The 72089-nt window shown below is 36.5% G+C and overlaps 6 protein-coding genes across 8 annotated transcripts; 4 read left to right on the top strand and 2 right to left on the bottom strand.

Moving 5' to 3' along the window:
- The first annotated feature begins 1283 nt into the window (after positions 1-1283).
- Positions 1284-3522, top strand: LOC114177373 (glutamate decarboxylase 1-like). The gene is made up of 6 exons (XM_028062691.1): positions 1284-1424; positions 1532-1736; positions 1839-2254; positions 2330-2583; positions 2671-2723; positions 2819-3522. Exons 1-6 carry the CDS (start codon positions 1339-1341, stop codon positions 3284-3286), a joined length of 1482 nt encoding a protein of 493 aa, XP_027918492.1. The 5' UTR covers positions 1284-1338; the 3' UTR covers positions 3287-3522.
- A 5277-nt stretch (positions 3523-8799) lies between these two features.
- On the top strand, positions 8800-11016 carry LOC114176679 (glutamate decarboxylase-like). Of its 2 annotated transcripts, XM_028061791.1 has the most exons (6): positions 8800-8956; positions 9108-9312; positions 9445-9860; positions 9936-10189; positions 10265-10317; positions 10421-11016. In XM_028061791.1, the coding sequence occupies exons 1-6, from the start codon at positions 8871-8873 to the stop codon at positions 10886-10888; spliced, it is 1482 nt and encodes a 493-aa protein (XP_027917592.1). In that variant the 5' UTR covers positions 8800-8870; the 3' UTR covers positions 10889-11016. The 2 variants fall into 2 exon arrangements, with proteins under 2 accessions (XP_027917592.1, XP_027917591.1); XM_028061790.1 differs by having other exon boundaries at positions 9936-10317.
- A 16280-nt stretch (positions 11017-27296) lies between these two features.
- On the bottom strand, positions 27297-27962 carry LOC114175093. Its single transcript, XM_028059850.1, has one exon. The coding sequence runs from the start codon at positions 27960-27962 to the stop codon at positions 27297-27299; it is 666 nt and encodes a 221-aa protein (XP_027915651.1).
- A 1248-nt stretch (positions 27963-29210) lies between these two features.
- On the bottom strand, positions 29211-29762 carry LOC114175090 (uncharacterized mitochondrial protein AtMg00860-like). The gene has a single exon (XM_028059849.1). It carries the CDS (start codon positions 29760-29762, stop codon positions 29211-29213), a length of 552 nt encoding a protein of 183 aa, XP_027915650.1.
- A 6364-nt stretch (positions 29763-36126) lies between these two features.
- On the top strand, positions 36127-38233 carry LOC114179123 (glutamate decarboxylase 1-like). Its single transcript, XM_028065347.1, has 6 exons — positions 36127-36227; positions 36384-36588; positions 36712-37127; positions 37203-37456; positions 37544-37596; positions 37751-38233. The coding sequence occupies exons 1-6, from the start codon at positions 36142-36144 to the stop codon at positions 38216-38218; spliced, it is 1482 nt and encodes a 493-aa protein (XP_027921148.1). The 5' UTR covers positions 36127-36141; the 3' UTR covers positions 38219-38233.
- An 18711-nt stretch (positions 38234-56944) lies between these two features.
- On the top strand, positions 56945-68089 carry LOC114178760 (SWR1 complex subunit 2). Of its 2 annotated transcripts, XM_028064838.1 has the most exons (9): positions 56945-57199; positions 57288-57337; positions 57413-57653; positions 57933-58008; positions 58107-58226; positions 58346-58414; positions 60874-60916; positions 61342-61407; positions 67642-68089. In XM_028064838.1, exons 1-9 carry the CDS (start codon positions 56993-56995, stop codon positions 67829-67831), a joined length of 1062 nt encoding a protein of 353 aa, XP_027920639.1. In that variant the 5' UTR covers positions 56945-56992; the 3' UTR covers positions 67832-68089. The 2 variants fall into 2 exon arrangements, with proteins under 2 accessions (XP_027920639.1, XP_027920638.1); XM_028064837.1 differs by having other exon boundaries at positions 57288-57653.
- The last annotated feature ends 4000 nt before the right edge of the window (positions 68090-72089 follow it).

Here is a 72089-nt window from a genome sequence, read left to right as displayed (position 1 = left end):
TTTCGGATATTAAATTTAAGTCTTTCTCATGTAAATCAATATATAAGAGTTTATCTAAATTTTAGATATTATAAATTTAGCCTAACAATGTTTTGTTTTTATTAGCAGGTTCTTTTTACTTGTGATGACATTTTTTCAAAAAATGAAGTAACCACATTAATTTGAATGTTGAATTCAGGTTAGAAGGTTATGAAACACATTTAATATTTAAATTTTCTATTTTAATTAATTCAATAATAAATTTATTCAAATTTGGACTGCTCAAACATACCCTTTTTAAGTTCTTAGAATACAAGTTTATAATGTTAATCTTTAATAAAGCTTTAGTAGTAATCCATATATCTATAGAAAATTATATATTATTAGTCTCTAAAGGATAAAATTATATTTTTATTAGCTATATAAGCAACATAGCAAAGAAAATAAATATAAAATTTAATAAAATTATATATTTAAATAATTTTGGAAAATTAATGTGTAAAGCCATTATGATATTTAAATTTTTTTATTATAGGACTATAGATGTTATTTAAATTTTTATGATATCTTAAATTTTAATATTATTTTTTATTATTAAGAGATAAATATTTTAAATATTATGATAATTCAAATATGAATTTAACTTCTGAAATTTTAATTTTCACATATCATGACAAAGTACATACATTGTTTAAATTGTTTTATTTCTTTAACATCAATATAAAGTTTTACATTACCATGAGAATATAAAAGCTAGCTTAGGACTATATATTTGACTCTATTCATAGAATGAATGATTAGAGCAATTGATTTAGTGTTTGCAAACATATTAAAGTATTTAAAGTAGATCATTCTAAAATTTTGAGCTTTTCTCCATTTAAGAGCTCATGTTCTGAATCATGAACCTTACATTTCACAATTTAAATAGTTTGTTTTTTAGAAATCAATTTTGGTGTTGATTGTTGAGTTATTTGTTGTAAAAAGAATGAATTCATGATTTTGGAGGAGAAAAACATGTCGAAGTATATTTTATTTTATTGATATAAAAAAGATTTGAAAAAGTTAACGGTAAGATATACTATGTGCTACACATTTAATAGGCGATGTGCCCTAGAAACAAAATAAATACAAACAGTGGATCCACTGTTAATAACTACTTACTACCAACACATTAATAACTCATCTGATTTCCCTAGAAAATAAAAGGAGAAATTACAAAACATAATGTTATTATGAACCTCTTTCCCAAAGCATTCTGCCATGCAAAAAAAATTTGCAACCTATAAATACCACAACCTCCCTTTTCACCTACACACCCTAACATCTCATTGTAGTATCAACTATTTTCACAACAACACAATGGCTTTTCCAAAACATGCTTCTGAGTCTGACATCTTTCTTCATTCTAGCTTCGCTTCTCGCTTTGTAAGAGACTCTCTTCCAAGGTAAATATATTTTCCTTCCTCATCATCCATGTCTCTTTCTTTTCTTATATTAAATGCCTTAATATCATATAATCACTCTTTGAGTTCATTTTCTTTTTCATTTGCAGGTTTTCCGTACCTCAGGATTCCATGTCGAGGGAGGCTGCTTACCAGAGCATACACGATGAGTTGCAGTTCGATGCTGTTCCAAAGTTCAACTTGGCTTCCTTTGTCACCACTTCAATGGAGGAAGAGTGCAACAAACTCATCATGGAATCCATCAACAAGAACTATGTTGACATGGACGAATATCCTATCACCACAGACCTTCACGTAAGTTTTAATAATGAATTTTTCTATTCCATTTATGTTCTTTCCGGAAGAGATAGTTTTACTTTTTGGTGATTGAGACTCTCACTAATTTTTTGAAACCAGAACCGGTGTGTGAACATGATAGCACGTTTGTTCCATGCTGAACTTGAAGAAAATGAGAATGCTATTGGAGCAGGAACAGTTGGCTCATCAGAGGCCATAATGCTGGCAGGGCTTGCATTCAAGAAGAAGTGGCAGAACAAGCGCAAGGCAGAGGGCAAGCCTTATGATAAGCCTAATTTGGTGACTGGCTCCAATGTGCAAGTATGTTGGGAGAAATTTGCCAGGTATTTTGAGGTGGAGTTGAGGGAAGTGGAGGTGAGGGAAGGCTACTACGTGATGGATCCTGCGAAAGCAGTTGAGCTGGTTGATGAGAACACTATTTGTGTGGCTGCAATATTGGGGTCAACTTACAACGGAGAGTTTGAAGATGTGAAGCTCTTGAATGACTTGCTGCTTCAAAAGAACAAGCAAAGTGGGTAAGTAATATTGAATTAAGTAGCTATGATCATCAATTGAAGTGTTACTGATTATGTATGGTTGTGAAATGATAGATGGGATACACCAATTCATGTGGATGCTGCAAGTGGTGGTTTCGTTGCTCCTTTCCTTTATCCAGAGCTGGAGTGGGATTTCAGGCTGGCATTGGTGAAGAGCATAAATGTGAGTGGACACAAGTATGGTCTTGTTTATGCTGGTATTGGTTGGGTTATTTGGAGGACAAAGGATGACTTACCCGAAGACCTTGTGTTCCATATCAACTACCTTGGAGCTGACCAACCCACCTTCACCCTCAATTTCTCCAAAGGTCATTCTTATACAAACTATGTTCATTCCTTGGACACCTTCATTACATAATGAGACCATGTACTTACGTTGCATTCTTCATTTGCAGGTTCTAGTCAGATCATTGCTCAATATTATCAGTTAATTCGTCTTGGCCATGAGGTGAGTTCATAATACTTGGATTTATATGATCACATCAAATTCAATCTTATATGTGTGATCAATGATTACATACTGTGTTGTTGAATTAACAATAGGGTTATGGGAGCATAATGGAGAACTGCAGAGAAAACGCAATGGTGCTGAAGGAAGATTTGGAGAAATGTGGGCGCTTTAACATACTCTCAAAAGACGACGGTGTTCCTGTGGTGGCCTTTTCTCTGAAAGATCGAAGGCAGTACGATGAGTACAAGATATCAGAGATGCTGCGGCGCCATGGTTGGATCGTGCCAGCTTATCCAATGCCACCTGCTGCTCAGCACATAAATGTTCTCCGTGTGGTGATCAGGGCTGAGTTTTCACGCACCCTTGTTCAACGCCTTGTGTTTGACATATACAATGTGCTGCTTGAACTTGAGAAGATGCATACCCCCACAATACCCAATAACATTAAGGAAGAGAAGATGATGTTAATTAAGAGTGAAGTGAAGAAAAGTGCAATGGATGCACAAAAGGAAGTGATCGTTCAAGAATCCAACAAGCGCAAGAAAATCATGGCTTCCTAATTAGGGAGCTCAGTCTCACTTTGCCAACTAAGAAGGAGTCATCCCTAACCTCCGTCAAAATCCTCCTTTATATTTAATTGATTTCCATTCTGAAAATTTTGCTCATGTCATTGTCACTTTGTTTTCAGCTATGTTAGTTTGTTTTCCTATGATTCGATGTCAGTTGAGATATGTAATTCACTCTATGTATTTTTTTATGTTCCACTCATTAGTTTTTCTATAAAAGTTCCATTGTTTTGTCAATCTAAAATTCAGTAAGAAAATTCAATTTCTTCAAAAACTATTAAGTTATTATGGAAAAACTAATTTATAAAATCTTGTCTCGTATAGAATTTTTTTTTCTTCTAGAAATATACTAATAATGAAACTTATTTCGATCATACTTACAAGTATTTCTAGTATTGCTGGAAAGTAATAATTTCAATTATTAATATTTAAGCTTAAATATGTTTATTTTTCTACCTAAATATGGTTCAATTTTAATTTTTTTTTATATATTTTCTTCTTTTTTTCCTTCCGAAATCTGTTTTTTTTTTGTTATTTTTTAACATTGTAAGGTATTCTTTTTTTTCTCGTAATTATTTACTTTTAGTCTATCTAATATGTTTAGAGGTACTAAATAAATTAACAAGAAAACAAAACTAAATGCACAAGAATTAAGTATAAAAGATTGTAGAAAAAAAAGTAAAATTTAACAATTTTAAAAACTAAAAACATTTAACTTTATATTTAATTTTAGGGTTAACTATGTTTTTGGTCCTCAAATTGAGTATTTTTGGTTTTGGTCCATCTTTCAAACTATGATTTATTTAGGTCCCTCACCTTCTAAAAGTCATGGAATTGATCTTTATTTTGCAACGCCGTTAGTTTTTTTTTTTTTTTTGAGTTGGCAAGCGGAGTTCCACGTTATACGTTATTTTAGAGGCCACTTAAGCTACGGTAAAACGTGGAAATGATCTTAAAAGAGGGAATAGGGTTTGAGGTGAAATATTCAAAACTCTAAAATTCTCATTTTAGGATTGGAACGGTGCTAAGGATTTCATGTTCGTGTTGCCAAAGGATTCTACAGTGATGAAGAGTGGTAGCAAAGGATTTCAGTGTACACAGAGTATATTGGTTCGAACATGTCGCAAAGTTGTGCATCTTCTTCAGAGGTAGCATGGAAAGTGTGTGGGTGTGGGGAAAGATAGTTGCTCCTAATGTGGTCAGGAGTGGAAAGCGTGAAGTGTGAATAGTATTGTGGCAGGAGAAAACGTGAAAGAGTAATGGCACGGTGTTGAAAGGGGTTGCATATGGAAAACATGAGGGTGGGTCACGTTTTAAAAGGACAAAACGTGAGGAGGGAACACATTTTCTATAGAAAATGTGAAGGGGGGCACGTTTTCTATTTGAAAACGTGTGGGAGGCCTACGTTTTTTAAAAAACGTCTTAGGGGCACTTTTTTAGAGTTTTTTGTTTTTTTTTCTTTGCACACCTCCCATCCGTCTATTTTGATTATGGATCTTCATATTCTTTTGTTATTAATGCTATGTGAACCTTCTTTTAACTGCTTATATATTGAAACACACCACCATTTATTTTTCTACCAAATTTTCTCTCCATTCATGGCAAACTTCAGATCTCTTATCTTTTACAACCCATTTCCATAGCAACATTAACATAATGAGTTCATGAAATTATGGAGGATCTTTTCGTCTAATCCAATCGAAGACGAACTTGTCATTCCAAACATCGTGGACGAGTTTATTTCTGATTATATTTATGAAGACAATCCAGACGACCAAGAAATTGTTCCAATCCTTATTATGGATTACAATCCAAATGGGGAAGTCAAACTGCGGGAACAAATGCACTTCGATTCAAAAGAGGCAACAATATCTTAAATAAAACATTATCACATCACCAATAGAAACAACTTCAATGTTTTGGAATTGAAACCCCATCTTTACATTGCACGATGCATCCATTAGCCCAATGGATGTCAATGGCATTTGAGGGCTTGTTACAGTAAATTTAGACATCATTGAGAAATCAAGTCCATTGACGGTCGACATACATGTTTCTCTACATTAATTTCACAAGATCACTGCAATATGGATTCGACTCAAATTGCTTCTATTGTTTTTCATTTGGTTAGGACGAACCAAAGCATTCGCATCAAAAGCTTGGTTGCAGACATAAAAAGTCGTTACAAATATACTGTGACATATAGAAGAGCATGGAGAAGGAGAAAGCAATTACCATGGAGTATGACGATTGGGACCAATCTTTTAATGAAGTTCCCAGATGGTTACAAGCTGCCTAACACACTAATCCAGGGACAATTTTCCAACTTTCCGGTCCTCTAGTTAATGTTGATGGTGAGGATGCGACATCCACATACATTATGGAGTGTTGCTTCTGGGCATTTGGACCATGCATTGAAGGTTTTAAGTATTGTAAACCTGTTGTTCAAGTGGATGAAACATTTTTAACAGGTAGATATCATGCCACATTGCTAACTGCAATTGCTCAGGATGGAAATAGAAACATATTTCCTTTGGCATTTGCAATAGTAGAAGGTGAGACAAAAGAGGCATTGATTTGGTTTTTTCAACTACTACAAGAGCATGTAACTCCTCAACCAAATCTATGCCTAATTACTAATGGAGGCAAGGGCATTTTGTCAGCCTTACGCTCGGAAAAAGTTGACTAGGAATCAGGCAATCTTCACTCTGTCTATTGCATACGTTATCTAGCTTCCAACTTCAACAATAGGTTCAAAAATGCAGATCTGAAGAAAGATTTCCTTAACTTGGTTACTACATTTTCCTAACCTTACATTCCATATGTAGAAAATTTTTCCTTCAAACTAAATATTATTTCATTTAATTTTTATTTCTTTTTCACAGCTTACGAAGTCAAACAACCTATAGTGCAAGCAAAACTTTCAACTAGGAGGTCCCAATTTCCGCAAGCAATAGCTTGGATTGATAAAATCCCCTTACACAAGTGGTCCCAGGCTTATGATGGGGGCAGAGGTACACCCGCATGACAACAAACTTGGCGGAGTGCATGAACTCTGTGCTTAAGGGGACTTGATCATTATCTATATGTGCACTATTGAAAATAACATTTCAAAACATAAATGTGTGGTTTGTTGAACGTGGCTTGAAGGCAGACTCTATGTTAAGAGCAGGACATCAATATCTAGAAGACGTCACTGCCTTGCTCCAACAAAATCACCAGAAATCCGCATATTGTCATGTTCAATGCTACGATCGAGATAATTCTGAATTCGAGGTGCAAGAGATATCGACCCCCCATCAATATTGACCAAAACTAATCTCATTCACTGTCATATTAAATGATTGGTGGTGTGATTGTGGTCACTTCCAAGCTAGTCGGCTACCGTGTCATCACGTCATAGCTGTTTTTTTTTTTGCTCATATGCCACGTACAAATTATGAGGACTATTGGTCAACATATACAGGTCAACATATACAGGTCCAAATTTCAATTCCACCCTTTTATTATGAGGACTATTGGTCAACATATACAGGTCCAAATTTCAATCCAGACCCACAAACTAGACGTAAGGCTTCCAGACGACCAACAACGACAAGGATCCATAACGAAATGGATCAACCGATTACGGATAAACCCAAAAAATGTTCTTAATCGCATTGAGGGTCATCATAGGGGCCAATGCCCATTTCGCCAATAATTTGTTCACTTTTTAATTTCAATAACTTTACTTTTCAATATTCTATTCTTCTTTCTTGAATGTCAAAATTAACACAAATTTTATGACATTACCATATCTTCTGCGTTCATCCACTATAATTTCATATACTTTATTCTCTGATGGATTACAAAACTCTATAAAATCAATTAAAATTATTATGATTGCTTTTGTGTCCAATTAAAATTTAATGAACTTTTTTTTTAAAAAAAATACGACTGTAATCGATTACAATATCTTTGTAATCGTTTACATTTAATCCAGAAATACTGCAACTCATTCAGTAATCAATTACATTAAGAAGTAATCGATTACAGCTTAGAAAATGTGCCCCCCCTAAACGATTTCAGTTGAAAACGTCCTGCCCCTTACGATTTCATTTTACATATCGCCCACCCCTCACAATTTCTGTCTTTGACTCAAAAACGCCCAAAGACCTCATGATTTCTTCATGTGAAAACTTATGGGGCCAAGACGATTTACCTAAATTGGTAATTTTTTTAAAACTTGCATATTCTCGTAATTACCTAGTCTGATTTGCCTAGTAGGAAAAAAAAAACCCGAAATACTATATTTAATATTGGATTAAATTAAAATATCTCTTAAACTTGTCGTAATTTGATTGAAAAGTAAACAGATTCTAATGACTTGCGAATTCCATGGGCCTATGTTGTTTCTGTTATGTTCTGGTTAAGACCATAGTTTTTAGGTTAAGTATTTTATATGAAATAAAATAACTTTTTTTTCTTAAATTTAATACATATAAAATCAAATGATATATTTTTTTCAGAAAAGCAAATTATATTTATTAATTTTAATTAGTAAAAGTTATCCCGGAGGGAAGCTAAACTCATTCACATACTTGACTTATATAAAGTCGTATCTACCACCACCAAAAATTTAATTGAATTTTTTCTTCGTATCTATAAAGTCAAATATATAATATCATCAAGAAAAAAACTAATTGAATATTTCTTGGTATAATTCATACAGTCGTAATAATAATATCTATCCCAGAATATCTTAATTTTCTTTTCTTCATCTTATAATTCATAAAAGGTCGTAATATCTGTGGGCAAACGCTAAATTGGTTTTTTCTTCCTCTTGTATGCCATGCTTACCGATTACAATTCTCCGTAGCATTCACAAAATACAGATGAATCCAAATGCCTTTGGTTCAGTTTATTTTATATTTTATTTTTCTAAAGTTTAGAAAAAACTTAAAATTCGATTATTTTATTTAAAAGAAAGATTCCAAACGTATCCGCTGAATTTTCTTTTCATTGTTTACAACAAAATATTAAAATATTTTATTACTGTTTTATTATTTAATATTTTATTAGTATTGTTTATATTCGTTACAAGTCTTAATTTTATTTAGTTTACGGATGTTTGAACATTGTAATACTAGTATATATAATTTTATATATTAAAAATTTTAATCGACATTTTTATTATGATTTTAGTTTATTTATGATATTTTAAATATTATTAAGAGGTAATTATTTTCCAATCTTTAAAATTTTAGGACTCTTTTAATTTTAATTTGAATGTAATTTCTGAAATAAACAAAAATAGCAATTATAACTTTATCACGTCTTTTGCAATTTCTAGAAAATACTGAGAAAACAAAAGTATGAAAAGAAGCGAAAATTATGACACGGTTTCAAGGTCTCTTGTTCTGCTTTGACTGATGCAAAGAAAATTCTGAAACAAAGAACTATTCTCCGCGTCTTATCAACCTATAAATACCACAACTTCCATTTTCATTAACACATCTGAACAAAGTTTAAAACAAACATCTTAGTACCAATTCTTCTCTCTTTGCTGTCTTTAAGATCACCAACATATTCCAACACCATGGTTTTTCCAAAACCAGCTTCTGAGTCTGACCTTTTTCTTCATTCCAATTTTGCATCTCGCTATGTTAGGGACTCTCTTCCCAGGTATATATATATTTTGTTTTCCATCATGCACTCTTCATTTTGTTGTGTTCATTCAGTATCATTATTACGCCTTTGACTTCAATATATATGCTCTTTACTTCGATTTTCTTTCTGGGGAGGTACTTGATCAAGTGTTGTTTTGGTGATGCAGGTTCAGCATGCCTGACGACTCCATGCCTAAGGAGGCTGCCTATCAGAACATTCACGATGAGTTACAGCTTGATGCCATTCCAAAGCTTAATTTGGCTTCCTTCGTGACTACATCCATGGAGGAAGAGTGCAACAAGCTGATCATGGAATCTATCAACAAGAACTACGTGGACATGGACGAATATCCAATCACCACTGATCTTCACGTATGAGCTTATAATCAATCTAATTTCCTTTTCAATCTTCTTCACATTTTGGAATATGAAAGAGCTAATTTCTTCATGTTAGACTCACTACATAATTTTTTTCAATCTCTAACTGGTGTTGAATGGAAACAGAATCGGTGTGTGAACATGATAGCACGTTTGTTCCATGCTGAAATTGGAGAAGATGAGAATGCTATTGGAGCCGGAACAGTTGGCTCATCAGAGGCCATAATGCTGGCAGGGCTGGCATTCAAGAAGAAGTGGCAGAACAAGCGCAAGGCAGAAGGCAAGCCTTATGATAAGCCTAATTTGGTGACTGGCTCCAATGTGCAAGTATGTTGGGAGAAATTTGCGAGATATTTTGAGGTGGAATTGAGGGAAGTGGAGGTGAGAGAAGGATACTACGTTATGGATCCTGCGAAAGCAGTTGAGCTGGTTGATGAGAACACTATTTGTGTGGCTGCAATATTGGGTTCAACTTACAACGGAGAGTTTGAAGATGTGAAGCTCTTGAATGACTTGCTGCTACAAAAGAATAAACAAACTGGGTAAGTAATATTGAATTAAGTAGCTATGATCATCAATTGAAGTGTTACTGATTTGGTATGGTTATGACATGACAGATGGGATACACCAATTCATGTGGATGCTGCAAGTGGTGGTTTCATTGCTCCTTTCCTTTATCCAGAGCTGGAGTGGGATTTCAGGCTGGCATTGGTGAAGAGCATAAATGTGAGTGGACACAAGTATGGTCTTGTTTATGCTGGTATTGGTTGGGTTATTTGGAGGACAAAGGACGACTTACCCGAAGACCTTGTGTTTCATATCAACTACCTTGGAGCTGACCAACCCACCTTCACCCTCAATTTCTCTAAAGGTCCTTCTTTACAACCTTGTGTTCCATATCATTACATGACACCATGTACTTACCTTGTCACATCTTCACTTACAGGTTCTAGTCAGATCATTGCTCAATACTATCAGCTAATTCGTCTTGGCCAAGAGGTGAGTTCATATTTGGATTATGGTGGATGAAGCATTTTGTCTTAGAAGCGTTTGATGAACTTGGATATATATACGCTTACCCGTGTTGTTGAATTAACTGTAGGGTTATCGAAGCATAATGGAGAACTGCAGAGAAAACGCAATGGTGCTGAAGGAAGATTTGGAGAAGAGTGGGCGCTTTAACATACTCTCAAAAGACGATGGTGTTCCTGTGGTGGCATTTTCTCTGAAAGACCGAAGGCAATACGATGAGTACAAGATATCAGAGATGCTGCGGCGCCATGGTTGGATCGTGCCAGCTTATCCAATGCCACCTGCTGCTCAGCACATAAATGTTCTCCGTGTGGTGATCAGGGCTGAGTTTTCACGCACCCTTGCTGAGCGCCTTGCGTTTGACATACACAATGTGCTGCATGAGCTTGAAAAGGTGCATCCACCCACAAAGACCAATAACACTGAGGAAGTGAACAAGTCCTTGGTTGATTCCGAGGTCAAGAAAACTGCAATGGATACACAGAAGGAAATCATTGCTCAAGAATCCAACAAACGTCAGAAAATCATGGCTTCCTAGTTAGGGAGCTATCTCACTATGCCAACTAAATACGCCACCTCTATTTGTTTTTAACTACATTCAAGATCCGCACCGTTAACTATATTTCATTTTTCGTTCCAAAATATCATAGTTGATTTGTTTTTTTATATTTCGATGTCGACTGAGATTTGTAATTCAGTATATGTATAATGTAGTTTTTTTTTTGTTGTTAAAATATCCACCTCGTGATTCTTGTTTAAAAGTTTGGCTCTGGTTATTATGAGAAACTCTTCAGGTGCACTCCCTCCGTAACTTACATTCTTGGCGGTGTTGAAAACATTTTTTTAAGGTGTACATTTGCTGTGGTCATGAATAATTACACTTAATGAAATAAAGAGGCAGGAAATTCGTGAGAGACGATAAATGGAAGGAATGACGAACAAGGTAAATAATAAAAGAATTAAGGACTACTACAGCTGACAAACAACAAATTTATAATTCTTATTATGATGAATTTTTTTATTGGGAAATATTTTAGTAAAGCGGTTTTTAATAAATTAAGTGGTATGGGTAAGGGGAAAAAAAAAAGAAGAAAAGAGAGAAAGAGGAGAAAAAATGGAAACGGTTCGATGATGCAGTGATGGTGTGATGACAGTGGTGTAGTGGTGTAGTGGAGTAGTGATGATGAGCATGACAGCAGTGGCGACCAAAGGTAAAGGAAAAGGAGAGGAAGAAGAGGAAGAGGAAGGCGAGAAAGAGGGCAAAAAGGAGAGGAAGAGAAGAGGAGGGAGAAGAACAGAAAGAATAAGAAAAAAAACAGAAAAAGAAGAAAATAAGAAGAAAAAGACTCCATGACGATATTTACACACGAATTATTAGGGCATGGTATTTATCGACAAATATTTATCATATCAACATATTTTTTTCTGTCTACAATTATCAACAAATTTTTTAATTAATTTGTAAAATCTATCAATGAATATTTTATCGATGAATTGTTGGTCAAGTCGGTAATTTGTCGATAAACTCAAATTAGGATCAAATTTTTTCTATTACCAATGAATTTTTTCTATTGATATTTTGTTCTTTTCTAATAATGATCTTGCTTGCACATTGTCATTTTCAATTGCCTTTTGCGTTATGGTCCTTCTTTCCATCGTGGATTAGTGTTGTTTAATTCTTGTTTTTTCAGTATATTTTCTTAATTGTTTTTTAAGTGTAAATTAGATAGAACTTAATGTTATTGTATCTATTAATTTAGAATATACTATGAAAAGTTAGAAAAAATATTGTTAAGCGTGTTGGTATGGAGTCTAACGATGTTTGATCCCAACAAATATTGTTCGATCTTTAAATTTCATCTAGTGAATAATTTATTTATTTTTCACTTTTAAAGATGGTTCATGCGATAAATCATCGTCATTTGTTGTTTTTTTTTTCTTTTCAATTGTATGACGGTAAGGCACTTGTCTATTATTGTTTTTCTTTTCACTTATAACAATGGTATTCAATTGAACTATTGTTATAAGTAAAAAATCAATGACGATTGCAACTTGAGTCAATTATTTATCATTTAGAATGACAAACTTATATCTACCTCTATGTATCATAAATCATAGTTCAAAGTGTTTTTTAAACTTTGTCTAGCACTTAGAACAACACTAGTGTCCCTTCCTTGAATTAAGGTGTCAACCATAGAAAAATAACTTTAGCCTAATTCATGCAAAGGTCATGATCATTCATATGTCAATGAACATGATTTCCCAACCTAACACCCATTTAATCAATTACTGACCATAAGTAAACATATTTGGCCATCAGTTTAATCATTGTTATTGACAATGAAGTCCAAGGATATGAACAAAAATTATGTAATGAAAATAATTAAGGAACATGTTCCATCAAACATTACTCGAAGCAAGTAGAGACTAGGAGGTTTATGACATTTATAAAGATTATGCAAATGATATGCATATTTAACCCACCACACAACATACTTAACCATAATTGTCAATCATTTTAACCAATATATTTTGCAAGCTCAAAACCATTCGTGAAATCAATAAGACTTACCCTAACCAAGGATTCAAGCATAAAAAATACCTTATCCAACATGAGAAAGCTTGTTTCTTCTCACTTCCTTGGATCCTCTTTTAGAAAGTCCAATGGTATCTCATATCTCTTTGGCAATGATCATGGCATAAACTTTGTTAACCTCCTCGTTTGTTAAGACACATAGCAAACTATGCCTAGCCTTTTGCATTCAATTGAAACTTTTATCTTTGATTTTCATTCCAAGTGTTGCCTGGAAGAAACTATCCATTGTCATCAAATGGCGTACAATAACACGAAATAGTTATTCACATCACCTAATTTATGTCTAACCATAAAATAACACATGTAAAAAAAACCATGCTAGCATTTTTGTAAACATGTTTTACGTTGGACCTAAACTGATCAACGTAACCATAATAGGTCTGAGGTAAATTTACATGGGATAAGTGCATCCCTAATGTAAATTTATGTTGAACCTATTATGGTCATATGTAAAAGACATCCTTTACGTTGGATTGGTGTAGGTACGACGTTATCTATTTTAAATTTTAGAGTGAACCTTTTCCTCCTCACTTTTCCTTGCAAAAAAAAGTTGTTGCAACTTAGGTTTTATTATCCGATCGACAAAGGTGTGAGTTGTGGAGTCTGTATATCTGACCAAAATAAGTGGTTTCTTCATCTCTAGTGGTGGTTTTCTCATGAAGTTACTCTTTGTATGATTAGTTTCTCCAATGAGGTTAGTTTGTTACACATTCTTATTGTCACAATGACTATTTTGGGGAACCTAATCATGGTTATTCATAAATGTTCCCTTTGGTTATGTCGAATATGTATTTTATGGTTAATACATATGCGTTATTCGAAATTTGTATGGTTGAATGTCTTAAATTAGTTTATTAATATACATTTTAGTTTTTACATTTTAAAAAGTGATACAAAGTATAGTGAAATTAATTTATTAGTTTATATAAGATTTCTTAGGTTTTTTAATTTTAAATTTAGATGTAGACACTAACAAACCTTAGTTTCCGTTTGAAATTTAGTGTGAATGATTAAACATTATTTGTTTGTATTAAATTTGAATGTGTTAAATTAGTTTATTTATATACATTTTAGTTTTTACATTTTAAAAATTGATAGAAAGTATATTGAAATTAATTTATTAGTTTATATAAGATTTCTTAGGTTTTTTAATTTTAAATTTAGATGTAGACACCGAAGAACCTCAGTTTTCGTTTGAAATTTACTATAAATGATTAAACATTAGTTGTTTGTATTAAATCTTAAATGTCCCATTGGACAGTTTGAAAATAATATTCTTCAAAATTTGTTAATACATGTACATTGTAAGCCTATGCATAAATTTGATAAAATTTTGGTTTGAACCATTTTGTGTTGTTTTCCAAATGCATACTTGATTATGGTCATATGTGACCACTTTCATTTTGTGTACTATGAAAATCAATGCGAAATGTTATCGAACTTTTACCAAATCTATGATGATAAATTTCTTTGTGCCCGTGTTAATGAATTATGGAACTTGTTTTGCCAAATGAGTAGGGTCTTTTCTTATGGGAATTAAAATTATGAAAATGATGGAGTCACTACAACATTTTTGACTTTAGGCAACATTAAATTTGCCCACAGGTATAAAAGTGTTGCTGAAACATGGAAAAGGAAACACTTTTATAAGTGTGGCTTAGTTAGTATCAAAGACAACAGTTTTCTAAGTGTTGATAATTTATACTACATTTATCTAAATGTTGCCATTAAAAAATGTGACATAATATATAAAATTGATTCAAAATAAATTAAAATTTTTTTAATTTTAAATAAAAACTCGTAGAGTCTGAAAATGCCAAAAATTAAAAGTTCCCTCCTATTAAAAACTGAACATTGCGCCAAAACTGAAAACACATATACACTGTGCTAAGACTAAAATGCTCTCCCAAAACTAAAATAAAAAACTACTACTCTCCACCCAAACTTAAAACCCAAAACATTTTTCATTTCCCTCCTTCGAACCTAAGTGCAAAAAACCTAAACCAAATGTCACCCTGTGCCTAGGGATGGCAAAAATACCCGCGCCTGCGGATATCCACGGATAAAATTCGCAGCGGATAGTTACTGCTCACGGGTATTTATTACCCGTGGTAGCGGGTATTTTAATACCCGCTTATAAACGGGTCGGGTACGAGTATCATACTATCCGTACCCGCGGGTACCTGTTACCCGTAAAAAATTAATTAAAAATTAATTTATATTTTATTAAGTTAAAATTTAACTAAAATTAAAATTAACAGTATATTTTATTATGTCAAATTTAATTATTATTAAAATTTAATTATTATTAAAATTTAATTTAATTTATATTTTATTTTTATAATTTATATTAAAAATTTTACAAAATATATTTTTTTTAATATTTGCGGGTATCGAGTATCCACGGGTACCCGCAGGTTTTAAAAATATCCGTGGATATTTTTTAAGCGGATACCCGGCGGGTAAACGGGCGGGTAGGCACTATTTGTAGTTAATTAATACAGGTAAGACCTGAGAAAATTAAATAGTTAATTAAATAATTATTTAATAAATGCAAGTAATAGAAGCCTTTAAGACATTTAATGTATAGTGCTATGACGTGGAAAAGTACTTGCTCAAGTGTTTGAGAGTACTTTAATTATGTGAGAGGACTTGGGTTCGAGTCTTATGTATGTCAATTGTGTGTTATTTTTATTTGTGCATTATTTATTGATATACTTGAATGCTAGACGTGATAATAAAATCCTAAAATTGTAGGAATTATCACAAATATGAATTTGTTGATTTGGTTGTGCATTTGACTTGGCAATTGTTGGGATGTGGGTTCAAACCTTGCTAAGAACAAAATTAATTTTCATTTTGGAAAATTTCTTTTGCATGGTATTGAAGAGACGTAGAAACCCTAGATGTATAGGGAGGGCTAAGAAACAATCAAATAACGATTCATGATAACGTTGTTGGAGTGCGAGAGAAGGCTAAGAGAGCTTTTGGGTTAGAGACACATCAAGAATTCGATTTTTAGAGCAAGGATTCCACGTAAGGGGAGTTGCTTTCATATGTTTCCATTGTAAATAATGTACAGTGTATTGTGCGACTCTTCTTGTATGATAATTTCCCTGGCTTGTGCTGTTTTGCGCAAGTTTCTGGGGTTTCGTCCAGGAACCGCCTGGCGGGTAGGCATATACCGCCAGGCGACGCATTAGTTTTAACTCAGTTTTGGGTTCTGTGGCATGAGCTGCCTGGCGGCGTGACGAAACCACCAGGCGATGTGCGTGGATTGTCACGGGTTTGCTGTGTTTATATGAATTTGATAAATTGCTGAGTTTCCAGTTGATTTCCTATATTTCTGTGATTATATAATGCCATGATAGTCCTATTTTTAGGGTGCTTGCGATCATACTGGGATGTGTACAGGGAGGATTTGTATTGAGGCCAAGAGGTTATTGTAAACCCTGAAGTTAAGGGCGATTAGGAGGGGATTGGAAGTATATGATGCGTAAGGTATAATACTATTGAGAGTGGGTTTAGAAAATCATTTAAGAATGGTTGTATTCTGTTATGACCAGATGTTGGATCAAATTCTGGGAAAAATGGATGTTTGACATAGGTACAAAAATCTGGATTTTTACCCAGGTGCTGATGTACCGTCTGGCGGTATCTAATTGGCCGCCAGGCGATAGTGGCTGTTTGGGGTTGTTTTGTAAGTCTGTTATAGAGGCTACGAGAGAATGGACCAGTGAATGGAATTAGGAGGGAGTCCCTATTGGCTGAATGATAAGGATGAAGAAATAGAGAATTAGCAATGATATAAGTAGTGCATGTATTTGAGAAAGTGTACTTGTGATGCATTGATGTCTTATAGGTACCTTAGTAAGGATAAATAATTTGACATGTGAGTATTGGGGAAGAAGAGTATAACTTAAATTACTAAGTGGGTTATATGGTTCTGTGTTTTGGCAAGACAATCAATAATAGTGGAACAATGAAGGAATATATTGGTTATTGGAGTATAATAAATGGAGAGGATTGGAATTGGGAATAGTGGGGACAAGGAATTATTCTAGTATAAGCTCTATTACGACTAAGATGGTGATTGGAGTTAATTTCGTTTGATTAGTGTAAGTACAATTAGGTGGATCAACCATGTTCTAAGCTTAATTTAGCCATTAAGCGTGTATAGGAAACTTGAGAAATGAATGATGAGAATACGTGGTCCTATGGGTATGAGGGATAGGTAATTGAATTGATGGTGGGATGGTTTGGAAATTCACATGTTCTGAGAAACAAGTGTGCAATGCCATTTTTCGAGTAATCCAGAGTGGAGAATATACCAGTTTCGGGTGTCAAAAAACCAGCAGGAGTGATCTACTGGTATGGCGTCTGGCGGCATGCTGAGGCAGCCAGGTAATAGGACCAATAGGGAAGCCCAGCATCGCGTGGCGCCTGGCGATAGGATGGAACCCACCAGGCGAGAGACCTGTAACAAGGGGTCTGGAAGGGATTGGCGCCTGGTGGTGTTGACTAGACCGCTAGGCGGTCTGGGCATATTTCGCCTGGTGGCGCTTAGGCTGCGCCAAGCGATAATGTTGCTTTTAACGGTTTCTGTGTGTGTTGTTTTAACACAATGATGCGATACTTCGTTCAGGAGATGTTGTGCCATGAGCGGGTAAGTTCATGGATGGTGGTTAACATGTGATGATATGAGCGGGGAGGTTCATATCCAGTTACTCTCGCGTGGGGATAAGAGCGAGGTAGGTTCGTATGTTCTGTGCCCACGCTTGAGAGATGTTGCGTGCGGGGAGGTACGTGGCTGGTGGATCACATGTGTTGGACTACGGGCAGGTAGGTCCGTAGAGGCAGGACCACGAGCTGGCAGGTTCGTGTGAGCATCATATTCCTGAGTTCAAGGCTAACCAATTGTGTGATTTGAAGGCTGAAAAGCCTTGGGGTTTAAGGTCTTGGCCAAGAACTAATTAGGAAGGATAAGATGGGAGTATTATTTATCTTGTTGTTATTATATATGTCTTTTCTTTTTCTATCAACTCACCCTTTCTGTTTGTGATTGGCGGTGATCGTGTGATTCGTTACACGACAGCAGATGCTGATACAAGTGATGCTGAGGATGCTTAAACGACGGAGTGAGGGCTAGTTGGGACTAGAGCTAGAAATTTTTACTATGTTTTTCTTGTTTTATTTGGAACATTGGAACTTGTAATATCGTTTGGTTTAATTCCATTTTGATTTTTTCGCATTGGATATTAAATTTTAAATATTCCCGCGTTTGGGATTAATAATATCGAGACATTTTAAATAAGTATTATTCCTTAGGGATGTTACAGGTATGCCAACACACTTTACTCAGTGCATTGTTTAATGACTTGTTCAATGTGTATTGTTCATACAAGGAAACGAAAGAAATTTGGGATTCGTTGATCCTCAAATGTATTGTTGAAGACGTAGTCAAACAAATATTCATCATAGGAAACTACTACCGCTGGGAGTTGATTGAAGATAAAGACATAAAGACCCAAATCAATGAATATCATAAGTTGCTTGAAGATATCAAAGTAGAGAACATAATCCTTCCTGATGAGTTTGTTTTAGAACTCTTAATCGAGAAACTACTATCATCTTGGACTGACTATAAACAATAGTTGAAACAAAGACACAAGAAGTTGTCGCTTCAAGAGCTCATTATACACATAATAGTCGAAGATACCAATAGGTAGGAATGTGCTACTACAAGGGCCAAAGCATTATCTGCAAAAGCTAAAATTGTAGAAGAAAAACTTGCACCAAAAAGGTACGAGAATAAACCTGATCACAATAAGAAAAGTAATTTTTGAAATTCCTGTCCCAAAGGATCTAACCCTACCTTTAAGAAAAAGGGAAATTGCTTCGTATGTGGGAAGCCTAGTCATCATGCACCTCAGTGTAAGCATAGAGCAAGAAACGACAATCCTCCTAGGGAAAATATAGCTCAAGGGGAAGATACTATAGTTGCGATCGTTTCATAAGTAAATTTGATGACCAATGTGAGTAAGTGGGTGGTAGACTCTGGTGCTACCAGGCACATCTGTGCAAACAGAAGTGCTTTTACCTCCTATACCAGTGTAGGGGAAGGAGAAGAACACGTCTATCTTGGTGATTACAGAACAACTTCTGTCCTAGGGAAAGGAAAGGTTCTTCTGAAACTCACATCGGGGAAGACTATGGCCTTGAGTGATGTGCTACATGTGCCCTCTATTAGAGTTAATCTAAATTTGTAGCACTACTGGGAAAAGTTAGGGTTAAAGTGTCATTCGAATCTAATAAGATTGTAATGACAAAAATAATGTTTTCGTGGGGAAGGGATATTGTGATCAAGGTGTCTTTGTACTCAATATTTCATAAATTATTAATGAATCTTCTTCTACTTATATCGTTAACTCGTATAATATATGGCATGCTAGATTAGGACATGTGAATTCTTCGTATGTTATGAAATTGCAATGACTATGATTAATTAATATGCATGATAAACAAAGTGGTAAATGTGATATATGTGTAGAATCTAAAATAACAAAGAAAACTTGTTATCCTATAGAATGTCAATCTGATTTGTTAGGGTTAATTCATTCTGATTTAGCCGACTTAAAACAGATTATGTCTAGAGGTGGTAAAAAATTATTTTGTAACCTTTATAGATGATTATTCCTGGATACACTAAAATGTACTTAATCAAGCATAAAGATAAAGCTTTCGATGTGTTTTTAAAGCATAAGACAGAAGTAGAAAATCAATTGAATAAGAAAATTAAAAGGATTAGATCAAATAAAGGTGGTGAATATGTTTTGTTTAATGAATATTGTCTTAGAGAAGGTATCATCTATGAAGTAACCCTACCATATTCACCTGAGTCTAATGGAGTAGCTGAGATAAAGAATAGAACTCGTAAGGAAATGATGAATGCCATGCTTATTAGTTCTAGTGCACTTGATAACCTTTGGGGAGAAACCCTTTCTTACTATATGTTTTTTACAAAATAGGATACCTCATAAGAAAACTAGTAAAACACCTTATGAGTTGTGGAGAGGTTATCAACCTAATCTTAAATATCTAAGAGTGTGGGGGTGCCTAACTAAGGTAATGTTACCCAATCCTAAGAAAACAAAAATAGGCTCTAAAACCTCTGATTGTATGTTTTTAGGCTATGTTGAACATACTGTTGCCTATAGGTTTCTTTTTCTTAAAAATGATGAAATTGAACATAATACTATTGTGGAGACCAAAAATGTTGAGTTCTTTGAACATATATATATTTCCTTTAAAGGTTAGTGAGACACTTGAACATTCTATAGATAATAATAATGATGCCATGTGTGAAGTTTTGAGAAGAAGTAAAAGACAAAGGAAGGAAACTTCTTTTGCAGATGACTTTTATACCTATCTAGTTGGAAATGATCCAACAAGCTTTCTAGAGGCTACTAGAGTTCCTAATGCAAAAAAATGGGATAAGCCCATCAGGACTGAAATTGAATCAATTCAAAAAAATAATACTTGGACCTTAGTAGATTTGCTTAAAGGAGCAAAACCCATTAGTTGTAATTGGATCTTTAAGAAAAAGTATCACCTAGATGGATTCATAGATAAGTATAAAGCAAGGTTAGTAGCAAAAGGTTTTACTCAAAAAACCAACATAGATTACTCTGACACCTTTGCCCTTATGACTAGGATTTCCTCAATCCGAGTTTTGTTAGCCTTAGGAGCTACCCATAAGCTAGTAATACATCAAATGGATGCTAAGACAACTTTTCTAAATGGTGATTTAAAGGAGGAAATCTATATGACTCAACCTGAGGGGTGTGTTGTCCCTGGTTAAGAAAATAAGGTATGCAAGCTTTTAAAATCTTTGTATGGGTTAAAACAAGCACCTAAACAATGGAATGAGAAACTAGATAGTGTCTTATTATGTGATGGTTTCTTACCTAATGATGTTGATAAATGTGTGTATTCTAAATCTGAAAATGGTGAATATGCCATTATATGTTTGTATGGGGATGACATGATAATATTTGGTACAAACATTGATATAGTTTCTAGAACTAAATTGTTTCTAGGATCTAATTTGAAATGAAAAACATGGGTGAAGCCAATGTGAATTTAGGTGTTAAAATCATAAGGAAGGGAGATAATATATTACTATCCCAAGAACAATACATTAAGCAACTTCTTAGGAAGTTTGGATATTATGAGTTCAAACCAGTGAATGCCCCTTATGATGCTAACTCCAAATTAATGAAAAATAGAGGAGAATCTGTTTCTCAACCTCAGTATACCCAGATAATTGGGAGCTTACTGCACTTAATGAGCTTTTCAATACCTGATATTGCTTACGTAGTAGGTAGACTGAGTAGGTACACTCAATGTCCTAATCAGGAGCATTGGGATGCACTTGCAAGACTTATGAAATACTTACGAGGTCCAATGGATTATGCCATTGAATATAGTGGATTTCCTGTTGTACTAGAAGGGTATAGTGATGTTAACTGGATCTCTGATTCAAATGAGACAAAATCCACTAGTGATTATGTATTAACACTTGGGGGTGGTGCGATTACATGGAGATCAGTCAGGAAAACAATTATTGCAAGATCAACAATGGAATCTGAGTTTGTTACTCTCGAAATGGCTGGTAGTAAGGTTGAGTGGTTGAAAAACTTCTTAGCAAACATTCCTCTAGGAATGAAACCAACCCCATCTGTTTCAATTCATTGTGATTGCCAATCGACAATATCTAAAGCTAAAAGCAAGAACTACAATGGGAAGAACAAACATATTCAATTGAGACATAATTTGGTTAAGTAGTTGCTAAAGAGTGGAATTATTTCCATTGATTATGTGATGTCAGAAAAAAATCTAGTAGATCCTCTGACTTAACCCTTAGGAAGAAACATGATGTTAGAAATATCGAGGGGAATGGGACTTAAGCCACTTGCAAACAAACAAGTGATGGCAACCCAACCTTTGTGATTGGAGATCCCATGAATAAGGTTCATATGGATAAAAACAAGTCCCTTGTTAGTTCTGATAATACTTCTAAATCAATTATGTCCATTCCTATGGTGTGTGTGTGAAAGTGCTAGAGACTGCATTTTTAGAGGTTAAACTTTGTGATTAAAATTCTCTATGGTGTAAGAATTTTAGTTTAAACAAAGTTTTAATGATTTTCATATCCCTTATGCGTGGTGTATGATTTGTAGCATACACTTGATGAAATCACCTATATGAGTGTCAAGTGGGGCCACTTGTATGAGATCTTTGCGTGATCTCTAGAGCACTCATGAACATCGGGCATGCGCATGGCCTAGTAAGCGAAACACAACGATAACAACAAAGAATTGTGGGGGTATATTGTGATTGATGAACCTCTAATACACATCAAGTGTCTTTGGTTCATATATCTTTCTATACTAATTACACTGTGTGTTAAGTTTCCCAATCTAAGGCTGGTTCATATAGCTTGCTATACCAGCTCTGATGCATTACATCCTATGTGAAACCCAAAATTTTCTCTTTTTTTTCTTTTTATCTCTTATCTTTTGCAATATGTGGGGGATTGTTAAATATATAACATGTATATTGAGAAAGTTGTTGCACAATTTGAGTGATAGTTTCCCCTTTTTTCGGATGCAGTTTTTTAATATTAGGTTGTTTCATATATTTCTTTTGCAGGCCATGAATTTTTGTCCATTTATGCCTTCATCCACCATTTATAAATAGAGCATCATTCTCCTCCCTCAAACACACACTTCCATACTCTCATTCATTCTGTCTCATTCTCTTCTCCTTTCTCTCTTATATTTCTTCTTTCATTTTAGGTTTATTTATTTACTCTTTTTAAGAGTTATCTTGCTAGTTCTGAGATCCTCGAAAATTCCGAGTAGTTCCTGTTGTATATTGAGGGGCTTGTGCAATACACCGCGGATAAGTCCTTAAGGGTAGTGAATCTACATGCCTTAGGAAGTCTTTTTGGTTCGTGATTTTGTCAGCTACTACAATAATTTCACTTTCCTTTATCTGATATTTGTAATTTGATTTGGTATTTAAAAAATTTAACCTTAATGATTGACCTATAATTTTTCCTACCTTTAGTTATGTGCTGATAGACATTAAGAAAAGTTTGATTGATCCTTAGAAAAATTTGAAGAATTGAAATAAGCAAGACTATGTGCAAGAAACTAGACTGGGTTTGGTGTTTTGATAAGATGAGAAATGATGGGTATTCCTATGTTCGTGAGATGTATGGCTTTTTTCTCTTTCTATTTTCTTTTTGTTCTTAATTTGAATGTTATAATTTCAATACAAGGTTATTTATTTACATATAGTAGAGTTTACATTTGAGGGGGTGCTAAATTTTGATTGTTTTATCAAATTTACTAAAGCTACTTAATGATAATGAATCTCTCGGGAAGTCTATCACCCAGCTTGGTCAACTATCCCATCTTGACATAATGTGAGTTGCGTGATTTTATTTGTTCTCTAGAAACAAATTATGTATCAAAAGAAATAGTGGTAATATCTATGGCATGCTAATACTTTCATTGTTTTATGCTGGAAGGGATTTCATGTGGAATAATGATACTAGAGTCATCATGCTTCAATCATTGTGTATTGTGCTTGATAACTCATAAGCATACTGCATTTGCTATAAAACTATAATCTGGCATGACTACAAATGTTATGATTTCTTTGTATGTGATTGGTGAAGGTTCTTTCCATTTAGCAACTAGCTTTTAGGGAAGGGTTCTTCTAGTTACTATCTCTTGAGAGAAAAAAAATGCAAGGATACACACATTTCCATGATTTGTTGTGAGCAAAAAGGTTGATTTGTTGGATAATTATTTGTTTAGCAACAGAACTATCGGCATGCATGTAGCTACAAGTCAATCAATGGAAATAGTATACACCATGATTAATGAAAGGAAAGAAAAGAAAAATGAAACTAAGTGGGTAGAAGAAAAGGTAAAGGAATTTAACACTTTGAGCTTTTAAGTTGTGGTATATTGGCAAGCTTAAATCAAGAAATAAGATGGTTATAATTGTAGCTAACTTTTGAAATAAGAAAAGAACTTGGTGTCAAATGGAAATGTTCTCTTTACTTAAATTTGGTGCATTTTTTTATGGATCTTAAAGCTCAATTTTTTTAATTGTACTAGTTAGGTTTTCAATCTAATTTGGGATAGAGTAGTGTTTATAACCATTTTATGGCTCTATAAAGGAAGGCATCATTCAATCATATACAGAGATCAACATTTTGGCTTCATTTTTTCATTTTATTGTTACTAGATGCATCTTGTTCCTTCTTTATGGATGATTTATTATTGTTCTCTTGATTGTAATTTCCCTCTCTTTTTTTATGTGGTTTGGATGCACATCTATAAAGATGTATTATTGCTCACAAAAGCACTTGATCCTTTGTTATGATAATATTAGTTATTTTTTGATCAAAAAAAATGGGCTTGGAAGAGGATATTAATTAATAACTTTTTTCTTCAATAAGTTCTAAGTTCTTGTTTGTATAATTTATAGTTATATTCCATTCTTGACAGATTCTAATAGTGAGAAAAAAGCAAAATAAGTTATGTTCCAAGAGATGAACATTTTAGTCACTTAAAGTCAGAGGATTTCTTTATTTCCAAGATACAATCTTCATCTAAAAAATTATTACTTATGCTCAAAACTATACTTGATTCAAATATCTCAATGGATGAGTTTTGTAGCTTTGAAGAAGTACATGACCTTTGTCAAGGTTGAATTAAGTTACCTATAGGTACATTCAACCCAAGTAGTCCTTCACTGTTTAGGGGGATCTTTTGCAATTATGGTGAAATGGTCCTCCAATTTTCAGAACCTCACGCAATCAAAGGTAAATCATATATAAAGATTTATACACACTCTGTATGTGTTACATTTGTAGCGTGAAACTTAATTAATCAACTTGACAACATAATAGAATATTCAATTCAATTTAATAATTATTTTGTTTACTATATATGGGCAGTTGATAAATCTGCATGGATGAGGATGTATTTGTAAGAGAGATGGTTGCCGGTGTAAATCCTTGCTCGATTCGACGTCTAAAAGTAGGTTCAGGTTAAAGTTGTACCTAAACTTTAACATCCCTAAGGAATATTACTAATATTTAATAAATAAATTCTGAAATAAAATAAATACCGCATTTAAAATATAATCATTTCCCAAAAATGCGGGGAATTTAAACTTTTAATATACATGTCAAAAAACTAGCAGTCCATAATTATAAAACTGAAATAATGTTCAAATGGCTCCCAAAAGATTACATATTTATCTCAAAAGTAAAATAACAACATATAAACAAATCCCCAGCTAACCCTCGCTCCGAGTCTATGCATCTCCTGACCCATCTGTCAAATCATCTGCTCCCGGATAACAAGTTATCCGATCATCGCCACACACACAGAAAGGGTGAGCTATGCACAATATACAGAAATAGATACAAGAAATAAATATGTCGCCCATCCCAAAATAACATAAATAATATTTCATGCTTTTCAAATAACCCAACCATGACCTCATAGTCCTTCATGAGTCATATACATGTACTAGGTCTTGGGACTTCACTGTGCTCCCACGAAACTAACTCATTCGTGGTCCAACCCTATGAGCCTATCTCGCTCGTAGTCCTGCCCTACAGACTTCTCATCTGTAGTAAAACATCCAAGTCTTCTCAACTTGGACCCTGGCACGCACACAATCACCATACCATGGACTCCTCGCCCAATAGTAGCCGACGGGAACATAACAGCTCCTTGCCCATCATGCGCCCGACACATGTAATCACCATACTAAGGACTCCTCGCCCATTAGTAGCTGACGGGAACTCAACCAGTTCCATGCCCATCATGTGTCCAACCACCAAGCACATCCCAAACCCCTATTGGACTTAGTCCTTCAAGCCCAAACACCACACCACATGCATATACATCCTATACTTAGGATAAAGCAGCCAAATCACACACACAGGCACACACAAACATGGAATTTCACATAAACTCGCTTAAGCTAGGGACTCTCGCCCAAGCTAAGCCCTCAGCCTTGCTTAGGCTAATTCACCTCGCTTGAGCGAGCTTAAAACAGCAGCATCATTATGTTATCTCGCTTAGGCGAGATCCTCTCGCCTGGGCGAGCTATACCATCACTCAAATTATCACACACCTCGCCTAAACGAGGATTCAAAAAAACCAACATCAATTCCCATCGCAAACTCGCTTAAGCGAGCCATTCTCGCCTAAGCGAGCATTCCTGTCGCTCAGAACTCCAAAACCTCTCGCCTGGGCGAGATGTCGCGCTCAAAACTCCCAAGTTTCCTCGCGACCTCGCTTAGACGAGTGCCTCTCGCTTGAGCGAGAGACCATATCGCTCAACCCTTTTCATGGTCGCCTAAGCGAGAACCACGAACTAGAACCCAAATTGAGACTCTGTAACTCTCGCTTAGGCGAGGTGGACTCGCTTGGGCGAGACTTGCAGGGTTTGGAGTCTGTTCACGCACACACTTCGCCAAAAACAATACCAAAACACTAACCAATCATTACCAGCACAATGTAATGGCACAACTACATCATAATCATGCTTAATAACCGAATTTTCATCCCTTTTGAATACCAAACTCGTTACTTTCCCAGAAGAACTACACAAAACCCCAAACCCCACATTGAACTCATGTGAAATATCAAAGATTTGACAATAAAACTAAGAGTACCCAATTTCTCAATCACAAACGCATGTAATATCCAAATAATTATACCATATACAAATCCAATTTGAGCACAAAACGTAGTAACACAAACCATATGAAAATACACATAAATTCAGCCTCAATTTCGTGCTCCTCTCTATAGGTGAACTAACCAAATTGCAGAAACCTTATTCCCCCTTAAATTCTTCCTTTTATAAGTTCCTTATGGTGGTTTAATGCAAAAAAACGAGATTGGCTTTAGTGTGGGCTTAATGGCTATTCAAGTCCCTTAGTTGGATGATTTTTTTCAGCACCTAATGGTTACCCTTCTACTAGCCCATCAAGGTTTGAACCCGTGACCTTCCACTCATAAGAACAAAGCATAACCACCAAAACAAAATAATAGTAAACCATACAACACATAATTGGCATACATAGAACTCGAACCCAAGTCCTCTCACACAATCAAAGTACTCTCAACCATTTGAGCTAGTACTTTTCCACGTCACATCAAACAATAATTAATGCCATAAAGGCTCTTTCTACTCGAATTTATTAATTAATTAATTATTTAATTAATTAATTTCATAGGTCTTACATTACCCCTACCTTTAAAAGTTTTCGTCCACAAAAATAATACTTACCAGCAAAAAGGTGAGGATAAAACTTCCTCATGAGGTCCTCTATCTCCCATGTCATCTCCTGGGTTGCCTCGTCCCAGAGGACCTTCACAGTCTGAATCTCCTTCCCTCTGAGTTGTTTGACTTGAGAATCCAGAATTCTCACTAGTCCAACCCCCAAAGTTAGATTCTCACGCACCTGTACATCATCTTGCTCCAGCACATGAGTAGGATCCGCCACGTACTTCCTCAACTGTGATACGTGGAAAACATTGTGCAAGTTTTCCAAGTGAGGTGGCAATGCAATCTCGTACGCCACCGGTCCAATTTGCCTGGTAATTTGATATGGACCGATGAATCGAGGAGTCAACTTCCTCAACTTCAATGCTCTCCCAATACCTGTTGTAGGTGTAACCCTGAGGAACACGTGGTCACTAGCCTCAAACTCAAGTGGCCTCCTCCTCTTATCTGCGCAGGATTTCTGCCGACTCTGAGTTGCACGCATCCGATCCTGTATTACCCTTACTTTCTCAGTAGTCTGTTGTAAAAATTTTGGGCCAAGAACCACAGACTCTCCATCCTGCTGCCAACACAAAGGTGTCCGACATCTCCTGCCATACAAGGCCTCGTAAGGTGCCATCCCAATACTGGAATGGTAGCTGTTATTATAAGTGAACTCCACCAGCGGTAGCACATCACTCCATGGCCCGAGGTGATCCAGAACACATGTTCTCAATAAGTCCTCCAGAGACTGTATGGTTCTCTCAGTCTAGCCATCAGTCTGAGGATGATATGCTGAGCTCATTCTCAACTGAGTGCCCAAAGTGTTCTGCAACGATTGCTAGAACCTCGAGGTAAATCTCAGATCTCTATCTGATATGATACTCAGGCACACCATGTAATCTGACTATTTCCCTCACATACAGCTCTGCCAGTTTATCTAGAGACATCTTATGATTAATGGGTAGAAAGTGTGCGCACTTCGTCAATATATCCACTATTACCCATATGGAATCATGTCCCCTCACTGACCTTGGTAGATGCATAACAAAATCCATGGAAATACTGTCCCATTTCCACTGAAGAATCTCAAGAGGCTCTAACGTACCACTTGGCCTCTGATGCTCGATCTTCGCTTTTTGGCACACTAAGCAAGATGCTACATAATCTGCCACATTAGTTTTAATGCCAGTCCACCAAAAGGTGGCCTTCAAGTCCTTATTCATCTTAGTCATACCTGGATGTATGCTAAGACGACTCTTATGCCCTTCATCCAAGAGTATCTTCCTCAATACCCGACTGTTGGGTACACACACCCTCTCTCTGAAACGCAGGATACCATCTCTACCCATCCTAAAGTCCTTTCTCTTCTCTGTGCCCAACTCACTAATGACATGCTGCAATTCTTGATCCTTACCCTGTTCTACCCGAACCTCACCCAGAAACTCATTAATGATCCTTAACATGCTGCACCGTATGTGACCTACCTCCATATCTAATCCCAGATTCATATCTCGCAGCTTCTCGATCAATTCCAACTCTTTAATCATCTTGGCCGACACATGAGCTTTCTTCCTGCTTAGAGCGTCTACTACGACATTAGCCTTACCAGGGTGGTATAACAGCTCAAAGTCGTAATCCTTCAGATATTCTATCCAACGCCTCTGCCTCATATTTAATTCCTTCTGATCAAACAAGTATTTCAAACTCTTGTGATCACTGAATACCTGAAATTGTGCCCATACAAGTAGTGCCTCCATGTTTTTAGAGCAAAAACCACCGCCGCTAATTCCAAGTCGTGTGTAGGATAGTTTTTCTCATGTACCTTCAATTGACGAGATGCATAAGCAATAGGTCGTTTCTCCTGCATCAACACACAACCTAGACCCTAGTATGAAGCATCACAATACACCTCAAACGTCTTGGTTGTGTCAGGAATAGCTAGTATAGGTGCAGTGGTTAATCTCCGCTTCATGTCCTCAAAACAGACTTCACACTCGTCTGTCCAAGAAAATGGTTGGTTCTTCCTGGTGAGTTGAGTCAATGGACTCACCATCTTGGAGAATCCTTCCACAAAACGCCTGTAATAACCAACCAGACCCAATAAGCTTCTTACCTCAGTAACTGTCTGCGGTGTCTCCCACTTCACCACTGCCTCAATCTTCGTTGGGTCCACCGCTATTCCTTGGGCTGAGATTACATGGCCCAAGAACTGTACCTCCTCCAGCCAAAACTCATGCTTTGACAGCTTCCCATATAATTTATGCTCTCTGAGAATTCCCAGCACCACTCTCAGATGCTCAGAGTGTTCATCCCGACTCTCCGAGTATATCAGTATGTCATCAATAAACACGACCACAAACTGATCCAAGTACGGTCGGAACATTTTGTTCATGTAGTCCATGAAAATAGCAGGAGCATTTGTCACCCTGAACGACATCACTACATACTCGTAATGCCCGTAGCATGACCTGAACGTCGTCTTCTGCACATCCTCTAGTTTGACTAAGATCTGATGATATCCAGACCTCAAGTCAATCTTAGAGAACATTGCGACTCCCCTCAGCTAATCCAACAGATCATCTATCCTCAGTAGTGGATACTTATTCTTTATGGTCAGCTTATTCAACTGATGGTAATCAACGCACAACCTCGAACCGCCATCCTTTTTCTTTACTAGTAGTATCGGTGCTCTCCAAGGTGATGCGCTCGGCCGGATGAACTTCTTCTCAAGCAAATCTTCTATTTGCTTCTTCAACTCAGCCAACTCCGTTGGGGCCATTCTATAGGGCGCCATGGACATTGGGCCAGCTCCAGGGATAAGATCGATGGTGAAATCCACATCCCTACAAGGTAGCAACTTTGGTATTTCATCTGGAAACACATCAGCATACTCCTCCACTACTGGAATCACACTGATCTTCTCGGCGGTGTTATTCTTCTCTGCATGAGCCACTATCATAAAGTAGGTGGCTTCGGCTTCTACTTCGTTTATCGCCCTCTGAGCCGAGATTAGCTTCAATCCCTCATGTTCTGGGAATACCAAACTACGCCGTCCATAATCAATTATGATGTGATTGTTAAATAGTCAGTCCATCCCCAAGATTACATCCAGTCCCTCCAAAGGCAAGCACACCAAGTTCACCTTGAATATGCGACCTGCCACTTCCATTGAACACCCAACGCAGATTGAACTGGTAGCCACTTGACCTGAGGAGGGAGTTTAAACAAGCAACTCACATCCCAAATCGCGTTTCACCAAATTCAATCTCCCCACACACGTATTAGCAATGAAAGAATGTGTTGCTCCAGAATTGAACAACACCAAAATTATCTGACCCTACAGTAAGCATGGTTCTAGAATGAGATTACCTGATTTAGTAGCCTCTATGAAGGTCAATGCAAATACCCGACCAGCCGCTCTAGCTCTCGCCCATTAGTAGCCGACGGGAACTCAACCAGTTCCATGCCCATCATGTGTCCAACCACCAAGCACATCCCAGACCCCTATTGGACTTAGTCCTTCAAACCCAAACACCACACCACATGCATATACATCCTATACTTAGGATAAAGTAGCCAAATCACACACACAAGCACACACAAACATGGAATTTCGCATAAACTCGCTTAAGCTAGGGACTCTCGCCCAAGCTAAGCCCTCAGCCTCGCTTAGGCTAATTCACCTCGCCTGAACGAGCTTAAAACAGCAGCATCATCATGTTATCTCGCTTAGGCGAGATCCTCTCGCCTGCGCGAGCCATACCATCGCTCAAATTATCACACACCTCGCCTGAACAAGGATTCAAACAACCAACATCAATTCCCATCGTAAACTCGCTTAGGCGAGCCATTCTCGCCTAAGCGAGCATTCCTGTCGCTCAGAACTCCAAAACCTCTCGCTTGGGCGAGATGTCACGCTCAAAGCTCCCAAGTTTTCTCGCGACCTCGCTTAGGCGAGTGCCTCTCACCTGAGCGAGAGACCATGTCGCTCAACCCTTTTCTTGGTCGCCTAGGCGAGAACCACGAACCAGAACCCAAAGTGAGACTCTACAACTCTCGCTTAGGCAAGGTGGACCCGCTTGGGCCAGACTTGCAGGGTTTTGAGTCTATTCATGCACACACTTCGCCAAACACAATTCCAAAACACTAACCAATCATTACCAGCACAATGTAATGGCACAAATACATCAGAATCATGCTTAATAACCGAATTTTCATCCCCGTTGAATACCAAACTCGTTACTTTCCTAAAAGAACTATGCAAGACCCCAAACCCCACATTCAACTCATGTGAAATATCAAAGATTTGACAACAACACTAAGAGTACCCAATTTCTCAATCACAAACGCGTGTAATATCCAAATAATTATACCACATACAAATCCAATTTGAGCACAAAACACAGTAACACAAACCATATGAAAATACACATAAATTCAGCACCCCTAACCTGAATGTTTGATTGAGATTGGGAAGAAAAGTGGAATTCATTGGTTTGCCAATGATTTGACACAGACTCTCTCTCAATTCAGCCCCTTACACATCCAAAACCTCACCTGGTTTAATGCAAAAAACGGGATTGGCTTTAGTGTGGGCTTAATGGCTATTCAAGTCCCTTAGTTGGATGATTTTTTTTCAGCACCTAATGGTTAGGTTTTCTTTGCCTTTTCACATTCAAACCACAACTAATAGTTAGCAAAAATAAAGCTTACTCTATGCCCATCAAGGTTTGAACCCATGACCTTCCACTCATAAGAACAAAGCATAACCACTATGCCAAATCACATTTGGTGATAACCATTATAATCTTATGATTATACTATCACTCACCATTCACAATTACATTACCAAAACAAAATAATAATAAACTATGCAACACATAATTGGCATACATAGGACTCAAACCCAAGTCCTCTCACACAATCAAAGTACTCTCAACCATTTGAGCTAGTACTTTTCCACATCACATCAAACAATAATTAATGCCATAAAGGCTCTTTCTACTCGAATTTATGAATTAATTAATTATTTAATTAATTAATTTCACGGGTCTTACATAAGCTATATATTGTCTTTCATATTTCCTTATAAATAGCCTTTAATGAAATGACAAGAGTTCCCACTACAAAGCAAATTGAATTAACAAAGCTATTGGCTTTGTTTCCTCTCTAAATAGCCATGAGATAAAGCTAATGGGGGTGGACTTTGTTGGATGGCAGCCAAGCCTTGGGAGAATAGATTGATCATTGAAGGCTTAATTGATCTCCATGACCATTAGTTAGGTTTAATTGTATGATGACTTTAAACTTGCATATGTTTAAGAACGAATTTCATGTTTGTTTTATCTTAGATTATGTATTACAGTACTTTTTATAACACTATATATTGAAGTTTATTGTTATTTAGTATAATTAAATATGCAACATTTATATGATGTAGAAAATTAAATATAAGCAGGTTGAATTAGCCACCGATTTAGAACTAGTTTAGCTATTGATTTAGTCACCAATTTAGCCATTGATTTAGCCACTAATGTTATTTTACTTATATTAAAAAACATATTTATTTATGACCGAATTAGTGACTAAAAATAATTTTATTAAATTAAAATTCATTCCTATTAGCGACCGAATTAACAACTAAAAGTTCAGTTGCTAGATTGGTCTCCAATACATGTGATCAAAATTTTAGTGATTGATTAGCAACCACAATTTCAGTGATTATTTAGCAACCAGTTTTAATATCGATGGCTAACTGTTTTACGACTAGGGTTTGTGACCGAATTTACCCATTTATCAACCGATTTCGTCGATGGCTAAAATGTTTTTTTTTGTAATGTTAAGAATTAGACTTGCTATAGATGGTATGAATTATTGTGGGAACTTAAGTAGTAAATATAGTTCATGATCAGTTTTGTTGATAATTTGTAATTTGTCTCCTTTGTTGTGCTTGAAGAGAAAAGATATCATAACTACAAAAAAATCCTTCAAAAATGACCAATTTCAGCGAAAAAAAAAATAGTCATTATATGTAAAGAAACATGATTTATACTTAATTGAAGCATGTGCAAAAGATTGTGTATAGGCATCGAAAGTTCCTTTTTCGTAGTCATCCTTACTATAGAACGAAGAAAACATTTCATGGAAAGCTGGAGGATAAAATTTTATCGAGACATCGCAATAATGAAAAAGTATATATATGAACAAGTGAAAAATATTTGTCCTTGCTTTAACTTATGGGTTAAATATGTTTTTTGTCCCTTAACTTTCAATGAAATTGGAATTAGTCATTCTTTGAAACTTTAGTCCAATTTAGTCTTCCAACTTTTGAAAATATATGGATTTAGTCATTTTGACCACATTTTGTTAAATTTATTTGACGTTTTAAGCAGCATTTGAGTTGTTTGTATCGTTTGACACATTTCCACTTCAATGCTATATGAAAAACACTTTTGAAATGTCAAATAAATTTAACAAAATTTGATTAAAATGACAAAATCCAGATATTTTCTAAAGTTGGAGGACTAAAGTGAATCAAAGTTTCGAAGAGAAACTAATTTTAATTTTCACCGAAAGTTAAAGGACAAAAAACATATTTAACCCTCAATTTATTATTATATGTTTTTGTGGATCATTTATGCAAAAAGTTATGAGATCCTCAAAGTTTGGCTATTGCACTTTGTAGCCTAAGGAGTCACACCTCCTTTCTTGAAGTCTCCAATATTTTTCATCATGCCTTGCCATCCATGGTATGGAGGAATACGTGATGTTCTCCTTCTTATATTTTCTCTTTTCCTTTTATCCTCTTCTCTTTTCAATCTTTCAACTTCAACCTTGTACATTGTCGCTTGTGGAGAAAGTCGAGAGATGATAATTTTGAAATCGTACCTAAATTTTGAAGAATAACACAAAACTAACCAATTACAAATTAGCAAGTTAGAAACAAATAAAAAATTTGCCTCACATGTGTGTCTCTCGACCTTGACGTAGAATTAAACTAAGATGTTCACATTTTAATCACACTCTTGACAAGAGTAATTAAACACTTAAAAAGTTGAATTACTTGAACGTTAAATGAAATAGAAACAATTATATCATCTAATCCTAATTAATCTGAATGGTTAATTCAAAATAAAATGGTTGGCTAAAATCCCACTTATTCGATTAAGTAAATTCATATCCTCTCTCTTAATAAAAAAATATTTATTTTTGATAGTGCTTCAAATTCATATCCTCTCTCTTAATACAAAAAATATTTATTCATATCAAAATATTAAAAAAAGATAAATTTAATTTTCACTCTCAAAATTCAAGTTTAGAGATGTTTCTGACAAATCTTCTATACCAGAAAGATGTTGATTGGATATTTTAAGTCGTTAACCATATTTGATGAATTATTCATGTTCATATTATCAAAAAGTCAGAATGCGAGTTTTTTTTTTTGCCTACCGCTGAATATTTCTTAGTTAAGGGGCTACGTGCTTAAATATCAAGTTTATGCTTGTTTATTCAAACTCAATCCAAAAATTCAATACATAAGTAACGACACTTTTCTTCTTCATGGTCAAACTTTTATGCGTTATGAAAAACTCCACTCAAGTTTCGCTAAGAAAATTATGTCTTAATTTAATTTAATTAAATATTTACGTGGTACTTCATAGTTTAAACTTAATTTTATATTATAACAACTGTGAGTTGTAAAATCGAGACAGAATATCCATCAATTTTACTTACCTATTAAATGAGAACTACTCCTTAATAAAATTTCTCTTTCCGATTATATTTGTGTGTGTGTGTGTGTATATATATATATATATATATATATATATATATATATAAGTCTTTTATATATATATAAAAGACTTCAATTTCAAACTTCGCTTAGTATAATTTAAGATTATTTAAATGAATGACTTTATACTTTTTTTATTTTTAGAGGAAATAGATGACTTTCTATGACCAATAACAAGTTTAGGATATCAAGACCGAAGAAGTGAATTTATTGATTGAGCCACTTCTTTTGACGTGGTTGTCAATGTGGGTTACTAATAAAGCAACACTAAATTAAAAAGTTAAACATTGGTTATTTGACTTCTTTAAGTAAATCTGGCGAGTTAATGAGTATTTGTTTTTTAGTTTAATATGATTGGAGTGTAAGAAAATAAAATAATGAAGCTAAAATTATTATTTTTTTCATGAAAAAAATCAAGTAAATGGCTTTTAAAATATAAAATACATAAATAATTTTAATTTGCGAAAAATTAACCTAATTTCTTAGAGTTACTCTTTATTTTGTCTTAAAAAAGTTGTTGTTAAATAATTTACACAAACTGAGTCGTAATTAATACTAATTTCCACTAATTAATGCGATAGCTAGCTAGCTAGCTTGGGTGTGATATGAGTTTCTATTGGGACGACGCCAGTCCCATAAGGGCTTCTGATGACGGAAAAATAAGTTAGTTCACGAACACGTATATGACCATGCAATATAGTAGTAAGAACGCGTACATAATCACTTTTCTTTCGCTATCTCCTTTTTCACAAAATTAAATTGTTCAGAAAAAAATCTCAAGTTGTGAATAGTTTCAAAGTCCTCTGCCTTGTGTTGTACGTAGTTAATCAATGCGAGGAAAAGTAAATTCGCAAACCAATAATGATTCTCACCTTCTTACAACCTATAAATATACCACAACTTTGCTTTCATTCAACACTTGCAAACAAACCTCATAATCAACTTTACCCAACAAGCCATATAGTCCTTGTTGTCTCTAAGATCTACAACACATTATTAAACTACTTTTATCAAACACTTCACCATGGTTTTTCCAAGACCTCCTTCTGAGTCTGACCTCTTTCTTCATTCCAACTTTGCTTCTCGCTATGCAAGAGACTCTCTTCCCAGGTATAATATACTGATTTCTTTTTCTTCATGGCTCTTCCTTTTAATGTCTATGTCTTCATTCAATATTATCATTATTATCTTTCACTTCAATATACTATTTGATCATGATTTTCTCTGTGGGGAGTTAATTAATGAAGTGTTGTTTTGGTGATGCAGGTTCAGCATGCCTGAAGACTCCATGCCAAAGGAGGCTGCCTACCAGAACATTCACGATGAGTTGCAACTTGATGCCATTCCAAAGCTTAACTTGGCTTCCTTTGTCACCACATCCATGGAGGAAGAGTGCAACAAACTCATCATGGAATCCATCAACAAGAACTATGTTGACATGGATGAGTATCCTATCACCACTGACCTTCACGTACGTTCTCATAATCTTTCCTTTTCTTTATATGCTGGAATATCAGATAGATGCTAGAATTTTTTGGTTCTTATTCACCACCTTCGATAACTTTATTTCCTTTGTGTTATCTTTTGAAAACAGAATCGGTGTGTTAACATGATAGCACGTTTGTTCCATGCTGATATTGGAGAAGATGAGAATGCTATTGGAGCAGGAACAGTTGGCTCATCAGAGGCCATAATGCTGGCAGGGCTTGCATTCAAGAAGAAGTGGCAGAACAAGCGCAAGGCAGAAGGCAAGCCTTATGATAAGCCTAATTTGGTGACTGGCTCCAATGTGCAAGTATGTTGGGAGAAATTTGCCAGGTATTTTGAGGTGGAGTTGAGGGAAGTGGAGGTGAGGGAAGGCTACTACGTGATGGATCCTGCGAAAGCAGTTGAGCTGGTTGATGAGAACACTATTTGTGTGGCTGCAATATTGGGGTCAACTTACAACGGAGAGTTTGAAGATGTGAAGCTCTTGAATGACTTGCTGCTTCAAAAGAACAAGCAAAGTGGGTAAGTAATATTGAATTAAGTAGCTATGATCATCAATTGAAGTGTTACTGATTTGGTATGGTTATGACATGACAGATGGGATACACCAATTCATGTGGATGCTGCAAGTGGTGGTTTCATTGCTCCTTTCCTTTATCCAGAGCTGGAGTGGGATTTCAGGCTGGCATTGGTGAAGAGCATAAATGTGAGTGGACACAAGTATGGTCTTGTTTATGCTGGTATTGGTTGGGTTATTTGGAGGACAAAGGACGACTTACCCGAAGACCTTGTGTTTCATATCAACTACCTTGGAGCTGACCAACCCACCTTCACCCTCAACTTCTCCAAAGGTATTTCTTTACAATCTATGCATATTGCTTCCACACCTTCATTGCATATATAATCATACCATATACTTACCTTATACTCACATGCAGGTTCTAGTCAGATCATTGCTCAATATTATCAACTAATTCGTCTTGGCCAAGAGGTGAGTTCATATAGTTGGACTTATCAACAAGACTCTAATTATTACAACAAAATCAATCTTATATGTCTAATCAATGATAACATTTGAGTAACTATCCATCACAATGGTGGATGAACTATGATATAAATCCATACCTCTCTTGTTGAATTTGTAGGGTTACCTGAGCATAATGGAGAACTGCAGAGAAAACGCAATGGTGTTAAAGGAAGATTTGGAGAAGAGTGGGCACTTTAACATACTCTCAAAAGACAATGGTGTTCCTGTGGTGGCATTTTCTCTGAAAGACAGAAGGCAGTACGATGAGTACAAGATATCAGAGATGCTGCGGCGCCACGGTTGGATAGTGCCAGCTTATCCAATGCCACCTGCTGCTCAGCACGTCATTGTGCTCCGTGTGGTTATCAGGGCTGAGTTTTCACGTACTCTTGCTGAGCGCCTTGCGTTTGACATACACAATGTGCTGCATGAGCTTGAAAAGTTGCCTCCCCCCACAATGATGAATAACATTGAGGAAGAGAACAAGGACTTGGTTGATAATGGAGTTAAGGAAACTACATTGGACGCACACAGAGCCATTATTGTTCAAGAATCAAACAAGCGCCAGAAAGTTATGGCTGCCTAGTTAGGGGGCTCTTTCTCATAATACCAATAAAATAAGGAGCCTTTTAGTATTTGTTCTAACTCCAGCCATACTCTACCCTTAACTATAGTTTACTTTATTTTGCCGAAATGTTAGGGAAAATTTGCTTATAATTTGATGTCAATTGAGATGTGTAATTGGCATGTATTACGTTTAAAATGTTAACGTAACTTGAATATGAAAGTTTTGTTGTTGACGTTACTATTATCCTTTTGTCTGTGGGAGTAGCCAGCAAGATAACTGATTCGATAACCGTGTTAAGTGGAGAGTAGAAGAAGGAAATAAAATTAAGTTTTAGGAGGAGAAATGGATAGAAAGAACAACTCTCACTTGTACTAGATTCTATGCAATCTCCAATTGCAAAGAAAGAATTACAAAGGACTTGGGGTGGAAACATATTATCTGGGTTTGGAATTTAACTTGAAGAAGAACTAGATCAATGTGGAAAACAATCCAGAAAGAAGGATTATTGCAACTCAGGTCTGGCCAAAAGTTTAAAAGAGATTGTGTGAAGTGTGGGACAAAAGAAGACCAGTGATCATTTACAATCAGATTAGCATATAATATACTAAAAGGTACTCTAGGCGTGGAAGACCAATGATAACTGTAACGTCCCATTTAATTAATAAACGTAATTAAAGAAACGTCACACACAAATGATACTATTTAGCAATCTTGGGGTCCTTAACCTAATCCCTACAAACTAGGCACACCACGATGCCGAAAGATTACAGGATAACGATTTGACTAAAAGCATATAAATCCAAGAACAACGAATACATGGGCCATAGCCCTAATGAAAAGCCCAACAGAAACTAAAGTCCAATCCACGTGGACTATGCAGCAGAATTACCATCTCCCTGTTGTCCACGGATGTTCCTCGTCTCTGCTCACACCAACAAGTTGATGATCATCGCAAAAGAGAGTACCACACAGCAGAACACACAACAACAAAAGTAGGGTAAGCTAGAGCATAAAATCATTTCATTAATGGATTCAGATACATTTCACAGTCCAGCATACATACATCACACAAGCATGTTACGACCTTCCAAACAAAATACACTACGACTCGACTCGACTCATCCGGATATATATATATATATATATATATAACTTGGTCGGATTCAACGGACGCTTGCACTTGTGGATACCTCTGCTCACCCCCGAGCTATGTGTTACAAGTGTTTCATTGAATCAATTTCCCTCACCACAAGGTTAGCCCTTAATGAATTTCAGGCCTCCTACTACTCTCACCACAAGAGTCAGTCCGCTCTAAGTGAGACTAACTGACCCCTTAGAGTGTCAAGATGCAGTCCTTACCTTGAATTCTTACCTAGTTATACAGATGGGGCACCACCATGGGCACCCACTAACAGGGGCCATGGAATTACGTCCCGACCACTGAAGCGCAGCCCCGGAAGTCTCACCTAGAGACCCCAAGGAATTACATGCTGACACGGACCAACATTCATAAATCAGCAATACGAGAACATTAAATCATATTTACAATTTCATACCAACCCCTGGGATTAATTCCTCATACGTATCACATTTTGAATCCATACCACTAGTCATCACCACCCCATGAGTCTAGGGCCTCATCTCATATCAATACCATGTTACTTTAGTTCCAATCCACTCATTCATTTCACATGCCAAGTTCCCACAATACCCATCATTCACCATTTATGAATCATGTCACGCATACATAGCACTCCATTAGGCATATATCCATACATATGTACATGTATCTCATCATAGCAATCATACCCAAACAATTCCAATCATCCGAGAGTAAACACACAACCAAAACACAACATTGTCTCGCCCAATCCCTCGCTCAAGCTGAAGGGTCTCGCTCAGGCGAGTCCCCTTCGCCTAGGCGAGGGCTCAAAAACACCAAGAAAGCAACGCGGGATCTCGCTTAGGCGAGACCCCTCTCGCCTGGGCGAGATGCTCGCTCGCTCAAAATAAAGAGCGAGTCGCCTGGGCGACCTCTCGCGTAAAAGGGTTTGCGCGAGTCTCTGTTCGTCTCGCCTAGGCGAGACTGGCTCGCTTGGGCGAGATTAGCAGGTCTCGCCACTGTTTTCCTGCAACAGTGATCCACGCCAGCCCATCCCACATATATTAACACATTCACAGCTTATCACAACATCATACCAGCCCCATAACTTCAAAACGATAGTTCATAACATAACAGAAACGAAATATGAGAGTGAGCTAGAGCTTCCCTACCTGGAAATGGGTTCGTACAGGACTTTCGACACACAACCAAGGAGCATAGCAGCTCTAGAAACGCACTAAAGAGTTGAAAACAGAAGGTACACGGGACAAAGGGGGCGGATTAATACAAAACCCTAACTGTGAAATACAAAGGAAAAGCAATGGAACTCATACGATCTAGAAAGGGCACTTACGTGGAGTAGGAACTGGTTCGGAGCTAGTTCGAGAAGGCTTGGGGAGGAACCCTAGCAGAGCATCCTATGAGAGTAAGGGAAAAAGACGGCTGGTTTCTGAAAGTGAATGGAAATGGAAATTAGGGCAACACGAAGGGCTCTTATCTCATGGGCCAGCCTTTAGGCCCACTGCTGTAGGGCAGCCCTTAAAAGGAAGTAGAATAAAAAGGGGCCTTAAAATAACCAACAATTTTTCATACAGCCGTACGACACCATGACATGGTTTCTTGATCTAATAATTGAATTAAAATTTGTTGAGCTGGCACATTCACCTTTTAATTAAATAGTAAAATAAAAGGAAAACTAAAGAGTCGGGCAACAGGAAAGTGAACCTTAGAAGTTGGATAAGGGTGAAAGAGGGATGGAGAAATAAATTGGTGATGTAGAGAAATTGAGATTCATACAGAATCATCTCCCAACATTATTTCATAGAAAAAACATGAAAAATGTAATGATAATTACTATCCCTTCTCACTGACCAAAAAATTAACTTTTCTAAATTTAAGTCTATCTTAAAAGTAATAAATTTTATAATGAACTATAGGTATCACGCGTAAAAAATCACATTTTTGGTTGGTCTCCAACTAACATACGTAAATTTATTTTACAATTTTTACAATTTCGTTCTCGTGCCACTATTTTTCCTCTAGATAACACACCACTGTTTTTCTAGCATCATGAGTTTTCTCCAACCAGAAAACTCCAACCTCAAGTGGTTTTTCAGGTGACTGTGACATAAGTGTTGGGTTGATTTTACGTGGCTACTACATTTTGGTGGTCGCAGATATAATTGTGGATGTTCGGTGTGGTTGCACTACTAAAAATTATCATATTACATGTGAATTTTCTTGCAAATTTGTTAAAAAAATTTGCAAGAAAACACTTTTTCCTGTTATTTTTTCTAAGAATTTTAATTGGTAGATAATTCCTTCGTGGGTAATTATTTCCTACAAAATTATAAAATTCATAAATATTTCCTACAAAATTTGTTGCGAAAAGTGTTTTATACAAAATATTTTGCAAAAAAATTGGCAGCAATTTCCTACAATTTTTTTTTCATAACAAAATTTATAAGTATATCCTACAAAAACAATTTCAAAACAAAATTGACAAGAAATATGAGTTTTTTTAGTAGTGTTGCATCGACAAAGTGTGTGGTAACTAGAGTTTGTTGTAGCTTGCGTTGTGGCTCGCAGTTTGGAGCATCTTTAGTGTTGCTACGTGATAGTTGTTCATTGTTGTGTGTGGTGTGTGCGCTGTTGCACATCTTATTTGTTCTTCCTGCGAGCCTCGGATGATTTGGAGTTGCGCAATGGTTTGGTAGATGTTTGAGGTGGCCTGCATGGTAGGAGCTGGTGGTGTAAAGGTTGGCCATGGACGATGATGGCTACATGAAGATGGGAAAGAGGAAGATGGTGGTGGCTACAGTGGATGGTGCAATTGTTTTTTAAATTATGTGAAGAATTTACGTCTTATATATATATTCTAGATTTACGTCTGACTAGAACAAACATAAAAGGCCAAAAATAACACACGTAAAAACCCATTTTTGTGTTGGTGCTTGATCAATGTTACCTGAAATCTGAAATTGATAGTTATGTATTATGCATAAGGAGTTAGAGCAAGGAAGGGTTGTTCTAGCAAAGATGAGCAAGAGAATGGGGTGTTTGGAGCATGTTTGACACTTTAACACCTGAAATTGGTTAAGGGAGAGTGTTTGTTGTATAAGCGCATGTGGTAGCTCTTGAGACTCCAATCCTCCATTTGTTTGCAACACAATGGTTATTAAATACTAAATAGAGTGAAGACTCCCTTCATGACTGTAAAGTAAAAAATGGTTATAAATATCTAGGGTTAAGTATGTTTTTAGTCCCTTAATTTTTATAGAAAATTGGAATTAGTCAATCCTTGAAATTTAACCCAATTTAGTCTTCCAACTTTAAAAATGTTTGGATTTAGTCATTTTAATGAAATTTTGTTAAGTTTATTTGACGTTGCAAACACATCTTAGGATAACATTTGAGTTATTTATACTGTTTGAGACATTTTCGCTTCAATGTTAGTAGAAAAACGTGTTTGAAACGTCAAATAAATTTAATAAAATTTGGCTAAAAGGACTAAATCCAAACATTTCTAATGTTAGGGGACTAAATTGGACCAAAGTTTCAAAAAGAGACTAATTTCAATTTTTCATGAAAGTTAAGGAATCAAAAACATATCTAACCCTAAATATCTATTATACTTAAAAATTGAAATAGAAAATTTAATAAATGTAAAGCTTCAATAATTAACTAACTTGATTCTAAAAGTTTGTAAATGTAACTTATTTGTACACTTCCTTAATTGCTATATTGTTGATGGATAAAGGGAGCACGATAAAGTTGAAACTTTATCTTAAGTACGTGCTTCTAATTGACTTTTAATTCCAAATCCTTATTAAAAGGATTTTTTGTTTTTTATCATACTCATGCAAATGTAAAAATGTCCATACAAAGATGGAGTTTATGAGGCTTACCTTAGTTATCTTATTTCCTTATTTATTATTATTATTATTATTATTATTAAAACTAACAAGATTTAATGTGTTGAATATTTAATTTAAAATGGTAAAATGTAAATTTTAAAAGTTCTTAAGTAAAACAAAGAGTCATTATATTTCAGAAAGAATAATTGACTTCATTATCTTCTTTCATCGATCTCAGTCTATATAGATCGTATAAAAAAATGACAACACAATATATCACATATCTAAAATTGAACAATGAAAATGATTGAATTAACATTGACAAAAACACTCCAACTTGTCATTGGGTTCCTAAACTTCTTGTTTGGTTAATATGTTCTTTCTATTTGTGTTGATGTATTTTATTCTATTTATTGAAGTTGTATTACAATTATAAATGTGTTTTTGTCGGGATTTGTTTAAGGATTAGGGCTTAGGTTTCTAGGATTATTCTATTTTTTAATTATTTTTATTATTAATGATTAATCTCAAAGTAAACTTTGCAGGTTTTTGAAAAAGTTGAGACTTGAGAATAATAGAAAGAGACTTGAGACTTCAAGATATACAAGTCTATGGTGGAATTTACTTTCTTGACAACTAAAATCAAATTTTATTGTTTAACTCATTCTTTTTATACACTTATTAGTAGTGTTTTATATACTATAATTTTTTTTATATAAAAATATATAGATATGACAACTAGAAAATTTGAATTAGGCTATTCAAAAATTCAGAAGAAGACAAAATTTCAGGCTTTAATTGCATCACAAAAGAATAAATTTATATAAATAGATAAGAAAAATGAATTAGAAATTACAAGTGGGTGTTTTTTGAATGAAAAACAATATAGATATAGGTAAAAGTAGAAGTGACAATGCTGGTCGCCCCAGCGCGTTTAGGTCTGCCCGCACTTGGCCCGTAAAATGCAGGTCGGGCTGGCCCGCCTTGCTTTGATAATGCAAGCTCAAAAGTTTGGCCCGCCTTGCATAGGTTCTAGCCCGCAGGGTGACCCGTTTTTTTATTTTTTAATTTCGTATGATAAAGTTTTCAGTGTTCAACAAATTTGGAAAGTTTAACAAAGTTCACAAAATCAAACAAAGACATAGGAAAATTGAATGATAAATTGATAATCTAACATTTTCATCATGTCCATATTTGTACTTTGTCATGCACGATGAATTCTTCAAAAATACATATCACTTGTCTTTTTCACTTATACAAGAATTTGAAACGTCTATGCAAAGTCTAACAAGAGAGTAACCAACATACATAAGTGCAAGTTTTTTGTTTTCTTCGCATAGACCGCGGGTCAGCCCGCCTTGTCCCACATTTGGCCCACACAGTCTGCGGGTTATGTAGGCTAATCTTTTGCAGAGTCAATATCTCAATTCGTCCCACGATTTTTCGGTGGGCCTACGGACCAGCTTGTCAGGTCAAAAATATATTGTCACCATTAGATAAAGCATATATATATATATATATATATATATATATATAGAGAGAGAGAGAGAGAGAGAGAAAGAAGTAGTTGGTGATAATGATAAAATTCTCAAAATTTATGATAATGACTAAAAATATATATAAAATGATTAGATGAATTAGCCTTATTATATATTAAAACAAAAGTGTCAATGAAATAAATTTGGACAATTTAATAAATAATTTTACATAAAAAAAATTAAAAAAACAAATTTTAAACAAAAGACATCATTCTTTAGTTTGTTTTAGGTTTTCTAAATTCCAAAATAGGAAATTTAATGTTTAAAAACATATATTATTTGAAAATTGGTGTATAATTCTTCATTAAATAATAAAATTTCAGTATGATATAACATTATGAAAACATAAGTAAATCTTCATTATAAAATTACTCAATTATAAATATTTGATATATAATTGACGTATATATATTGATATAGTTTAATAAAAAAATTGAAAACATGCTTGTCATTGGTATAATCTATGTATTGACATGTAACTCTTACGTTGCTTATTGTTCCTGCAGACAACAAATAAGATGAGTTAGGCACAAGTGTCACCTTACCATGTAGTCCGCTATCTCTTCAGTTGGTCTCTCCCCGGTTGATACATGTCAGCTTGAACCCAAGAGGGGTTACCTGCAAAAGATTCTCTGAAGCTCAAGTAAGTCAAAGCTCTTAGAGAGTCAAATTAGTGATTAATGAATGCGTACCTTTAATTCGTGGGGTCCATGCGCATTTATAGAGTATTAATGATGTTCGTTTACCTAATGGGATGGGCCTTGGTTTGGGCCCTAGCCTGGGTTATGAGTGGGCCTGGGCCCAAACCCAGGCCCTTCAAGGTCTATCGAACGCCAAGACCTCCATCTTACTAAGTCTTCGAGGGCGGTCTGATCCGTTTATTTCTTGGCTTATCAGATGTCGTCCTTGGCCGTGTACTATCCGTGTTGGCCATTTTATTGTTATTTTAGCCTTTGTTCATTTAAATTCGAGACCATGGCGGCCCAGGTTGTGTACTTGGGTTGTCTCTGACATGTTCGTGAGGTTTATCATTTATATGGTTAAGTCGACCAGGTCCAGTATGAGTTAGATTTACTCGGCCTAGGCTGAATATTTGGCTGCCTTGATGTATTTCTTATTTATTTGATTGAGTTCGGTTAGGTGTGGTACACCAGTCTCCCAGCCTTGTTCGATGTGAGTTGTTGGTCAAGGGTGATATGTGTTGGTTGTGTTGGTATGCTAGCGGAACCGGCTAGGTGTGGTACACCAGTCCCCCAGCCTTTAAGTGTGGTGAATAGTGTTAAGGCTAAAAAGTGGTAACCGTCAGAACGTAGGTGAAGGGGTGCCAGGGGTCCAATCAAGAAGTTTTGGCGCCGTCATTTTTCAAAAGTCGTATCTTTCGCAATGATGGTGTCGATTGGTCTGGGGTTTTATTTTGGCGGGAAGAGTTTTCATCGTTTGGGACCCTGAACTATAAATATAGGTTTGAAAACGGGTGAGAAGTTACTTGTTTCATTTGTGATAGTTCTGAATTCAGAGATCTTGTGCGCGTCATACTGTCCGACTAGTTCCCAAATTCAACCGACATCTTCTCGTAAAAACGAAAATAGGTATGTCTAGTAGTGATAGCGTGTCTACGTCTAGTAGTAGTGAAAGTACCGAGTCGGATAGAAGTAAGGATAGGCAACTTGGCGGAGAGGGTACGAGTTCTAGGGTTGTTACGAGTGGGATGCCAATGGAGATTGTGAGGGAGGTTCGAGAGGATCCTCCGAAGAGTTGGAGGAGAGCAACTGGCCGGCGAAGGGTGGCTATGGGTGGGCAGCTGTTGACGTTCGTGACCAATCATCTTTGTTCAGGTGGTCCCGTCTGCTGAACTCTTGGTTAAACTGCACACCTGTCATCTCCAAGGGTGTCAATGGGGACATTGTTTCTCTAGAGAGGGTGAGTGCTATCGACCGGGTATGCCATGGGCAGGAGGGGGCTACCGAGAAGTTTTTCTACATGTGTGTGCCACTTTTCTCAACTTCATGTGCGATTGCCGTTAGACGATTTTACCATGGGCGTATTGCGGGCGTTGAATGTGGCACCTACACAGCTACATCTGAATAGTTGGGCCTACTTGCAGGCTTTCCGCATTCTGTGCCAGTCCTTATACTTGGAGCCCACTCCTTATGCTTTCTTGTATTTTTACGACACCAGACCTCGGCGGTCGGCTACTTGGCTATCTTTGATTATTCATCCCAGCATCAACAAACTGGATGCCTTCTCCCAGTCTTTCAAGCATTTCAAGGATGGGTACTTCAAGGTCGTCGTTAAAGAAGGAGGAAAAGCTTATTTTTTGAACGCAGACGGAAGTGTCAAGTTCCCTTTTAGTTGGACAAACAATCCTTCTCCGTATAAGGACATGGGGATGGATGAATTGTCGGCTGGTGATAAGGAGGTTGTGGAGACCTTGTTGAAGTTTGTTGATAAGTTGCCCACTAAGGGCCTAGGTTAGAGTTTATAATTCGGTGCACCTGATAATAGATATCGAAGGTATCTGTTTATTACTTAAGTTGTGTTAATAATACTAAGTTGTTTTGATCCGAGTTGTGATGTATTATTGTAGGGCATATGGCGCAGTCTGGAAAGAAGAATTTGGCACTTTTTCAAACGTTGAGGAAGGAAATGGCCGCTAAGGCCAAGGCGGCCTGGAAGACTGATGTTCCCAACTTACAAGAATCTGTGGTGGAGGTGCACGTGCACAGCGGGACGAAAAGGAAGGCTGAGCTTCCGCCTCGACCTGGGAAGGGAAAAGATGTGAAGAAAGTAAAGGCGACCCTGCTTGGAACGGGGTCGGCTAGCGGAGCGGGGTCGACCAGTGGGGAGAAGGGGCCAGAATCTGGGTTGATCGAGCTGCCGGAGATATCTGTGAGGAAGGACATTTCAATTACCCTCCCAGATACCATCGTAAATTCTATTGACAACATGGACGTGGAGCACATTGTGAGAACAATGGTCGAATTTGGGAGCAAGGCTTTAGTTTTGAGCCGACGTGTGGGGTCGCTTTATAGGAGAGAAGTGAAGGAGGGTGGCCGGGAAAAGGTGGAGGAGTTGTAGGGGAAGGTGGATAAGCTGGAGGAGGAAAAAGCTGCGTTGGAGAAAGCAAAGGAAAGTTGGGAAGCGGAGAGGAAAAGGTTGGCAACATGGAGGGTTCGTTGCTTGGACTCTGAGGAAAAGTTGAATAAACGTATAGGGGAATTGGAAGAGGACTACGATGATTTGAAGGACAAGTATGATGGAGTTGTTGGTGAGCTTGATGATTTGAAGAACAACATCATACAGGAGCACATCAACGGTTTTGAGAAGGGATTGCGGCAGGCGGCTTTTTTCCATCAGGATGTGGACGTAACGGATTCGAGGTTTGATGTGAATAAGGATGTTATTGACGGGAAGTTGGTCCAGGAGGATGAGGACAGTAAGAATGAGGAGGCGCAAGAGAAGGTGGCGGAGGAGGAGAAGAAGGCGGGCGATGCCGAGGATGCACCTGTCCCCATAGACTAGGATTTCTGTCTTAATTGATTCGAGAATATTATTTGAGCCTGTCTGTAATATTTGGTACATTTAGCTACATTGGTTTATTGCACTTATGTTTAAATGCGATTAAGGTTCTGCATGTTATGTATGTTGTGTTTTGTTTATATGTGGTGTATGCGTGTCGCGATAAGTCATAAGATAAGGGTATTCGGCCCAGGCCGCTTACTTGGGGTAAGGGTGGGGAACTTAAACGAATCACGCATAAGATAAAGGTGTTCGACCCAGGCCGCTTACTTGGGGTAAGGGTGGGGAACTTAAACGAATCACGCATAAGATAAGGGTGTTCGACCCAGGCCGCTTACTTGGGGTAAGGGTGGGGAACTTAAACGAATTAAGCATGAGATAAGGGTGTTCGACCCAGGCTGTTTACTTGGGGTAAGGGTGGGGAACTTAAACGAATCAAGCATAAGATAAGGGTGTTCGACCTAGGCCGCTTACTTGGGGTAAGGGTGGGGAACTTAAACGAATCACGCATAAGATAAGGGTGTTCGACCTAGGCCGCTTACTTGGGGTAAGGGTGGGGAACTTAAACGAATCACGCATAAGATAAGGGTGTTCGACCCAGGCTGCTTACTTGGGATAAGGGTGGGGAACTTAAACAAATTAAGCATGAGATAAGGGTGTTCGACCCAGGCCGCTTACTTGGGGTAAGGGTGGGGAACTTAAACGAATTACGCATAAGATAAGGGTGTTCGACCCAGACCGCTTACTTGGGGTAAGGGTGGGGAACTTAAACGAATGCAAATGAAAAACACATAGAAAGTCGTATAGTTGGGAACCCTTCTTTTTATTTATTGAATAGGGGTGCCTCGTTAAAACCTCCTTGGTCAAAACCCTCCTTAGGGAAAAAAGGCCAAGTGAGGAAAAAGAGTACACTCGGGGTTACAAGTATTGGTTCGATTACAATACACATTCAGCTGAAGTAGAACTTGAGGTGGGATACATTCCAAGTGTTGGGAATTTCTTCCCCAGATAATTGTTCTAGGCGATAAGCTCCTCCTCCTGCATCTTCTCGTATGCGGTACGGGCCGTCCCAATTGGCGGAGAATTTGCCATCCTTCTTCCTGGCACTGTTGGCCATTCTCCATACTAGGTCCCCGATGACGATTGATCGTGGACATAGTTTTGCATTATACTTCCTGGCAGCTCGTTGTTTTGTAGATAAATTGCGTATCTGGGCTTTTTCTCTGAGTTCGGGTAGAAGGTCGAGATGTAAGGCCATGTTTTGGTGGTTGTGGGTTGGGTCGTATAGTTCTCGGCGCAGGGACGACTGGCCAATTTCTACTGGTATCATGGCGTCTACGCCGTAGACTAGGCTGAATGGGGATTCGTTTGTTGATGATTGGGGGGTGCATCTGTAAGCCCATAGTACTTCTATTAACTCTTCGGGCCATCGACCTTTGGCGGTATCTAATTTCTTGCGCAACTCTACGAGGATGACTTTATTTGCCGCCTCTGCTTGCCCATTGGTTTGTGGATGTTCTACAGAACTTGTGATGTGCTTGATGCCTAGGCCAGTGTAGAATTTGGCTAACTCCTTGTCAATAAATTGTCGGTCATTGTCTGTGATGATGGTATGTGGTATGCCATATCTGCATATAATGTCCTTCCATACAAATTGTTGGACTTGCTGGGTCGTGATGGTAGTTAGCGGCTTGGCTTCGATCCATTTAGTGAAATAATCGACGGCTACAATTAGAAATTTTACCTGCCCTTGCCGGGTGAAAAGGCGCCGAGGATGTCCATTCCCCATTTAGCGAATGGCCATGGGGACAGTATGTGGTGTAGTTGTTCATGTTTCTGGTGAATAAGGTTGCCATGTTTCTGACATGGCTTGCATTTCCTGACATGATCCTGGCAGTCTGCTTCTATGGTCGGCCAGAAGTATCCGGCTCTGAGAACTCTGGTAGCCATGGTGCGTGCACCGGAATGATAACCACAAATTCCATCATGTAGCTCTTTGATGATATATTGGGCTTGCTCTGCCGTAACACACTTAAGTAAGGGTTGGCCATATCCGCGTTTGTAGAGGTCATCGCCTATCATGGTGTACTTGGCGGCCTTAGCCAGCCAAGTTTTGTACGCATCGAGGGGGGGTTGCCGGTTTTGAGGTATTGAATGTAGGGGGCGGTCCAGTTTTGGCTTTGGGAGGGGGTGACGTTGTTGGCTGGGGTGTGGGTTAAATTTTGGCAAGTGTGTGTGATGGAAGGTGTGGACAGTGTTTGCTGTAGTAAGGATCGGTGAGGGTTTTTGAGCTTGGAACTGGCCAATTTGGAAAGGATGTCGGCCCTGACATTGTCGGTTCTTGGGATGTGTTCGACGCGGACTTGTTCAAAGGTGGATTGAATGACTGTAGTGAGTTTGGAATCGGTTTTGCACGTTAACTTCTTGACGCCTACTTCGCGGGCTAGGGAAAGGCCGGCGAGGATGGCTTCGTATTCGGCTTGGTTATTTGACGTTTTGAAAGCAAAATGAAGGGATTTTTCGATGAGGATGTCGTTGAGGCCTTCTAAGACGATGCTGGCGCCGACACCCCTTGGATTTAAGGAACCATCTACATGGAGTGTCCACTGGTCCTCTATGGGTGTTTGTTGTAGGTCGTTGACGAAGTCTAAAAGACACTGGGCTTTGATGGGGCCGTGGGGTTCATAGCGGGTGTTGAATTCTGACAGTTCCACGGCCCATGATGACATGCGTCCGGCTAGATCTGGTTTTTGTAATATTTTCTGGATTGGGTAGTCGGTCTTAACAGTTATGGTGTGGTTTTGGAAATATGAGCGGAGGCGGCGTGCCGCGTGGACCAAAGATAGGGCCAGTTTTTCTACCATTTGATATCTGGTTTCGGGATCTTGCAATGTTCTACTCACAAAATACACAGGATGTTGTATGCCTTCTATTTCTTAAACAAGCGCGGCGCTGACGGTATAGTTGGTGGCCGTGATGTATACCAGCAGGGTTTGACTGGTGTTCGGCCATTGGAGGTTAGGTGGGGAGGTTAAGGTTGTTTTAAGTTTTTGGAAGATTTGTTCACAGTCATCAGTCCACGTGAACCGGGTGGATTTCTTTAGGAGTTGGATTATGGGTTGGGTTTGTTCGGCTAGTTTGGGTAGGAAACGAGAGATGGCTGTGAGACGGCCAATGAGACGTTGGACCTCCTTAACAGTAGTGGGGTTGCGCATTTCGATGATAGCCTTGCATTTTTCAGGATTGGCCTCTATGCCGCGTTGGGTTAACATAAAACCAAGGAATTTACCCTGGTCAACGCCGAATACGCATTTGTCGGGATTGAGGCGAAGGTTATATTGGCGCAGCGCGGAGAACACTGCTGATAGGTCTTCAGCGTGTTGGTGATGACTTGGGGACTTGACAACCATGTCGTCGACGTATACTTCGACACAGTGCCCCGTTAGGTGGCTGAACACCTTGTCCATTAGTCATTGGTAAGTTGCCCCAGCGTTTTTGAGGCCAAAGGGCATGACTCTATAGAAGTAGTTGGCATCGTCCGTGATGAAGGCGGTTTTGTGCATATCTGCTGCGGCCATGGGGATTTGGTTATACCCTGAATACACATCCAAAAAACTAAGCACCTTGTTTCCTGCCGCGCCGTCCACAAGTCGATCAATGTTGGGTAAGGGGTAGGCGTCGCGAGGGCAGGCCTTGTTCAAGTCCGTGTAGTCTGCGCACATCCGCCATTTGCCATTGGCTTTCTTCACCAAGACAACGTTAGAAAGCCAAGTGGTGTATTGAGCTTCTTCTATAAATCCTGCGCTCAGTAGCTTGTCGGCTTCAACCTTGGCTGCTTGCCGACGCTCTTCACCAAGCTTGCGTTTTTTCTGGGATACATAGCGGACTTCTTTATATATGGATAGTTTGTGGGATGCCACCTGGGGTTCCACTCTAGGGAGGTCGGCGGCCGACCAGGCGAAAAGATCTGTGTTGTTGATAAGGATAGGTGTGATGGTGGCACGCTCGTCAAAGTTTAAACCGGTGCCTAGATTAATAGAGTGGCCATTGGGAAGCTCTAGAGGAGAGGTGTCCTCAACTGGTTCGAGGCGGACATCCCGGCCTATTCTAGGGTCAAGGTCTTCGCCGGATAGGGCTATGCTGGAACTAGGGGGTCGTTCGATATGGTTGGTTTGTTGAATTGGGAGTTGTGGTCGCAAGCTGGCCATGTAGCATTCGCGTGCCAAGCGCTGGTCGTAGTGTATGGTCAGGATGTCGCCGGATGGGGCAGGAAATTTCATGGCCAAGTGAGGGGTGGAGACGACTGCGCCAAGGGTATTGAGGGAAGGATGGCCCAGGAGGATGTTGTAGGATGTTGACGCGTCGACGATAAAGAAGCGGATTGGGATGGTTTTGGTCTGGGTTCCATCCCAAAAGATGGTGTAAAGGTCAATGTAGCCCCGGGTGGATACCTGCTCGCCAGAAAAGCCATATATTGGCTCGTCATATGGGACCATGGTGGTGTTAGGAAGTTGGAGTTTTTGGTAAGTGGCCCAATATAGGATATCAACAGAGCTGCCCTGATCAACTAGGACTTTCTTAATAGCGTAATTTTCGATTTCAACAGTGATGACCATGGGGTCATCTTGTTGGTGGTCGAGGCCGTGGAAGTCATCATCTGTGAATACGATAGGAGGCATACGACGTCTGTGGTGGGAATGAGTGATGTGGTTGATGGATTGTATATGGCGGAGGTGTCTTTTTCTGGCAGAAGAGGTGGAGCCTCCGCTTGCGAATTCACCAGAGATGGTGTTAATGGTGCCTCGTAAGGGGGGGTCGGCAAGGGTGATGTTGGTGCGGGCGGGCTCTGGTTCTTGATTGTTGGGTTGGGCGGGGTGTCTGTTATGATGGGAGTCATGTGGTGGACGTTTGTGGTCAGGTCGAGGGGGGTGACAGGATCGAGAGGAGGAGGAATGGTCGTCTCTACGGATGAAGCGGCGAAAGTGGCCAGCACGGACCAGTTCTTCTATTTTATCCTGGAGTGCTTTGCATTCTTCTGTGGTGTGGCCATGGTTGCGGTGGTAACGGCAATATTTGGTCATGTCGGCGTTGGGGGGTGTGGTTGTCTTGCGTGGTGGAGGGATTAGATCAGCTTGAAGGGCTTCGTCGAGGATGCGGGAACGGGCTATGGTAAGGGGGGCGTATCTAGTGAAGCGAGGTTGGCGGGTTTCGCGTGGGCAGGTATCAGGGCGTGGGTTAGGTTGTGGGGTGGGGTTGGCGGTGGTGGCTGCGTAGTCGTTGCAGAATTTAGTGTGAAGTGTTTGCATTTCCTCCATGCGGACATAGTCGACTGCACGCAACTTGAGTTCGTGCATAGAGGCAGGTGGGTGGAGATAGACGTTGTTGGCGAAGGGGTCAGGTTGTAGGGTAAGGGTCATGCACTGGAGGATCATCTCCTGATTGAGGTGTGGTGTATGAAGAGCTGCTTTACTGAAGCGATCGATGAACGCTCTGAGTGGTTCGTTTGGTTTTTGTTTGATGCCCATGAGGGATATGGTGGTGGTTTGATGGGGACGGCTGCCGGCAAAGTGGGTGGAAAACATGTGGGAGAGGACGTCGAAACTGTCGATTGAGTAGGGCGGAAGAGTTGTGAACCATTCTAGGGCATGGCCTTTGAGGGTGGTGGGGAAAGCTTTGCAAAAGACTGCGTCTTGGGATGTGTACAAGGCGACATGGGTGATGTAGACTTTAAGGTGCTCGTCAGGGTCGGTGTCGCCAGTATAGCGATCCAAGGTGAAAGGTTCCCACTAGGCTGGAAGAGGGGTGTTGGCGATAAAGTCCGTGAATGGGTGACGGCGTCTGGGCTGGTGAGAAGGGAGCAGGTGAGGTGGAACGGGGTGGTTGATCATAGCGGGAAAGGTGAAGGTGATGTTGTGAGGGGGAATGTGGGTTGTCGGAAGGTATTGTGGGTTATAAGGTGGAATATGTGTGGTGTGTAGGGTGGTAGGTATGTTGTAGGGGATCTGGGTGGTAGGGAGGGTAGCGACGGGGGTTAGGGGTGCGGTAAGCCCCGATTGACCAGATGGAAAGTGATGGGGATGAGTAGAGGTAACGAGTGTCTGTTGGGTGGTGGTGAAGGTGTGAGGGGTGAGATTGTATTCACTTTCTTCCTCTGTGGGCTGGAAGGCCGGAGACTTCACAGCTTTAGAAGTTTCTTTGGCTTTTCCCTTCAGATTGGGATCAGCCTCGATCCTTCGCCTCAGGCGAGAGTTCTCTTGGCTCAATGCCTCCATTTCATCAGCACTGCGTTTCTTCAAATCCGCGAGTTCTTGTTGCATCTTTGCTTGGCCGTCTAGGATGGCGGCCAGATCAGGGGTGATGCTAGGAGGTCCAGAGGGACCAGCATCCGCTTGCTTGTTCACTCCAGCTCTGCTATGGGTGGAAACCATCTTCAGAGAAAAATGGGTACTAAAGGTGTTCGTCTCATGCCCCACGGTGGGCGCCAATTGTTCTTGCAGAGAACAAATAAGATGAGTTAGGCATAAGTGTCACCTTACCATGTAGTCTGCTATCTCTTTAGTTGGTCTCTCCCCGGTTGATACATGTCAGCTTGAACCCAGGAGGGGTTACCTGCAGAAGAGTCTCTGAAGCTCAAGTAAGTCAAAGCTCTCAGAGAGTCAAATTAGTGATTAATGAATGCGTACCTTTAATTCGTGGGGTCCGTGCGTATTTATAGAGTATTAATGATGTTCGTTTACCTAATGGGATGGGCCTTGGTTTGGGCCCTAGCCTGGGTTATGAGTGGGCCTGGGCCCAAACCCAGGCCCTTCAAGGTCTATCGAACGCGGGGACCTCCATCTTACTAAGTCTTCGAGGGCGGTCTGATCCGTTTATTTCTTGGCTTATCAAATGTCGTCCTTGGGCGTGTACTATCCGTGTTGGCCATTTTGTTGTTATTTTAGCCTTTGTTCATTTAAATTCGAGACCATGGCTGCCCAGGTCGTGTACTTGGGTTGTCTCTGGCATGTTCGTGAGGTTTATCATTTATATGGTTAAGTCGACCAGGTCCAGTATGAGTTAGATTTACTCGGCTTAGGCTGAATATTTGGCTGCCTTGATGTATTTCTTATTTATTTGATTGAGTTCGGTTAGGTGTGGTACACCAGTCTCCCAACCTTGTCCGATGTGAGTTGTCGGTCAAGAGTGATATGTGTTGGTCGTGTTGGTATGCTAACGGAACCGGCTAGGTGTGGTACACTTATACATCTTATAGTGATGATAAGTGTAAAGGGAGAAGAAGTGCATTTTTTTTTGTTGTCTTGGAGGTATATCGGATGATATTAAGTACAAGTTTTTGGTACAGGATTGCCGGTAGATATGTGCGGTTATTTAGTTTTTGACAACCGTGTTTAATAAAGTATTGGTGAACTTGTAATAGAAAAATACAGAAATATTATATTTTTCTTAAATCTATAAAATATTTATTACCTTTTAATTCTATTCTATTCTATTTTATTTCAGAATAAATAAATTTTTACTCAACGTCATTTTTTAAATCTAGTAATGTGAGTAAAACAATAAGAATTTATAAAATCAATAAAATCAATTTAAATCCATCCAATTTTTATTATGAATGGAAAGTAAATGACTAAATAATATTCATAAATATATTTGTTTATGTAGTTACCGTATATTAACAATAATATGTCAAATCTAATAGTTTAATTATATTAATAATAATATGTCAAATTTCAATAGTTTAATTATATTATATATATATATATATATATATATATATATATATATTTATATCATATATCAATAGAATATATAGTCAATCTAATTAAATAATATATCAGTGTTATTATCATGTTGATATATTGTAAATATGGTAAACTTTTATTATCTTTTATTTTATAATAGATTTTATAAGATTCAAAAACCTTATAAATACGCGTATTGTTTCTCAAGAAAGTACATATTTTGTTCATACTTACTATTGTACTCAGATTCTAAAATTTTCTGACTTGAAAAAGTATTTTGTAGGTGAATTTTTTTCTCTGAACAACAAGAAATTCGATTCCGACCATAGCTCCAAATCCCGGTAAAAACACTTTTAATTTAATTTTATTTCATTATAAACAAATTTTTACTCAATTTCATTTTTTAAACCTATTAATGTGAGTAATACGGTGAGAATTTATAAAATTAATAACATCAATTTTCATCCATCCAAATATATCTTTATATCAAGGTAATTTTCTTTTTAATGTATATATTTTTTTTCCAATTTTACATTTTAATTAACTATTTTTTAAAACTAAAATAATTATATTTTAAAACTAAAAAATAACCCACCTTTTAAATTTAATATTTTTTTTAACATTTTTAACTTAATTATTTTTTAAAATAAAATAAGTATTTGTAATAAAAACTTATCATGAAATAAATAAATATTATGTAAAATAAAATTATAAAAATTATTTGTATTTATTTTTTAAATGTAATTAGTAATAATATTTTTTAATATTAAAAAAAAGTGAACATGTTTTCTTTAATAATCAATAAAACGCTGTAAAAGAGTCATATTTTTATATTTTGAAGATTACTGAAGCAACAAATAAAATAAAATAATAGAAAAAAAAATCCTACGTCATTTATTTTATATTCTTTGGAATACTTTGGTAACTTCAAAATTATATAAATGCCCAATATAATTTTAAATTTGTTCAATTTCCATAGATAAAAAAATAAAACCCAATTTTTACTGTGGCTGAAGTTCTTGGTGGTGGTGGGCATGGAAAAATCAGGCGACGATGTTGTCCTGCTGGATCGTGCGTCCCGAGCCACTCGAGGCAAGAGGTTAACCAAACTCCTTGACGATGAAATCCAAGAAGATGAATTGTTCTGGAACCAGGATGCTCTTAAAGAGGAAGAAGAGGACGATAACTACCAAGAGGAACCTGAGATCGCCGATGAGTTTGACTCTGATTTCGACGAAGATGTATTTCACAAACCCTTTTGGGTTTTTTTTCTTCTTCTTATCTTTTTGTAATTTGACACTCACGCCATTGATTCAACACTTTCTTCAGGAGCCGGAGCCCGAGGAAGAAGAGCCTAACAAATATGACGCTGATGACAGGTTTCTTCTCTCCATTTTCTTGCCTCTTCCTTCCCTGTCTTTTCTGTCTCTGATGGTACTTTTTGTGTTTGAAAGAATGCATAAAAAGAAGCGACTGGTATTTCCTGGGAAGACTCTGGCTGTGAAGAAGAAAAAGAAGAAAACGTTATCGAAATTTGAAGGTTCTCCGAAGGATGAGGAGCATTCTGGTAAGGCTGCTGAGGAACAGCAGGATGAGACTGGGGAGAGAATGATCAGGAAGTCCACTAGGACTTCTGTCATCGTTCGCCAAGCTGAGAGAGATGCCATTCGTGCAGCTCTCCAAGCCACCATCAAGGTCCATTCTTTCTCTTCTCATTTTTCTCACTGCATGTGGTTTCCTTATAGATGGTAGTTTCCTTTTGTTAAACTCATCTGGGATGTGCACATGAGATAGCCTTAGTAATTTTTAGTTGTACTATTTACCTGTGATTCAACCTTGTACATTGGGGCAATGGGACATCATTCATTTATTTATTTTTTGTCATAAAGGTTTTATTTCCGTTATCACCTTAATCAAGTTATGATCTTTTGGTCTGAGAAGGTTTTATTTATTTTTTGGATTTTGGGGGTTCAGCCGGTCAAAAGGAAAAAGGAAGGCGAGGAGAAGAGGATGACACAAGAGGAGATGCTTTTAGAAGCTGCTCAAACAGGTTAAGATTACAACTCTTTAACATCTACTGATTGCATATTTGTCTTGTTTGAATTCCGAAGGTCCTTAAATGTTTAAATCATAATTTTGACTTCGTAGAGATCATGAACTTGCGCAATTTGGAACGTGTTTTAGCTAGAGAGGAAGAGGTTAAGAGAAGGGCAATTGTGCATAAAAATGTTTATAATGGTCCACAGATACAATATATTTCAAAAAATGGTACGATTCCTATAATGATAGTGTCTTTGGACAGGCACTGCATTATACTTACATTCTTAATTTGTTAATATTGGTTGCTGTTTTCATTTTTCATCCGGCTATCTGTTAATCTTTCCCAGGATGCTCCTATTTAGAGTTCATTAAAGGGTCATCGTTCCACTCAGAGATTTCCACAGGGCCTGTACAATGTGAGTCCCTCTAAACACTTGTTGAAATAAGATTGACAATTTGGTTTACTTTTATGTTGAAAAATATTGTATATAGTGTTCCTTTATGCATTAATGTTGCAGTGAGTGAAAATTAAATTCCCGGTGAAATTGTTAAAGTATTGTTTTCATACTGCATTGACCAATTAATTAGAGTTTTTCTTTTTCTGATTCAATCTAATTTAGTTACTGATGACAACATCTACTGGCATTGAAGTTACCCATACCATTTGTTGCTGTAATAGACAAAACTCACTGGGATTTTGCTGGTGATATCTTTTTAAAAGTTTAGATTAGAGAGATAGTAAATACTGAGTTGGAGTTGCGAATAAATGTTTTGGTTTTTCGGAGACCAGTGGATTTTGATTCAGTAGCACAAAGACAAAATATGAGGAGTTTAATCTTGATTGGGAGCGTGGATGATAGTACAGCAGTACCGAGAACTGAGTGCTTTAGATGTAATTCAGTTGTCAAATATAACATTCAAATAGAATAGATGAATAAGAGAAACATTTTAGGTGTTTGTATGACCTTAAAAAGCCTTACGTTGACATTGAAGATTTGCCAAATTGTAGTTAAATATGCAATTTTGTATGTAGATCAGAAACCTGGGCAATAAAGTGCAATCATAAACAAAAAGGTCAAGTTTGAAAAAATGTGAATGAAGCGGTGGATGAGTGGATATATCAATTTGAATAGGTTAGGGAATGAATTCATTTGGAAGAAGGTTGGTGTAACTTCTATACATAAAATTGATGGCTTCTTTAGGGAGAAAATTGGTGTGGCAACTAAATAGGGCAATGGACGCTTGATGAAGATAGTTATGGGATGTGAGAGCAGATGACTGCCACCCACCTAAAATGTGAAGTTAAGATAAGATGACACCAATTTAGAAATGGGTAGGAGGAGGTCAGAAATAGTGTGATGAGACTTGAAAGACTGTTAAGAAGAATTTTAAGGTTCACAGCTTTGTGAATATATGATATCATACGATCGAAATTATGAAAAAAATAAGATGGAAACTGCAGAATAGAACTTTATTGAAGACCAAAACAGATATGAAGAATGTAATTCTCCCCAAGGGCTTCTCCTTCCCAAAAGATCATTTGATTCACTCACTGTAACTGTCAAATTCGCAGAATACCCTCCCAAAATTTGATTCCCTTATTGTTATAAGTGAGCTCTTCTAGCTAACTAAGTAGTCCAACACTCCAACAAACTAATGGGCCAACTAACTAACAGCTTTCCTTATACAACTCTCATCATACATCCCAACATGATCAAGGTCAATGATGGAAACAATGTAGCTGACTCCACTCAGCAGGAATCAGGCTTGGGTATTGTTGTATTATTATTGCAACATACCAAGAGTTCCTATATTACACATAAAAGATGGCCATATGAGAATATTGACTAAAATTCAGGTATTTGTGTAAATTTTACTTCCTCTACACTATGGTAGAATACTATCTTAAACTTTAGGAAATGGAGAGACATTAAGTTGAAAACATATGTTTCTGAGTCAACACAAATGGTTTATTTATATTGAGAAAAAAAAGCAATACAATAAGTAGAGGAGATTTGGTATCTTCTAATAATAAAGATATTATACAAGAATAAATAAAAATGTTCCTAATAATACGTATATAATCTAGATATTCACGATTATAAAAGATTTGTACCTTATTTTTATAATTATAATGTAGGATCTTGTGTAATGAACTACTCTGTAGGATGAGAGCGACTAGGGTCTGATAGCTTAGATGATTTGATGATAGACTATGTTGCTTATCAGAAGTGTGTATTAGGTTAGATAATCTAGCCGTATTCATGCTTATTAGTTGGTGTACTTACAAGTTTATGTTTGTATAACTATTTTGTGCAGTTAGGTAGGAGCTATTTAGTGCTTCTATCTAACATGTAATCGTCTCGTAACACTCTATATGAGAGCTGCTATCTTGTTGATAGTGTTGATGATGAACTTTTGCACTACGTGATAATAATACGAGACAAATTCTTTCTTTCTGTCTTGCTTTGTGTTTTTGTGTTCTTTCTCCAGAAGGTGTGTTTTGCAACCAGTGTTGCACTCGTTCTTCCACAGTTCCTGGGCTCATTCTGGCATACTCTGCACAACATCTAACATACTAAAAGCACCATGTAGAAGATCTGAAATATAAATCATTAAATAAAACACCCGCAAGTGAGGTTAGTTTCTGGTCTGGCAAGTTAGAGGAAACACCTGGTAGGTCCAAAAATATTAAATAAAACAAACATGAAGAATAATGTGCCTATTCTTTTTTGATTGGTTTCTTCTATTTTGAAGATAAAGCTTCAATGACGTACGTTTTAACCTTCTTTTTTCTTAATGATCAAGCAAAATATGTGTCTAAGTAACATTATTTTTCAAATTTTATTTTATTGATATTTATAACTTTTTTCAGATCCAGAACAACCTGTTTGCGCGATTACTGGTTTGCCTGCCAAGTAAGATCTCATATATCGATTTGGTAGTTCTTGCTTTTTCCTTTCGTAATGTTGCATTTCTTTGTTAAAATTGCCTTTGGATATCTGGTATTCCTGTTATTTATATGTCATTAGGGACTTGTGTTTTTTTGGTGGGATGGGAAGTTTAGAGATGCTTTCCTTGCATGGATAGAACAATTGGTCTCATGAATTATACGGCAAATTGTTTCCACTTTCTTTTTGTGATCAAATTGGGTCAGATTATGCTTTCTTTTATATTAGAACACCGGTGGTTCTTGCTTGAATTTTCAGATTGCATCATTATATCTACTACTGTTATGAATAATGATTGTCATTGATTATCATCACATCATTTGAAAGATTTTCTTTAGTCTATTCCCACTATACCCACATATTGTTAAGGAATTCTCTCCCGAATAATACAGGTATCGTGATCCAAAGACTGGCCTGCCATATGCTACAAAAGAAGCTTTTAAAATAATTCGAGAACGGTATGTCTATTATGGTTTGCAAATAGTCTCTTGATTTTCCTATTATTTGTCACATTTACCCTTTCCAAATAAGTTTTTCAACAGCATATATTTCACTTTTTTATTCTTTTAAGTCCTCTGTTTAAAAAAGTGATTTGACTAAACTAATATATTTTTTAGAATTCAAGCTAATATCTTGCTTTTTGTTTTTCTGGAGTAATTTGGTCAATCTACAATAGATGACTTCTAGACCAGATTCTACCCTTATGAAATTTTGCTATTGAAGTTACTATAATATAAAATTGTTTGAATTAAGAATTGCCCCTGAACTTGACATATTTTTTTGTGTTACTCTTTGAAAAAAATTCTTTAGTTTAGTTGTTATAGCACAACATGTTTACAAATTGGTCCTTGCTATTTTTTGGTCTTATATAGCCTTTAATTTGGTCCCTATGGTTCTTTACTTGTTTACTTGACAAAGTCTCTTTTTACTCTATGCACTGTGATTGTAACATGTCTGTTTTTGGTTTTGATCCCCACTTAAAAGTAAACTCTATTCAATTTATATGTTCATCAAATAGTGGGACCAATTTGTAGATATTTTTTATCTAGGAACCAAATTGAGGAGTGTAGAAAGTAAAAGAAAAATGTATCAAATATAAGGATTAAAGTCTTACATGTACAAATTTTATTTACTAAAATAGTATACTTTTGCATTAAAGTGGAAACCAATAGGTACAGTTCAGGTGTGTAATCATAAAGACGAAATAGTATGATTGACAAATTGATGCTCAGGTGTAATCAACCAGTTCTTATATTTATTTATTTAATATTTTTCTTTTCATTACTCTTGAAGTTGGTATGATATAGTATGATTGGAAAGCCAATGGGTGGGCGTTTGATATAAAAATTGTAATGCAAATATTATGTCTAAAAATTAAAATAATAATATCATCATATCAAAATGCCACAAATTTGAAATTCAAAACATAAAATAACAACAAATCATAAAATAAATATATTAAGTTTCTAATCATAAAACTCTTCTTCAATCCTAACATAATTGTCTTCAATATTATCATCCAATGGGGCATATCCCTCCTCCTCTTTTCCTTCTGAGAGACTCTTGTCAAAGTTAAGTAATCTTTTAAACTCAAAATTAGAACTATCATGCAATTCATTTTGGACCCCAATTTGAGTCTTCTCTTTACCCTCCCTTGATGGTGTTGGAGTTACACCTGAACCTTTCTTAGAAGCATGAGAAGATCTAATAACAATACCACCACTTGATGATTGCTTTCTTTTATTGGTTGCTTGTCTCCTTGTACAAACTATTGGTTCACCAATACTTTATGCTTCATAAACAATTGTTCAATTAAGAGTGGGATCATCATCAAAAACCAACTCATTTCCCTCTCTTCATTATCATTATCAACTTCTCTCACTAACCATTCATTGCATTCATCAATGTCATTCAATAGAATAGGGTCTATTTCATCCGTAACATTGTATCTTTGAGCAAGTTGTTGAATATACTTTATGTAAACCAAATCATGCGGCCTCTTGTGGTCTAGCTTATTCCTTTTCTTTGAATGAATTTGCATTATGAATAAGTAAAATGTGAATTTCTACACTCAACAAATAAGATAATAATGAAATGAGTCATGTCTTATTACTTGCTCAAAAACACTCCAATTGCACTCACATCCCAATGAACAATATGTCAAACTTAAAATCTTGATTGCTAGCTTTTGAAAGTCAGGAGTTGCATGCCCATAATTCTTCCACCATTGAACTACAAAAGCAAAAAAAGTAACCGGTATATCTTACCGCAACTTAGAAAGCGTTTAAGAGTCTCACTTAGGGTTGTGGTCTTTCTTGATTCTTTGGCAAAATCATCACCAAAGAGTTCACTTGCACTCGTACAAAAGGGCAATTAATATACCATTTTTTGTTACACATCTTTACTTGGCACCAATCTCTTGATGCAAGCATACAATCCATTTATAACTTCCAAATCATATTCCATATCTGTGTTGGAATAATAGAACTTTGGGTTCAAAACCTGACCAACTAAATGCAAGAGGCGATGAAGTTGACATGTACATCTATTATCAATGATTGTAAATACATCATTGTATTTACTTTCATTGTTGTTGAATGACTTCATTATTGTTTCCTTGACTTTCTCCATTGCTTCATGTACATAGCCTATAGTTTCTTTTCTTTCCTTGTTCACTAGACCAAACACATGAATAAGAGGAACCATGACTTTGAGAGTAAATACGACATGATTCCAAAATGAAGGCATAAGAACAATTTTTGTAGCCTCCCTCCCATAAGCTTCCTTAGATAGTTTGTTATTGCTCCATTCATCAGAAGTGAGCATCTTTCTCAAATTTCCCTTCTTTTGATGTAACCTTTGTAATGATAAATAGGAGGTATCAAACCTTGTAACATGTCTTACTAATTCCCTCTTATTTGTAAATTGCCTCAACAAACTCAAGGTACTAGGATGACCATAGATAAAGTCATAAGACTAACTCCTCTTTGAATTGTCTTCTTTATCAAAGAAAGCTTTGCAATGTCTTCAAGCATCAAATCCATACAATGGCAACACAAGGTGTCCAATTGGGGTCTTTTCTCTTCCAACAACTTACTAGCCAACACATAATTGCTCCCATTATCTGTTATAACTTGAATGAAATTTTCTTCTCCAATTTCCTCCACAAGGGAATTGAACATCTCAAATAGTTATTCCCTTGTCATCACAAATTTAAAACCATCAATGAACTTGACAAACATTGTCCTGTAGTAAAGCTCACCAAGAAGTTAAGCAAGTATGTTTCGGTCAGTCCATGCATTTGACATAATAGAACAAGCATGTTTTCTCTCAATTTATAAATTGCAATGGAGCAAACATGGTTGTTCTATTATGTCAGATGCATGGACTGACCGAAACATGCTTGATTAACTTCTTGGTGAGCTCCCATACAGAGACAATGTTTGTCAAGTTCATTAATGGATATGAATTTGTGATGACAAGGGAAAAACTATTTGAGATGTTCTATTCCCTTGTGGAGGAAATTGGAGAAGAAAATGCCGTTCAAGTTATAACAAATGATGGGAGCAATTATGTATTGGTTGGTAAGTTGTTGGAAGAGGAAAAACCCCATCTCTATTGGACTCCTTGTGTTTGCCCACTGTATGGATTTGACGCTTGAAGACATTGCAAAGCTTTCTTTAATAAAGAAGATAATTCAAAGATGAGTTAGTCTTGTGACTTTATCTATGGTCATCCTAGTACCTTGAGTTTGTCGAGGCAATTTACAAATAAGAGGGAATTAGTAAGACATGTTATAAGATTTGCTACCTCTTATTTATCATTACAAAGGTTGCATCAAAAGAAGAGAAATTTGAGAAAGATGCTCACTTCTGATGAATGGAGCAATAACAAGCTATCTAAGGAAGCTAATGAGAGGGAGGCTACAAAAATTGTTCTTATGCCTTTATTTTGGAATCCTGTTGTATTTACTCTCAAAGTCATGGTTCCTCTTATTCATGTGTTTGGTCTAATGGACAAGGAAAGAAAAGCAGCTATAGGCTATTTACATGAAGCAATGGAGAAAGCCAAGGAAACAATAATGAAGTCATTCAACAACAATGAAAGTAAATACAATGATGTATTTACAATCATTGATAATAGATGGACATGTGAACTTCATCGCCCCTTGCATTCAGTTGGTCAGGTTTTGAACCCAAAGTTCTATTATTCCAACCTAGACATGGAATATGATTTGAAAGTTCTAATGGATTGTATGCTTACATAAGGAGGTTGGTGCCAAGTAAAGATGTGCAACAAAAAATTGTATATTAATTGCCTCTATGTACGAGTGCAAGTGAACTTTTTGGTGATGATTTTGCCAAAGAATGAAGGAAGACCACAACTCTAGGTGAGATACTTAAATGCTTTCTAAATTGCACGGTAAGATATAATAGATACATTCTAAGTTGCTTTTGTAGCTCAATGGTGGAAGAATTATGGGCATGTAGCTCCCATCTTTAAAAAGCTAGCAATCAAGATTTTATGTTTGACATATAGTTCATTGGGTTATGAGTGTTTTTGAGCAAGTAATAATACATGACCCATTTCATTATTATCTTATTTGTTGAGGGTAAAAAGAAATTAATTCACATTTTACTTATTCATAACGTAGATTCATTCAAAGGAAAGGAATAGGCTAGACCACAAAAGGGTGCATGATTTGGTTTACATAGAGTATATTCAACAACTTGCTCCAAGATACAATATTAGGGATGAAATAGACTTTATTCTATTGAATGACATTGATGAATGTAATGAATGGTTAGTGGGAGTAGTTGATGATGAAAAGGGGGAAATGAGTTGGTTTTTGATGATGATCTCAGTCTTAATTGGACAATTGTTTATGAAGCTTCAAGTATCGGAGAACCAATAGTTTATACAATGAGACAAACAACCAATAAAAGAAGCAATCATCAAGTCGTGGTATTGTTGTTGGATCATCTCATGCTTCTAAGAAAGGTCTAGGTGCAACTCTAACACCAACAAGGAAGGGTAAAGAGAAAACTCAAATTTGGGTCCAAAATGAATTGCATGATAGTTTTGATTTTAAGTGTGAAAGATTACTTAACTTTGACAAGAATCTCTGAAAAGGGGAAGAGGAGGAGGATATGCCCCATTGGATTATAATATTGAAGACAATTAGGTTGGGATTGAAGAAGGGTTTTATGATTAGAAACTTAAGACATTTATTTTATGTTTTGAACTTTAAATTTGTGGTGTTTTGTATGATGATATTATTATTTGAATTTTTATACATAACATCATTATTTTTGCAATAGAATTATATGTGGTGGTATTATATTTCTTTTTATAGTAGTCTATGCTATAACCCGTTATGATTTTTATTATAACTTTATAAAGGATTTTGGAGTTGTCGAATTTTTTCTGTTATCTGATTTCAATACACTGTTCATGAGTAAATAAAGCTATGCAACTTAACTGAGATGCTCTCTCAATTTTAGACTATCGGTCATTTCTAGTCTACTAAATTCACTACAGCAATACCATCATTGTTCCAATTGGTATTGTTCCCGCTTTCTGTTTAAGTAGGAGGAAAAGGCTGTTTCTTGTAGCATATATATACAATATGTCCTGTTTTATAGCACAGTATGTACAAACTCGGATGTTGTAGTTATCTCTTCCATATCTTCGTTTTTCTTCAACAACATTACCATTTCTTGACTCACTTCTCCATTGTATGCTAAACCGTTCAGCCTTTCATATGATTACCGTTGAGAAAAGTCGACTCATATTAGGCAAAGGCTCCAATGGAAGGATCTGCAACCTCAGTGGAGTAAAGTTCTTTCAGTCCCATAAAGAATCGGATTATATAATCCCGAGTCCTATATATTCTTTAGTATCTCGTTGCTTCACCAATGCATTTTACCGAACACCTACTACGTGGCACTGGCAACTGTTGATAATTGCCAACTTTCTCCCACAACACTCAGTTCAGTGTAGGAATCAATCACTGACATGGTTCCCCCGCTAAAAACAGTTCAATTTTTCCATACAAACTAGATCTCCTTGAGAAAAATGTTCTGTAAAATCCTTCCAAAATTCGGCAACTACTATCTCGTATAGCCTCTGTGCAATTGATGATGACACAGTTCATGATCCAAAACTACATCAAATTGTTGCATATTTCACAAGCATCGAATCTGGGATCATATGTGGTTTTAACATGCTGTGGTATGAATTGAATAAATAGACAGATTGTGTTGGTTGCTATCACAAAAACACGGATTTGTTCATTGTTAAGTTTCTCATTGTTATTGAATATCAATGATTTGTTTCTACAAATTTAGTTTTAAATGTTTCATATATCATACATGTTTCTTTAAATCTCATAAGAATAATTCAATTCAATTTTAGAAGATCAATCTATGAACAGTTTAGCTTTTACGAAAAAAAGAGGTTCAAGTATTATAGTTAAGTTCAATGCACGGTACCAATTGAGCTCAGTTCGGGTATTGTTGAACAGCTCTATTTGGGACCATCCTATCTAACTGTAAGATGAAGTGGCAACTTACATGTTCTTGTTCATTTTGGTATGTGCTTTGAATATCCTACGGAGAGCATGTAATGTAATGATTGTTTGCTTATTGGTTTGGATTGAGATTAATGGGGCATGAGGGATTGTTTTGCAGCTTTCTGAATGAAAGTGGTAACACCAGAAAGGAGATGAGCATGGGGGGCTTATATGATTCTGTTTCTGGATGTGGTTTTTCAATGAAGCAAAAAAGGTCACCAATGCCAGATAGAAACGTGAATCCAGATGTTCGCTCCTTAGCTCGTTTTCGTAGAATTCCTGTTTTTGAGGATGAAGATTCTGACTAGTTGCCTTGCTAATTAATATTAAGATCCATGATCAGGACCTCAGGTTGACATAATATTATTTTTTTTTCCCAAATGGCACTCTTTGGGTTTTAAATTTATTCATGTAGCATATTGTATAGAATACTTACATCAATAGCATAGTTATCTGTACACTGCCAGAGTTTGATTTTTAGGAAGCCAAATTCTGGCCATTGTTTGTATTTCCCCCTGGGAAACCAGTCCAATTCAATATCTAGGAAACTGAATTTTGATCTGGCATATCTTTTTATATTTTGCAAATTATTTTAAAATAGGGAAGGAAAATTTTCAAAATTGAAAATTGAAATTAAAATATATAATATAAAGTGTTGAATATAATTTAGATTTTGATTTGTGAATAATAAAATAAATAATAGAATAAAGTGGCTTATACTAAATAAATTTTAATTTGGATTTTGTAAATAAATGTAGAATATAGATTGTTGTAATAATTATTTTAATGAATGTGTATGATGTTATTTCATTGATGAAATGATGAAATAAATTAAAAGGAGTTCTTAAAGATTTTATATAAAAAATTGGAAATGTGAAACTATTTTAAATAATTGTTAAATTATTTTGTTATTAAGGTAAAAAGAAATTATTAATAATGAATATAATTGAAAATTTATATTTTAGTATAATGATAAATTTATGTAAGAATATATGGAATGATTTATTTAAATAAATATATTTTACAATTAAGAGTAATTGAAATTTTATTTTTTGATCGTCAAAGATGTATGAAAAAGAAGTAAATGAAATTGGTTAAAACATAATATAATTGAAATTATATATATATATATATATATATATATATATATATATATATATATATATATATATATATATATATATATATATATATATATATTTGCAGCTAGATCTCCTAACTTTTTGTTATGCCTCTATAATTTAGTGAAAAGCCAATTTAACTAGAGCAATTAATTAAACGTGTGCTCACTCCAATAGAGTTGAGTTCACATGAAAATAAAAATATTCAAACGGAAACATGGGCCCTGTAAGTCAAAGAAAACTTTTCACCATATGTTGCATTATATAAATATTTACTAAGTAGTTCAATGTTGTCGCATGATTTTTCATGTTATACGCTTAGGTGAAAGTTTTGAGTCTTTTCTCAATGATTTATCGTTTATTTGACATCAATGTTAGTTTTTGTATAAGGAGCTCGATGAATATTCAACCAAGTAGTACAATAGGGGAGTAGTACAACAAGGAAGGATGCTGCCAATACTAGGTGTACCCGGCCTTAGTTTTTTGAGAAATGGATTTCAGAATCCGTTTCATACATTTCTGAAACGGATTTCAAAATCCGTTTCACAAATTTTAATTTTTTTTCCAGGAATGGATTTTGGAATCCATTTCATACTTTTCTGAAACGGATTCCAAAATCCGTTTCATAAATTTTAATTTTTCTTTTATGAAACAGATTTCAGAATCCGTTTCACAAATTTTAATTTTTTTTTTCTAGAAACGGATTTTGAAATCCGTTTCATACTTTTCTGAAACAGATTCCGAAATTCGTTTCATAAAAAAACATGAAAATTTATGAAACGGATTTCGAAATCCGTTTCATACTTTTGATTAGGGTCAAAAGGGTAATTATTGGGGGTACAAGAGAAGGTTTGGGAGTGCAGGGAGAACCCCCCTACCTCGACAAAGGGGTCGTATGCATACCGACCCAGTGGTAAGGAGGCACGAATTCGATGTTGGGATAGGTAGCGTGCAAGCCCACGAGTATTGACGCTTAACCTTGAAGGGAATATGGAAATGTGATTGTTGCATGAAGGTCTAGAATAGTTTTGATGTACAATATTGATGAGATTCATTAGTGTTTATGAAAAAGGAAAATGGCCTCGAAGGTAATAAAATCAGGAGGGATGCCAGGTATAAAATATGATCTTGTGTCCAAAGGTAGGGGCATTTAATCTTGAACTCAATTGTAGTGCATGCAAAGATATCAAACTATTATTGACTTGAGCGTCAGAGTGCATGTAGGTAACCCACTCCCGGAGCGTGGGTTAGGCTCATTTTTTGCTCGTATTGAAATTTGCAAAATTTGTTTAACCAAACCCAGCTCGAACTTGTGGTGTGCATGATTAGCTCATGGGTTTAACCTATTTTAACAACTCTACTCTAAATCCAAGGTAAATGTATCTTATCAATACTTTTTTTTATTAATTTATACCTAAATAATTAGAAAGTTACTAATTTTTATAATTTATTTCTTGGTTGGTCAATTTGTACTCATAGGTATTATAGTGAAGAATGACTTCAAGAAAGTTCAAATAGGATCCTCCCACATGAGGATGGAGAGATTTCTAATGGGATAAACAAAAGGTTGTAGTTGAATATATTCATTTCTCATCAAAATCAAAAGCTTTTCTTCTTTTGACACAATTGAAGATATATGAATATTGGATCCTAAATCTTGGTGGGTGATGCATGGTTCTTTTGCCCCTCTTCTTTAAAAACTAGCATTGAAACTTATTGTGCAACCTTGTTCATCATCTTTTTGTGAAAGAAAATGGAGTACATAATCATTCATTCACTCATTAAAAAGAAATAAGTTGGATTCTAAAAGAGCATAAGACTTAGTTTATGTGTATATCTAAAAGAGCGTAAGACCTAGGAAAATTAAATATAAATAAATATTTAATTTACCAGTAAATGGGGAATGAGAACGCATTCAATGGAGTTAATTGGGTCAATTATAACAAGGAACAATACTAGCTCAAATGGTTAAAAGTACTTGGTGATGTTGAGAGGACTTAGGTTCGAGTCATGTGTATGCCATTAGTTTGTTAATTTAATTAATTAATTGTTTTGCAACTATGCATGAACATGTGAGGTATATTGATAAGTGTTTATATGCCTAACATAATAAGAAACACGAAATGGCATTCAAAGTTTCTGTGTTTCTGCTCAAAAATCGCCGCTAAGTGACGCATCCTTTTTGACCTTGCTTTTAACTGCCTGGTGGCAATGAACATCTGTCAGGTGACGCAATGGCGATTGGTGTGTATTGGCTGCTTTTTGATGAAATTATGATGTTTTAGAGTTTCTTGTAAAGTTTTGTGCACGTTTGAATGTATGATGTTGTAAAATTGTTGTTCATTATCAGTATTGTTGATTTTGTGGTGATTCAATGAGTGTGCAAACATGAAGGGTTCATGTTAGGGCTTGGGGAAATAATCTGGAATCTGATGAAGAGAGTTCAATTACAATAATTTCGCATTTGTATGATGTATTGGATGTGTATACATGTGGAATTGTTAATTAGTGTGATTCAGGTGCATTTGGGCAGCTAGATCGATTTCTAGGGAAACTGAGTTCCTCGCATATGCAGAAAACCTGGGTTTTTACCCAGGTATTGATGCACCACCTGGTGGCACCCTGTTTGCCACCAGGTGACGAGTAGTAAAAAAATATGCAGTTTTATGGTTTTTATTGAATTGGTTGCGAGTGAGATTTTTGTGAGTTTAATTGGAAGTATACATGTGGTAATGGAGTAAAAATTGGACAATTGTAATATCTAGGTCAAGGCACTAGATATGGTTGTGTAAATTGAACCAAAGGGAGTGGTGGATGAAGGAATTGTGCTTGTGTAGTCTAGGAAAAAGTATGTGGTTTGGCACAAAATACAGAAATTTTAGAAATTGATTTTGGTGTCGATTCCACAAGCATGAGTAGTCATTTTAAGAGCAGGTGTTATTTGCATGAGACTGAAGTTAAGTTTGCCTATATATGTGTGGATGGGTTACTGGAGTATAGGGTAAATAATGAATTAAAATAAGGGAATGAATTTTGCAATATGGGGTGTTCTGTTTTACAATTTTATGTGTGGGAGCTATCCTTGATTGAAATTAAGATTGGCATGGTTACAACTTGCGCAATAAATAAATATATATATATATATATATATATATATATATATATATATATATATATATATATATATATATATATATATATATATATATATATATATATATATATATATATATATATATATTAACATTTAGGATTGAGGTATATTTTGTTAATAATGTAGAATTGTGCTGCGTACAATATATAGATATGTAAATTGGTAAACTAGACTTATACATGAACTTTTTGAAGTATAAAAGCCTATTTTCGAGTGCTAAACAAGCAGTTGGCACGCTACTGATGAAGTGTCTGATGACACAGTGAAGGCCATTAGGCGATAGGGGTACTG

Source organism: Vigna unguiculata, chromosome 3 (genome assembly GCF_004118075.2).
Source record: "Vigna unguiculata cultivar IT97K-499-35 chromosome 3, ASM411807v1, whole genome shotgun sequence".
Classification (NCBI taxonomy): domain Eukaryota; kingdom Viridiplantae; phylum Streptophyta; class Magnoliopsida; order Fabales; family Fabaceae; genus Vigna; species Vigna unguiculata.
Note: the sequence above shows the minus strand (reverse complement) of the source record. Positions and strands in the feature narration are given on the sequence as shown.

Excerpts from the sequence above, each read along its gene's own strand:
- LOC114175093 (XM_028059850.1), bottom strand. The coding sequence starts at position 27,962 with ATGGCACCTTACGAGGCCTTGTATGGCAGGAGATGTCGGACACCTTTG.
- LOC114176679 (XM_028061790.1), top strand. The coding sequence starts at position 8,871 with ATGGTTTTTCCAAAACCAGCTTCTGAGTCTGACCTTTTTCTTCATTCC. Across the intron at positions 9,861-9,935 it reads CAAAAGAATAAACAAACTGG|ATGGGATACACCAATTCATG; the intron begins GTAAGTAATATT and ends ATGACATGACAG. Across the intron at positions 10,318-10,420 it reads TAATTCGTCTTGGCCAAGAG|GGTTATCGAAGCATAATGGA; the intron begins GTGAGTTCATAT and ends AATTAACTGTAG.
- LOC114178760 (XM_028064837.1), top strand. The coding sequence starts at position 56,993 with ATGGAAAAATCAGGCGACGATGTTGTCCTGCTGGATCGTGCGTCCCGA. Across the intron at positions 57,200-57,287 it reads ACTCTGATTTCGACGAAGAT|GAGCCGGAGCCCGAGGAAGA; the intron begins GTATTTCACAAA and ends CACTTTCTTCAG. Across the intron at positions 61,408-67,641 it reads TTTAAAATAATTCGAGAACG|CTTTCTGAATGAAAGTGGTA; the intron begins GTATGTCTATTA and ends ATTGTTTTGCAG.
- LOC114177373 (XM_028062691.1), top strand. The coding sequence starts at position 1,339 with ATGGCTTTTCCAAAACATGCTTCTGAGTCTGACATCTTTCTTCATTCT. Across the intron at positions 1,425-1,531 it reads GTAAGAGACTCTCTTCCAAG|GTTTTCCGTACCTCAGGATT; the intron begins GTAAATATATTT and ends TTTCATTTGCAG. Across the intron at positions 2,255-2,329 it reads CAAAAGAACAAGCAAAGTGG|ATGGGATACACCAATTCATG; the intron begins GTAAGTAATATT and ends GTGAAATGATAG.
- LOC114179123 (XM_028065347.1), top strand. The coding sequence starts at position 36,142 with ATGGTTTTTCCAAGACCTCCTTCTGAGTCTGACCTCTTTCTTCATTCC. Across the intron at positions 37,128-37,202 it reads CAAAAGAACAAGCAAAGTGG|ATGGGATACACCAATTCATG; the intron begins GTAAGTAATATT and ends ATGACATGACAG. Across the intron at positions 37,597-37,750 it reads TAATTCGTCTTGGCCAAGAG|GGTTACCTGAGCATAATGGA; the intron begins GTGAGTTCATAT and ends TTGAATTTGTAG.
- LOC114175090 (XM_028059849.1), bottom strand. The coding sequence starts at position 29,762 with ATGTCGTTCAGGGTGACAAATGCTCCTGCTATTTTCATGGACTACATG.